Source organism: Aedes albopictus, chromosome 3 (genome assembly GCF_035046485.1).
Source record: "Aedes albopictus strain Foshan chromosome 3, AalbF5, whole genome shotgun sequence".
In the NCBI taxonomy this organism is placed as follows: Eukaryota; Metazoa; Arthropoda; class Insecta; order Diptera; family Culicidae; genus Aedes; species Aedes albopictus.
The window spans coordinates 24263899-24335987 of NC_085138.1; the positions used below are offsets into that span (position 1 = coordinate 24263899).

At 39.5% G+C, this 72089-nt stretch overlaps 4 protein-coding genes across 9 annotated transcripts in view; 2 read left to right on the forward strand and 2 right to left on the reverse strand.

Annotated features, from left to right (window-relative positions):
- The first annotated feature begins 2671 nt into the window (after nt 1–2671).
- LOC109427293 (sensory neuron membrane protein 1) lies at nt 2672–37598 on the forward strand. The gene is made up of 8 exons (XM_029865529.2): nt 2672–2830; nt 3443–3674; nt 17650–17807; nt 17869–18268; nt 24080–24376; nt 24436–24639; nt 24709–24887; nt 36576–37598. The coding sequence occupies exons 2-8, from the start codon at nt 3510–3512 to the stop codon at nt 36910–36912; spliced, it is 1740 nt and encodes a 579-aa protein (XP_029721389.2). The 5' UTR covers nt 2672–2830; nt 3443–3509; the 3' UTR covers nt 36913–37598.
- On the reverse strand, nt 18511–20165 carry LOC134289750 (uncharacterized). The gene is made up of 2 exons (XM_062856191.1): nt 18672–20165; nt 18511–18610 (listed from the first exon to the last, which is right to left on the reverse strand). Exon 1 carries the CDS (start codon nt 20136–20138, stop codon nt 18960–18962), a length of 1179 nt encoding a protein of 392 aa, XP_062712175.1. The 5' UTR covers nt 20139–20165; the 3' UTR covers nt 18511–18610; nt 18672–18959.
- On the forward strand, nt 20195–24049 carry LOC134289749 (uncharacterized). 2 transcript variants are annotated; one of them, XR_009998648.1, is made up of 2 exons: nt 20195–23856; nt 23918–24049. XR_009998648.1 is itself a non-coding variant. In XM_062856190.1 (2 exons), the coding sequence occupies exon 2, from the start codon at nt 21010–21012 to the stop codon at nt 23566–23568; it is 2559 nt and encodes an 852-aa protein (XP_062712174.1). In that variant the 5' UTR covers nt 20195–20804; nt 20867–21009; the 3' UTR covers nt 23569–24049. The 2 variants fall into 2 exon arrangements, 1 of the variants encoding a protein (XP_062712174.1); XM_062856190.1 differs by having other exon boundaries at nt 20195–20804; nt 20867–24049.
- Nucleotides 37599–52301: 14703 nt separating the features above from the next.
- The window catches only part of LOC109418392 (UDP-glucosyltransferase 2), a 740033-nt gene continuing 720245 nt past the window's right edge, over nt 52302–72089 (reverse strand). For 4 of the 5 annotated variants that reach the window (XM_062859321.1, XM_062859322.1, XM_062859320.1 and 1 more), the window contains exon 6: nt 63683–64520. In XM_062859321.1, the coding sequence (XP_062715305.1) occupies nt 63780–64520 (741 nt within the window). In that variant the 3' untranslated portion in view covers nt 63683–63779. Of the gene's footprint in view, nt 53372–63676; nt 64521–72089 lie in introns of those variants that run through there. The other variant, XM_062859323.1, reaches the window with a different exon arrangement.

The following is a 72089-nucleotide window of genomic DNA, read 5'->3' on the forward strand; positions in this document are numbered from 1 at the left end:
GTAAAATGTTATGATTAACTAACTGTCCCGGCAAACTTTGTCCAGGTCCAAGTCCCCGTTCTAAATGCATGAGAAGTCAATTTTCATAAATTCGAAATTATTCCGTTTTATGAAGCCTTGGGCGTAATCTAACAGTACAAAACAATGACGACCTAAATCGGACGTTCCATTAATGAGTTATGCGCGGTCCCACGTATGCCACTGCATTTTTATATATAAAGAAAAAGAAGATCTGTCAAATCTCAACGCAGCTTGGTAAAAGTTACTAAAGTTGCCGATTTTGTCCAATGAAAATATTTTCTGGTTGAGATTACGGAAGTTGGGGATTTTTTCTAAGCGTGACCACCCAATCTCTTTCCCGTAATACCTTTTAAATTCATCCACCCTCAACTCCCTTCTAACCTCTTTTAAATTATTCTTTGAAATAAGTCGAGACCTCTTTCGTCTCCTTTCATCCTAAAACCCGCTGCCCCTACCCCTCCTGAGAAACGCCAGGAATTCCCTTTGGCATAGCTTCCTCCAGGAGTTCCTCCGTGAATTCTTGGAAGAGTAATTTATGGACTTTATCAGGAAATATCTCCAGGAGTGAATGCCTCCCAAAATTTCCCAAACAACTGAACAGAATTGTTCAGTGAATTTCATCAGAATTTTTTCCCGGAATTCGTTTGTTAATTCTTCCAAGAGTTGTTTATGGAATACGTCTGGAAATGCCAAGAGTTCCTTCATCCGGGAGTAGCTCAAGAAAATGTTTTTGAAATTCATGCAAGAACTTTCTGGAGAATTTCTTCAGAAGTTCCTTCGAAAATTTCACCGGGAATCCCGCAGGATTTTCTTCGGCAATTTTTCTGTAGTGTCTCAGAGAATTTCTCCAGAACTTTCTACTGGAGTTTCTTCTGGAAGTACTGAAAGAGTTCCTTGGAAAATTTCTTAGGGAATTTATCCTAGAGCTCCTTAAGGAGACCCTTCGGGAATTTCTACGAGATTTCCTTAAATTTCTTCTGGAATTCATCGTGGAGTTCCTTAACGAGATCTTTCGGGAATTCCTTTGCTACTTGGGCAATTATTTTAAGTATTCATCCAGCAATTTTTCAAAGAGTCCTTCTGGAAATTTCTCCAGCTGTTCCTTTGGGATTTCCCCTAGGAGTTACTCATGAAATTTCGTCAAAACTTCATCCTTCCATGAGTTTCTTGGGGAATTCTACCTAGAATTCCTTGGTGAATACAGTCGGGAGTTCTTGAAGAGAATCTTTCTTGAATTCATTCAGTAGTTTCTTCAGGATTTCCGCAAAAAGTTGCTTGGGTTTTGTTTTTAAAAATTCTTTCGCAAACTTATCTGAAAATTACCATAAGTTTTTCATCGGCCAATAATTCAGAAGTTTCTTCGGAAAATTCTCCAAAACTTCCTAGAGGAGTTGCTTAGGGAATCTAACCAGGGAATTGCGTCAAAAATTCCTCCAGGAGTTCCAGCGATTCATTCGGGAATTCCTCTCAAATTTAATTCTGCAACTTTACCTGCAGTTCCTTCGGAAATTTCCACTTTTTCCGGAAGTTCTTTCGATAATTCTTCCAGGAGTTCCTGCTGGAAATCGAGAAACTCCTCCAAGTGCTCCTTCACGCAATCTTAAAACACTTCCTCAAAAATTTTATTTCGGCATTCCTCCAGGAGTTCCTTCGGGCATTTCTTCAAGAGTTCTTTTGGAATTTCCTTCTGGAGCTCCTCTAGAAATTCCCCCAGAAGTTCCTTCAGGCATCAGGCATTCTTACTTCCTTAAAAAGTTTCATCGGAAATTCTCCAGAAGTTGCGTTTTGAACTCTTCCATTCGAAAATAGCCTCAGAAGTTCCTTTTAAACTTTGTCGGGAGTTTTTTCCAGTGGAATTACTTAAGAAATTGGTCACTGAGTACTTTAAGGAATTTTTTCAAGAGTTTCTTCGAAGATTTCTTCAATAGTTTCCCGAAGGAACCAATAGAAGGTTTTTATAAATTTTTGGGATATTTTTCGGAGGAATTCCTGGGAAAATTAATAAAGGAAGTCTTGGAAAATTAACCGGGAGAAGTTTTGAAGAAATCCCAGAAGAAGCTCCTGGAAGAGTTAGACCAGCAACTCTATGAGGATCATTAGAGCATTGATTCAAGGAACTCCTGGAGTAATTGTTATAATGGAGAAATTCCCTTTTGAACTTTTGATAGAAATTCTGAAAGAATAGAAGACGTTCTTGAAGAAACTCTTGGTGAAATTTCTGTTAAAACTCAACAATCTAGGAAGGGTTTGGAAATCATGTCAGAAAGGTCCCAGATTGTAACTTTTTCGAAACATTTCTGGAATCAACATTTTATAATTTAATTCGCGATGAATTTCATGAAGGAATTCTCGGTGGAAGTCCTGGGCGAATTCCTGTATGGGATTCCTAGACGATTTCTTGAAACTACAATTTTTGAAGGAACTACGTTTAAAAATCAGCTATCTAATATCAACTGTAACCTCCTACTGGAAAATACTTTCCCCAGTCAGACCACTGTGCAACGATCGTCATCCAAGGTTTTGATTGGAGGCACTTGAACTTGAAAACAAAGTGTAAGAAAAGATTCGATGGAATGGAGGAGGAGAAGGGAGTGTGCGAACTGCGATTGGGTCGCGAGCCCTATCGATAATAGATGGTCTAGGGGCCTGGAGAATGACTTGTGGCAAAATCCGGACATAGTTCCCGTTCGGAAGTCGGGTCGGTGAAACGTGTGCCGCTAAACGGTCGCGCCGGATTCCTTCGCGTTGGAAGGTGGATTGGTGTTTGGTGTTTAGACTAGTGAAAGTGTGATCAGTGTGATTATCAATAGTAATGTCTTCACTTGAGATTCTGATTTTATCTTAATCTGACGTTTCATTTTTAATTGGTTATGACAACCTAGAGAATGGTTCACTAGAAATTCTCAAGTACGCACCTAAAACTATGTACTTGAAATGCAAATCAAGTTTAAAGAAGACGTCTATCTCTCAGCGATCTCTAATTAAGTTACTAAAACCTATTAAACATATTAAATAAATGAGTAAACAAATCACTCGTGGTGATTTTGAAAAGCATTGAAATAATAATCGAAATAAAAATGGTTGCTTCCAATTAAAACAAAACGGATTCATTGACATGCTTTTAGATTTTTTTTTGCAAATTGAATTGTTTCTTAAATTTGTTTGTTGAAAATAAATTTGGCGTAAGAAATGCCAAGAAATAAAAAAAAGTATACTAACATCCGCGCCAAACCAGAAATGTTGTGAATGGTTAATTTTACAGTGTAACACAGAATTTCAGGTGAACCTTATCTCTCAACATTAAATTTTAAAATTTTAATCTAAGATCAGCTGTAAAAAAAAACACATTTTCCTGAAATTTCTTAAAATTTGTGAACAATTTATGAAATTAATCAGCTTGAAAAAAAAAAATCATTCACAGTGCCAAAGCAACAGCAGAAGCTCGTGTTGTGTTGAGAGGTTAGCAGTTGTTTGAATTTTCCCTACGAATGAATCATCCGGCACTAGACGTGATAAAGAAGAAAATTACCAAAATGAAGCTGGACAATGTCAACTTCAAGAAGATGGCCATCATATGTGCCTGCACGCTGGTGGGTGGGATTGTGTTCAGTTTTGGAATGTTCCCCGCGTTGCTGAAGTTTATGATCAAACAGGTGAGTGTGAATATAGTTGATCTTTAAACAATATTTACAAAACAAATGGGATTTATCATCAATGCCATGCTTTTTGGGATGTTTAGAAAAACTAGGATATCATATATTTTGAGATTTTACAGACGTTTTCTGTATCTTATCATTCAGTGCCTGAGCAATCCACCTTGCATGCTGTTTTCCAGGTCTTCTATTACCATCCGGAATTCTTGCGACATTAGTTTTGCAGGATTCTTATTCGGCATTCTCACAATATTTCCTGCCCTTCGTATCCTTCCAGCTTATGCCACCATTCGGATGCTTGGTGTGCCGTAGATTCATTCTTCGCTGCAACACTCCGTTCTCCTGCACACCTCCAAAGATGCCAATCTGTTAACATCAGATTTCTCTATTATACTGAGTACAGATTATTTTATGGTAGATAGGTCTTTATGAGTTATGAAAATGTGCCCTGTAAACATGGGGTTGGAAATCCTCAAATAGTTCCACCAAGTATTCTTTAAAGAATTCTTCTAAAGATTGCTTTACCTGTTTCAAATATTTCAGCACTTCGCATCAATAATAATTTCTGTACAAATTACTCCACGAAATATTACACAAAATCCTTCATAAAATTCTTTAGGAATTCTCTAAGATGTTCCTGCAGGTATTGCTACTAGGAATTCTCCTTAAGTCACCTGACGAATTATTTTAGGACATTTCCCAATTATTCCTTTTGTGTTTTTTCTAAGAAATCTTCATAATTCTATCAAAAACCCTTAAATTAATATATTTCATCGATTACTCCAAGTTTTTGTTTAGGCAATTTTCAAAAAAAAAAAAAAAATAAATCACTTATCTTTGCATTCCTATGATTTTTATTTCGAAAACTCTTGCAAGAATTCCATTAGAAATTCCCCCAAGGTTTCCCTTAAGAATTTTTCCAGGATTCTTCAAGGAATGTCTTCTAGCATTTGTTAAAGAATTTCTCTGGAATTTCTTCAGAAATTTCATCAAGAATTTAATTAGAAATTTTGCTAATGAATCCATCAGATAGGGAATGTCCATAAATGAAGTAGCATTTTTTGGCCAATTTTTGACATTCCTCCTCCCCCGTCGTAGCATGTTATCCCATACCTAATTCATGGCTCGTCACACTTTAACAGACTCCCCCTCCCCACTAAACTGCTACGTCATTTATAGACGGTCCCATACTTGCTTCAATGAAATTATGAAATATTCCTGTAGGAATTTATTCAACAATTCGTCAAGAAGTTGCTCCGAGATTTCCCTATTGCTATTCTTCAGAAATATTTTCAGGACCAGGAGTCCTTCCGAAATCTCCTTCAGAAATGTATTCATGAATTCTTTCAGAAATCCCTCCAAGAATTTCTGTTTGATTTTTTTTTTCATAGGATTTTTTTAAAGATTCCTTTAGAAAATCTTCCAATCATCCCCTTGCGATTTTCGCAAGGATCAGTAACTCTCTTTAGAACTCTTTTCAACAAAAATCCTCCTGAAATTTCTGAAAGAATTTGTCCAAGTACTTTTTAGTTATTTTATTGGTTCCTCTCAAATATACTTTACGAATTTTTCCAATGATTAATCTAGAAGTTCCTATAAGGATATTGGCAGACATTTTTATCGATTTCTTCAAGCATTCTTCCAGAATTCCTTCACTATTAGTTTAAGACATTATTGCAAGGTTATTATCAAGTATTTCTCCAAGTATCACTTCACAAATTTATACACGGGCTCTGCTTGAGATTCCTGCAAGGATTTCCACAGGGCCTAAAAATTTCTTGAGAAATACAACCTAAAATTCCTTTAAAAATTTCCACAACGATTCAGGAACTACGATATTATCGAAAATATCGAAGAATTTCGCCAGAAATTCCTTCAAGGATTCCCTCAGAAAGTTCTCCAAAAAATCTTCAGAAATTTCTCCAACGACAATATTAGAAATTCCACAAAGAAATTTTAAAGGAATTCCTTGAAAGCATCTATTGAGATTTCCTCAGGAATTCTACCAGAGATTTTTAATGAGGTCCTCAAAAATGTGATAATCACAAGCATGAAGAAATTCTACACGAAACTTTTTTGTCCAGTTTTCCTCTAGCACTTTCTTCACGGATTCCTTTAGGAACTTCATCAAATATCAAGCACTTTCAAAAATGCCATCAAGTAATCCTATGTAGTCTCTCCAAATAGTCCTCTAAATATTTGTTTAGGATTTTCTCTGTGGATTCTTATAGAAATTCCTCCTCACTTTCTTGAGCATTCTAAAGAGAATTCCTTATTAATTGCACAAAAAAAAAAGATTTCTTCAGGAAATCTTTCAACATTGGCTTCAGGAAAACCTGAAAGAAAATTTCTAGAACAATTCTTCAAAGAGTTCCTCAAATTATTTCTTATGAAATTTTTTCAATGATTTAATAGGAAATTCCTTCAAGAGTTCCTCCAATGATTTCTACAGCAATACTTTTAAGAAAATATGTAGGAACTCTATAAAAGAAACCACTCTGTATTTCCCACAAAGAATTTTTTGATGGAATATTATAGGAAATCTCTTGATGATGCAGGCATTTCTATAAAGATGCTTTTGTACATTATTTCAAAAAAACCTATTGTGATTCTCTTTACTATTACTTTAGAGCTTTTAGTAGAACTTGTTACTTCAGACTCTAGTTTAATTTAAAAACACTTCACTAATACTTTACTTTTGCAAAAGAAAATAAAAAATGAATAACTCTTTTAAAGAAAAACTAGAAAGGACGAGCAAATTCCTTTTAATTCTACTACTGTGCTTATCTTCGGACAGATAGGCCTATTTCGTCTGTGACTTACAGACTTCTTCAGTGTCAAGTGCTCGACTGAAGAAAACCTCGCATTCGTTGTGGTATTTATACTAGGAGTGTATGTGCAGGTACGTGTGTGGGTAAAACTGTAGGTATAAAAATGTAGGTACAAAATTGTAGGTACATATTTGTAAAAAAAGGAGGTGTATCTGCCTGTTAGAAAACAGGGTGTCAATAAGATACCTAAAGCTAGGAAAATTCCTACCGATTTGGTAGGTAGTCAATTGGTGTTTGTTGTGTTATTTTTTCCCGCCGATTTGGTAGGTAGTCAATTTGTGTTTTGTGTATTGTGTAATGTTTTGTGTGTGTTAGGTAAAAATTTAAACAGCCACGTGTACCCATTGCCCTGATCCTTGTTAAGTAGTTTTTTATTGTTTTGTTTGTAAATTTCTAAACTTTCTGCAACATCAAGTTTCCATGGGTTTGTAATGTGTCGTAAGAGTTTAATATTTGAAGTATTCATAAAATGTCCTTCATTGAAAACATGTTCAGCAACTTTAGATTTAAAATGATGAATGAGTCCCTTGTCTGTGTCTTTGTGTGCTTTTGATACTTCCGTTATGTGTTCTTTGAATCGTGTGTTGAGTGTGCGTTTTGTTTGTCCTATGTATATTTTGTCACAGTGATTACATGTTACTTTGTAAACACCAGATTTTGTTAAGTTGTCCAACGGGTCTTTCGTAGATCCTAAGAGAGTTTGAAGTTGGTTAGCTTTGCTTGTGAAAACTAATTCAAAACCAAACTTTCTGAGAATTGGTCGAAGTTTTTTGATGTCAATGTTGTAGTTCACAGTTATCCGTTTAAGTGTAGGTTCTGTCCGTGTCAGTGTAGTCAAAGAACGTCTGTATTGTTGTTGTGTCTTTTTGTTGATGATCTGTTGTATTGTTTGTTTTGTGTAACCGTTCAACTGTGCTGTTTCGAAAATGTAATTAAGTTCTTTCGTTTTTCCTGTTTCACTAAGTGGAAGTGTCTGCATTCGGTGTATCTCACTTCAACTTCAAACTCTCTTAGGATCTACGAAAGACCCGTTGGACAACTTAACAAAATCTGGTGTTTACAAAGTAACATGTAATCACTGTGACAAAATATACATAGGACAAACAAAACGCACACTCAACACACGATTCAAAGAACACATAACGGAAGTATCAAAAGCACACAAAGACACAGACAAGGGACTCATTCATCATTTTAAATCTAAAGTTGCTGAACATGTTTTCAATGAAGGACATTTTATGAATACTTCAAATATTAAACTCTTACGACACATTACAAACCCATGGAAACTTGATGTTGCAGAAAGTTTAGAAATTTACAAACAAAACAATAAAAAACTACTTAACAAGGATCAGGGCAATGGGTACACGTGGCTGTTTAAATTTTTACCTAACACACACAAAACATTACACAATACACAAAACACAAATTGACTACCTACCAAATCGGCGGGAAAAAATAACACAACAAACACCAATTGACTACCTACCAAATCGGTAGGAATTTTCCTAGCTTTAGGTATCTTATTGACACCCTGTTTTCTAACAGGCAGATACACCTCCTTTTTTTACAAACATGTACACTGAAGTTTTTTTTTACGACGGTAATGGTCCCGCGTAAAAAAAAACCGCGTAAAAAAAAACCGCGTTATTTCAAGACCCGTCGTAAAAAAAAACCGCGTTATTTCAAGACCCGTCGTAAAAAAAAACCGCGTTATTTCAAAAAACGTCGTAAAAAAAGTCAAGTCACGTTAGATGTGGTGCTGAGTATTTCACGCGTGTTTTTGAAAAAACGCGGATTTTTTTTACGACGGTTTTTGAAATAACGCGGTTTTTTTTTACGACGGGTCTTGAAATAACGCGGTTTTTTTTTAGGACGGACCGCGTAAAAAAAACCGCGTAAAAAAAAACCGCGTAAAAAAAAACCGCGTAAAAAAAAACTTCAGTGTACCTACAATTTTGTACCTACATTTTTATACCTACAGTTTTACCCACACACGTACCTGCACATACACTCCTAGTATAAATACCACAACGAATGCGAGGTTTTCTTCAGTCGAGCACTTGACACTGAAGAAGTCTGTAAGTCACAGACGAAATAGGCCTATCTGTCCGAAGATAAGCACAGTAGTAGAATTAAAAGGAATTTGCTCGTCCTTTCTAGTTTTTCTTTAAAAGAGTTATTCATTTTTTATTTTCTTTTGCAAAAGTAAAGTATTAGTGAAGTGTTTTTAAATTAAACTAGAGTCTGAAAAAAAAAAACCTATTGTGATTTCTATTTTTTTTTCATATAGATGTCACAAATTTGTCAGATTTTCCGGTAGTTCAAGAGGCTTTCAGGGAGCATTCCAATGAATTTCGTCACAAGAGAGTTTCAGGACGTTTCAGGGGGCTTCAGAGGAATTTTAGAGGGCTGTGAAGCGAATTTTAAAGGGATTTTAAGACGTTTCGCGGCGTTTCATGGATATTTTGGGGAAGGTGTTTCAAATCGTTTCAAGACGATTAAGGATGTTTCTTAGGGCTATCAATGGAGTTTCAAAAGACTTTCAGTGGTGTTTCAAAGAGTTTAAAAGGTTTCAGGTTTCAGAGAAGTTCACGGGGATATCATCGAAAGTTTAGGGGGATCCCAAGAAGGTTCCAGTAGCGTTTTAAGACAGTTGAAGACGTTTAAGGGTGTTTATGAGCTTTCTGAGAACTCCTGAGGGGTTTTAGAGGGTTTAAAGGGAACGATCAATAGAAATTCAAGGGGCTTTCAGAGGCATTTCAAAGCGTTTCAGAATGTATCACATAATTGCAGGGGATTTCTGAGGGTTTTTGGACTTTCCAGAGATATTCAAAATCATCCATAGGGGTTTCAAGGAATCCATGAATAAAGGTCGAATGGATAAAAGAGAAATTGGAAGACATGAAAAAGTGATCCGATGAAAAAAATAATAGAATAAGTGATACAAAAACTACACGGTCCGTCAAAAAATCAACTTTTGTTCTGCCCAGCTCTAAATTTCACCTTTTCTGATTGCCCCCGACTAGAAACTCGTAAATCTGAAGTTTTGACCCTCCCCCTCCTGGGAGAGGAGAGGAGCATTGATTTAAAATTTTAAAAAATTAAAAAATTCCGAGGTTTTTCGATCGCCATTTCGTCTAAATGCACGATATCAAAAAAGGAAAAGGTTGACCACGGAGCTTTAGGGGTTGTGCAACTACCAACAAAATTTCACGAAGATCCGTCAAGCCATTCTCGAGAAACGGTGTTTTTCGAAATGAAGTTTTAAAGATTTCTTATAATGCACGCAAAGAATCCAACTACTACATATATGGCACAATTGCTGATTAAACCATGCCGTTTAGCATCATGGTGTCTTCGAGGAAGTTTTTCACTACAATAACGTGCTTCTTTTAACCTGTTGGTAAAAATGATCAATACCCCTAAAAGTGAGAAAGAAAATTTACTTTTTGAGTTTTTCAAGATGCAAGGTTGATGTCTTCTCAAGAGTTATAGGAAATGCTGTTCTGAAAAACTTTGTCCAAGACACCTAATTCGTAACTCTGTGAGTTATCAAGATACGTTACGTTTTTATTACCGACGGCCCCTTGAAAGTGGTTTTTTTCTCTCAATAACTTTTTTCACTTTTGATTCCACAATTCTATTCTCAGAGTCTTCAATAGGTCAATCATTTTGACAGTCTTAATAAGACTATTACTTGAACTGCAGAACTGGAGAAATACTTGAACTCAGCTCGACGAACTGAGCAAATGTCTGTATGTGTGTGTGTGTGTGTATGTGCGTTACAAAAAAGTCACGTACGTTTCTCAGCCGTCTGTCAACCGATTTGAGTTCTCTTGGAAGCAAATGAAAGCTACTACATCCTAGTAGAGCGCTATTGATTTTTTTTCGATTGGATGTTTGGTTACCGAGATATCTCTCGAAGAGTACTTATGAGTCATACATCCAAACTTTTTAAGATTTTTGACCAAGTGTATCATAATAAATATTTCGGCCGTTTGTTAATCGATTTGGGATCTCTTGGCACCAAATGAAAGCTACAGCATCCCAGTAGATCGCCCAGAAATTTTATTTCGATTGGACATTTGGTTACAGAGATATCTTTCGAAGAGTACTTAGGATTTATACAACTAAACCTTTGGAGATTTTTGACCAAGTGTATCATAATAAATATCGTAGTCGTCTGTCAACCGATTTCGGTTCTCCTGGCATCAAATGAAAGCTACAACATTCTAGCAGAACCCTATACAATTTTAATAGGATTGGACATTTAGTTACCGAGATATCTTTAAAAGAATACTTGGGAGTAATGCATGGGTAATTCTCGTTGAGACTGGCCCATTATTTACACCTTGTCTTCAAAAATGTTTAAGGTGCCGATTTTCGGAAAGTACTCGCTAAAAAAGTAAGAAAAATGCATTTGGTTACTCAAATTGATGGACCCCCCGTTAGTTTGAACCACAACAATTTATGCAGACCCCTCGATTTTGGTCAAATGGTGGCTCACTTAAACCGTTATAACTCGAAAGTTTCTCCAAAAATCACCTCAAAACGAATTGTTGTTGCAAAGAGGAAAGATAGAGCTACTATTTACAATAATAAAAAGTTGGATCGGCCATATTGAATTTGGCCGCCATCTTGGATTTTTACACCAAAACATTTTTTTCATCATGAGGGCAACCACCGATTTTCAACATTTTTGAATCAATTGAAAGCTGAGACATTTATGCATAACATATCAAAAAATTAAAGATGTCTTTTTCTTCTTTCAAAAGTTATCTGCCGTTTTGTAAATCATGCCACTTTTGCGCACTGGGCCCGGTGCCGGCCGTTTACACAAATGCAGAGTTATTTCGCAGTGTTTAAGAATACGAATTCAAATTCTGAATTCACTAATGGAAAGCTGAAGGTTTAAGCTTTTCAAAACACTAAAAAAGTTATAAAAACAAAGCCCGCATCATTGAGAAACAGTCAAAAACGGAAACGAGCCTCCGATTTGGCCAAATTTTGCGGCACGCGCCTTAGTGTATACATGCAGGCGTAAACTCGGATGCTGTTGCATGTCGTTGGCAGTGCGCATGGAAATGTATGGAGAAAACGTGGCTTAATTTACAAAACTGCAGATAACTTATGATAGGATAAAGACATCTCTAATTTTTTGATTGTTACGAATAAATGCCTCAGCTTTCAATTGATGCAAAAATTTTAAAAATCGGTGGTTGCCCTCATGGTGAAAAAAATGTTTTGTTATAAAAATCCAAGATGGCGGCCAAAATCAATATGGCCGACCCAACTTTTTATTACTGTAAATAGTAGCTCCATCTTTCTGCTTTTCAACAACAATTCGTTTTGAGGTGTTTTTTGGAGAAACTTTTGAGTTATAACGGTTTGAGTGAGCCACCATTTGACCGAAATCGAGGGGTCTGCAAAAATTGTTGTGGCTCTAACTAACGGGGGGTCCATCAATTTGAGTAACCAAATGCATTTTTCTTACTTTTTTAGCGAGGGCTTTCAGAAAATCGGCACCTTAAACATTTTGGAAAACAAGGTGTAAATAGTGGGCCGGTCTCAGCGAGAATTACCCACATGTTAACCTTTTGAGAGATTTTTGACCAAGGGTACCATAATAAATATCTCAGCTGTCTGTCAACCGATTTGCGTTCTCTAAGCACCAAATGAAAGCTACAATGTCCTTGTAAAAGGCCCTGAAATTTTATTTCGATTCGACATTTGAATACTGAGATATCTTAAGAAGAGTATTTCAATAAATTCTTTTTTACCCTTCTAACACCCATAAGAAGGGTATAAATACCGCTCGGAAAACCGACTTTCGATCCGAGACCCGCAGGGTCGAGTCTCATATACCAATCAACTCTGCTCGACGAACTGAGCAAATGTCTGTGTGTGTGTGTGTGTGTGTGTGTGTGTGTGTGTGTGTGTGTGTGTGTGTGTGTGTGTGTGTGTGTGTGTGTGTGTGTGTGTGTGTGTGTGTGTGTGTGTGTGTGTGTGTGTGTGTGTGTGTGTGTGTGTGTGTGTGTGTGTGTGTATGTGTGCGTATGTTACAAAGAAAAGTCACGCACGTTTCTCAGCCGTCTGATACCCGATTTGGATTCTCCCTCCTCTCCTCTTCTTGGCGTAACGTCCTCACTGGGACAAAGCCTGCTTCTCAGCTTAGTGTTCTATGAGCACTTCCACAGTTATTAACTGAGAGCTTCCTCTGCCAATGACCATTTTGCATGTGTATATCGTGTGGCAGGCACGAAGATAGTCTATGCCCAAGGAAGTCAAGGAAATTTCCTTTACGAAAAGATCCTGGACCGACCGGGAATCGAACCCGTCACCCTCAGCATTTATTTCATTTATTTAGTTCACATCAAATTCATGATAATACTGAATCAACAATTTGCCGCCATAATACTCGATTTGCAGCTGCAGCTCTCCATCCTCGGTCACGCCCAACACTCGCCAGATCACGCTCCAGCTGGTCCGCCCATCGTGCTCTCTGCGCTCCACGCCTTCTTGTACCAACCGGATGGTTAGCAAACACCAACTTTGCAGGGTTGTTGTCCGGCATTCTTGCAACATGCCCTGCCCACCGTATCCTTCCAGCTTTGGCTACTTTCTGGATACTGTGTTCGCCGTAAAGTGCAGCGAGCTCGTGGTTCATCCTTCTCCGCCACACACCGTTCTCCTGCACACCGCCGAAGATCGTCCTTAGCACCCGTCGCTCGAAAACTCCAAGTGCTTGCAGGTCCTCCTCGAGCATCGTCCATGTCTCGTGTCCGTAGAGAACCACCGGTCTTATTAACGTCTTGTACATGATACATTTGGTGCGGGGGTGAATCTTTTTTGACCGCAGTTTCTTCTGGAGCCCATAGTAGGCACGACTTCCACTGATGATGCGCCTTCGTATTTCACGGCTCACGTTATTGTCAGCCGTTAGCAAGGAACCGAGGTAGACGAATTCTTCTACCACCTCGAATGTATCCCCGTCTATCGTAACATTGCTGCCAAGGCTTGTCCTGTCTCGCTCAGTCCCACCTACCAGCATGTACTTTGTCTTAGCCGCATTCACCACCAGTCCGACCTTTGCTGCTTCACGTTTCAGGCGGGTGTACTGTTCTGCCACCGTTCCAAATGTTCTAGCAATAATATCCATGTCATCCGCAAAACAGACAAATTGGCTGGATTTCGTGAAGATCGTACCCCGGCTGTTGAGCCCGGCTCGTCGCATAACACCTTCCAGGGCGATGTTGAATAGTAGGCAGGAAAGTCCATCACCTTGTCGTAGTCCCCGTCGAGATTCAAATGAACTGGATAGCTCACCCGAAATCCTTACGCTGTTCTGCACACCGTCCATCGTTGCTCTTATCAGTCTAGTCAGCTTCCCGGGAAATGGTCATGCTGAATACCCGTGCGTTTACCGCCTCGGCTATATGGGCCCCGGCTATATGGATTCTCTTAGTTGCAAATGAAAGCTACAACATCCTAGTAGAACCCTATTGAATTTTATTACGATCTGACATTTGGTTACCGAGATATCTTTAGAAGAGTACTTTGAAGTAATATAGGTTAGCTTTTTGAGAGATTTATGACATTTAGCATATTGATGAATATCTCAGCCGTCTGTCAACCGATTTGAGTTCTCTTGACAGCAAATGAAAGCTACAACATCCCAGTAGAACTCTCTGAAATTTTATTTCGATTGGACATTTGGTTACTGAGATATCTCTCGAAGAGTACTTAGGAGTTATACAACTAAACGTTTTGAGATTTTTAACAAAGTGTATCATACTAAATATCTCAGCCGTGTGTCAATCAATTTAGGTTCTCTTTGCACCAAATAAAAGCTTCAACATCCTAGTAGATTGCCCAGAAATTTTATTAGGATTGGACATTCGGTTACAGAGGTATCTTTCGAAGAGTACTTAGGATTTATACAACTAAACTTTTTGAGATTTTTGACCAAGTGTATCATAATAAATATCTCAGCCATCTGTCAACCGATTTCGGTTCTCCTGGCACCAAATGAAAGCTTTAACATCCTAGTAGAACCCTATACAATTTTATTAGGATTGGACATTTGGTTATCGAGATATCTTTCAAAGAGTACTTGGGAGTTATACAGGTTAACCTTTTGAGAGATTTTTTACCAAGTGTATCATTATAAACATCTCAGCCGTCTGTCAACCGATTTGGGTTCCCTTAGCACCCATGCAGCCACCCACCCAGCATGAAAGCTACAGTATCCTTGTAAAAGGCCCTAAAATTTTATTTTGATTGGACATTTGGTTACTGAGATATCTTTCAGAATATTTCAATAAATCCCTTTTTTTATTATTATATTCGCTTGTTATCTTGCATCAGCTTTTGACCAGTCTATGGAAAATTATTGTTCAATAAATAATGCTGACCTCATATAAAGTGTATACTAGCAGGCAATTGTTTTCAATAAAATTATAAATAACAAATTACAAATAAACAGGAATTCTATGAAAACTAACAATATGTTAAATGAAAGCATTGAATTTATAAATTGTGGAAAAAATGCAAAAACCGGACAGCCAAAATAACTAGCTAATGCCAAAACTGATTAACTTAGTAGATATATCATTTTTGACCTTTCTACACCGTAACCATGAATACCAAGTACTTCGGAGCTAATTTATTCGACTGATTAAGAGATATTAGACAAAGTGTATCTCGCTGGTTTTCTTATCCATTTTTTAATCGATTCAAGATCTTTTGGCAGTTAACAAAAGATACAATATTCCAGAATATGTAAGCTATTTTTTTCAAATTTCACACAAGATTCTAGAAGGTGTCTGGCATTTTTGGTAGTTTAGTCCATGGTCCATGATGCTATTTTGGAAACCAATCCACTAGATGCCAAATCCACAATATTTTCAATATTTTGGTCCATCACACAAAATAAATATGTTAAATACAAATAATACAACAATAGTTTTAATAAGTGTAAGAAGGGTTCTGTTCACCATAGGTGGAATCAATCGGGTTTTTATTATTATATTCACTTGTTAGGTGCTATCACATTTCCCGGAATGCCGCTTCCCAGAATGCCATTTCCCGGAGTGACATTTCCCGGAATGACGTTTGCCGGAATGACACATTTCCCGGAATGATAATTTTCCCGGAAAGTCATTTCCCGGAATGCCATTTGCCGGAGTGACATTTCCCGGAATCACTAATTTCGCGAAATGAGGTATCAAGTCATTAGGGAGCTAGCGTGCTAGGTTATTGAATTGAATGGCTTAAATTCTAAGGACGGACATTGGGCAGCCTAGTCGAATAGTTTTGATATTTGCTCGAGGTATGTCCACCTTGAAAGAACAGCCTATTTTCAAAAGAAGGAAAAATCTCTGATGGGAGAGTTTGTGATGTGGTCAATATTACAGTATCATAGCATCCTAATTAAATGAATTGCTAATGTTGTATACATATACTTTGAAAGAACAGTCTCAGGAAAAATCTCTTATGAGACAGTTAGTAGTATGTATATGCATTTATGATAATCAAGCCATTCAACTCGTCTGCTATACTGTACTATTGGCGGCCACTCTACTAGCTTTCCCATCAGAGATTTTTCCTTCTTTAAAAAAAGGCTGTTCTTTCGAGGTGTATCATGTGTTTCATAATAAAACCATTCCATTAGGCTGCCCACTGGCGGTCCTTTTAAAGCTGTGGTAGTTTGCTTCAAAGTACAGGCTGATAGGTTGGTTGCACTTGTTTTTTTTTGGTATGTACTTTGCTATGGTGGATGAGAAGGTCTAAGGGCTGTCGACTAAAACACCTTCGATTTATCACGGACAACCGAATGGTTGGTCCAATGAGAACATGCCAATCAAATTCCCTCACGGACAACCACTCCGGGAAATGGCATGCCTCGAAACGTGTCATTCCGGGAAATGTCACTCCGGGAAATGGCATTCTAAGAAATGTGTCATTCCGGGAAATGTCACTCCGGGAAATGGCATTCCGGGAGATGGCATTCCGGGAAATGTGATACCACCACTTGTTATCTTGCATGAGTTTTTGACCAGTCTAAGGAAATTATTTTTCAACAAATAATGTTGATACAAAGTGTATACTAGCAGGTTATTGTTTTCAACAAAATTATAAATAACAAATTACAAATACACAGGAATTCTATGAAAACTAACAATATGTTAAATGAAAGCTTTGAATTTATATATTATGGGAAAAATGGAAGAACCGGACAGCCAAAATAACTACCCGAGCAGGAACGAATAACTGACACATAACTGCAGCATACCGAAGTCAGGTATCATACCAAGACAAGGTATTGGTCAGTTACCCAGGTACTGAAAATAACTTACTTTGGTATTTTGTAGGTATCGATAAAATACCTCAACGAGTTATTGGTTTGATGTTGAGGACTGCTTGAGGTATTATTCAATTATGGAAAAATCGCTATTTGTATAGAAAAATCGCCGATTATTATTTAGGTATTGCAATACCTGATGTCATTATTCGCCAGTTATGCACAGAATACAATCCAGTTATTATTTGAGGTATTTTACCTCTTATGCAGGGCTAAATAATAACTCATTCAGGTTGTAGGTATTGGCTTTTCCATACCTGAGTTTGTTATTCTTCAGCTATTTTCTCCTGCTCGGGTAACTAATGCCAAAACTGATTAACTTAGTAGATATATCATTTTTGTCCTTTCTACACCATAACCATGAATACCAAGTACTTCGGAGCTAATTTATTCGACTGATTAAGAGATATTAGACAAAGTGTAACGTAAGTAACGTGTAAGTGTTATTAACGCTGATTTTCTTATCCATTTGTTAATCGATTCAAGATCTTTTGGCAGTTAACAAAAGATACAATATTCCAGAATATGTATGCTATTTTTTTTAATTTCACACAAGATTCTAGAAAGTGTCTGGCATTTCTGGTAGTTGACTCCATTATCCATGATGCTATTTTGGAAACCAATCCACTGGATGCCAAATCCACAATATTTTCTAGAACTTTTGGTCCATCACACAAAATAAATATGTTAATATTTACAAATACTACAACAATAGTTTTAATAAGTGTAAGAAAAGTTCTGTTCACCATAGGTGGATTAAATCGGGTTTTTTTTTCAGAACTTGATGCTGAAGCCGGGCACCCAAATGCGGGGGATGTTCGAAAAAATCCCCTTTCCTCTGGACTTCAAGCTGTACCTGTTCCACGTGACCAACCCGGATGTCGTTATGAAAGGCGGCAAACCTCGTGTGCGTGAGATAGGGCCGTACTTTTTCGAGTAAGTATTGAACCTTATGAATAACGATAACCATCTTAATCGCATTTTATTCGACGCAAAGGGAGTGGAAAGAAAAGTACGATACCGTGGACAACGAGGAGGATGATACGCTGACGTTCACGTTGAAAAACACCTGGATCTTCCGGCCGGATCTTAGCAAACCCCTGACAGGGGACGAAATCATAACCATACCGCATCCCCTAATCTTGGGAGCGCTGCTGATGGTTCAGCGTGATCGAGAAGCCATGATGCCGTTGGTTTCGAAGGGAATGGATATCATAATGCATCCGTTGACGTCCGGGTTCCTCACTACGAGGGTTATGGATCTCCTGTTCGATGGAATCCTGATCGATTGCAGTAGTCAGGAGTTTTCGGCGAAAGCCTTGTGTTCGGGGTTGGAATCGGAAGGAGCTGTGATGCCCTTCAATGAGACTCATTTCAAGTTCTCTATGTTTGGATTGGTACGATAGCTCAAAATTGTATTCAAACAGGATGGTGATCTCAAATCAAACAATGAAAATTTTATTTGATATTCAGTTTTTGAGCTTAGTTATGTGACTTACTTTTCACTCTTGTTTGGGCTTGATGATCGAGTACAATTCTAAATCTAATACATAGGTACACTGATGAAGATTTCACTGTTTGAATTGAAACATCACTCCCTAAAAATAAGCTCGTTTATTTCGTGTGTACTTACATGATAGCGATTGCTGGCGTATTTTCGGTCCTCGGGTTGCTTATAAAACAACTGTTTTAATTAAAGCCGACGTTTCGAGCGTTTATTCACTCATCTTCAGGGCAAACTACAATTTACATACAAAGTTTGAGTAGTCAAGTCATTTGTTATACAAAAAAATTACTCACATCAAAAGTTGTTTTTAGGTCAAGTGGGTTTGGACATGGACTGATGGAACGGCTAACAACATTACACTGTAATTATACATACAAATTTCGGACATAATGACTTGATTCGTTTTTACAATAATTAAAACATTGGACGGAGCACAAACTTACACAGCTTTCACCTAGGCACATCTAAACAGGTTTGAATTAAAATGTCTATGAGTGGAGACGTCAAACGAAAAGATGGAACATAAAGGACGGAAACATTAACAGAAACAGAGAATCACAGCGTGCTGTGATGATGTTCTGCTATCTTTCTCCGTTCGTGATTGAGTGCAGAAGACCCGAGTAAACAACACTTAAATTACTTGTGTCGGTTCTATAGTTAACCGTTTTGGTGTCACAAAAAATGTGACACATTTCAAGAACTTGAAGTGCGTTCAGACGATTGTCCTGTTCTAGAATTTTAGTACCAGGTAAATCGAATCGGTGTTCGTTTTCAATCACATGGACCATCAACGCCGTCTTTTTGAATTCTTCCTCCCTCTCCGTCGCTCTGTTCGGGTCGGAAGATTTCAAATCTGCGTATCGGTTAATGAGAGACCGATGCCCAGAGAGACGGTTTTTCAACTGTTGCGTAGTCAGCCCAATGTATGCGCAGTCGCAATCGGCGCAGGGAATGCGGTAAATCACATTTCTCTTCTCCAACTGCGGCGTTGCATCTTTGAGCTTCGAAAACAACAGTCTGTTTGTTTTGACGCATTTGAAGCCCAGTTGAACGTTGGGGAAGTTTCTATTGATGACTTTTGCGAGAGCCGGCGTGAGCTTCTCTACGTGGTGAAGAGATCGATACATTTTTGGTTCGGGATGTGTACTGCTGTTACTCTCATGTGTGTTTGTGTTCTTGTTGATATATCGGTTTATCAACCGATTTATCAATGAACTTGAGTAGTTGTTGTTTAGCAGATAATCCCGGACCAACTCTTTTTTCTCATTTTCTGATCTGCACGTCGACAACTTGAACACTCTCCCAATAAAGCCAGTGGCCGTGTTTAGTTTTTGTGTGAGAGGGTGAAATGAAAAATAATTCAAAATGCGCCCCGATGCTACAGGTTTTTTGTACCAGTCGGTGACGATTTTTTGCTGCGCTGTGCGTATAAGCAGCATGTCAAGATACGGCAGCTGATTATTATTTTCCATTTCACACGTAAATTGAATGTGTGAGTTGAACTCGTTGAGCGCATTTCTCACATGTTCAATCATGTCGATTGGGAGAGCGGTGATCAAATCGTCGACGTACTTTTTCAAAAATGGAATAGGAATATCAATCCCTTCAAGCACGTGATCTAGCAATGTTTCCATCACTAAATCTGCAAGAGCCGGAGACAATGGGTTACCCATTGCCGTTCCCGACTTTTGACAGTAGAAGTTGCCACGGTGGACGAAATAACTGGAGGAGAGATTGAATTTAATTAGTTCTATGAACATTTCGACATTCTTTATTGTGGTGTTTTTCTCGATCATACTCCGCTGACTACGCAACAGTTGAAAAACCGTCTCTCTGGGCATCGGTCTCTCATTAACCGATACGCAGATTTGAAATCTTCCGACCCGAACAGAGCGACGGAGAGGGAGGAAGAATTCAAAAAGACGGCGTTGATGGTCCATGTGATTGAAAACGAACACCGATTCGATTTACCTGGTACTAAAATTCTAGAACAGGACAATCGTCTGAACGCACTTCAAGTTCTTGAAATGTGTCACATTTTTTGTGACACCAAAACGGTTAACTATAGAACCGACACAAGTAATTTAAGTGTTGTTTACTCGGGTCTTCTGCACTCAATCACGAACGGAGAAAGATAGCAGAACATCATCACAGCACGCTGTGATTCTCTGTTTCTGTTAATGTTTCCGTCCTTTATGTTCCATCTTTTCGTTTGACGTCTCCACTCATAGACATTTTAATTCAAACCTGTTTAGATGTGCCTAGGTGAAAGCTGTGTAAGTTTGTGCTCCGTCCAATGTTTTAATTATTGTAAAAACGAATCAAGTCATTATGTCCGAAATTTGTATGTATAATTACAGTGTAATGTTGTTAGCCGTTCCATCAGTCCATGTCCAAACCCACTTGACCTAAAAACAACTTTTGATGTGAGTAATTTTTTTTGTATAACAAATGACTTGACTACTCAAACTTTGTATGTAAATTGTAGTTTGCCCTGAAGATGAGTGAATAAACGCTCGAAACGTCGGCTTTAATTAAAACAGTTGTTTTATAAGCAACCCGAGGACCGAAAATACGCCAGCAATCGCTATCAAATTATCAAAGACGGTCGTTATTTTATCAATATCATCAATGGCGTCAACCAACAGCAGTACTACAACTTTCTACAACAGTCTTCCACCATCACAACGCACACTATTCAAACAGTACGCACAAACAGTCAAGAAGATGTGCGCCCAAAAATCGAGGAAAGAATTCCTGCGGCAATGTCGCCGGCAAGGTGTACGACCAGCGCACATACAGAACACTTTTCGATGCACTCACTCGCTGCTAGAGGATGCCAGTCCGTACCGAGGCAAGCTGGAAAAAGCTATGGAGCTCTTCACGCGCACAATTCTCAACACCGAGATAAAAGACAGCTTCTACAAAATGCAGCGGCTGGAAAGAGACAAAGCGAGCCTCACTAGCCAAATCACACAGGTAAGCCTACCGCACATCTACAGTACCTTTTTCCAAAGCCAAGAATCTTTCTCCAAAAAACAAGATCGCCTTTCAAAGGTTAGAATAGAGAGGAAGATTCAACGGCTGCTTGCACGGGTTGAAGTTGAAAACACCGTCTCCTTCACCGAAAACGATGCTTGGATACGGAATACCACTAACGTGGAGGTTCCCAACCACACAAAAATTCTATTAGGATATGGTCCCAAATTCGCCTTGCCGTTTGAGAATAATCAAGAAATACCTTATTTCAAGATTATTGCGGATTTGGAATCTATCCTCAAACTTGAGCCGGATCCGATTCTTCAAGCGGCCCACCGCAATCAGTTCACCAACATCCTTCAAAATTACGTGAACAAGAGGAAGAATGGTTGTTTCAACACCACCTCCAACCGCGTTGAACACTTCATGACCGAAGCGCTTAGCACTAGTAGAAAGTTCATCCGTGATCATCCTGATGTATACATCGTACCCGCTGACAAGGGCAATAAAACTGTGATCATGCTAAAAAACGAATATGAAGAGAAGATGGATGCACTTGTCAGCGATGCGAACACATACGAAAGGATCGATACGGATTGGACTAATAAAATACAAACGCACAACAACAAGCTAGTGAATAAGCTCTTCGACCAGAAGATGATCGATCAACAAACCAGGTCGAAGTTGGTTTCCTACCACGCGACCTGTCCAAAAATATACGGGCTCCCTAAAATACACAAACCGGACAGTCCACTCAGAGTCATATTATCGTGCATTAATTGCCCGACATATGATCTGTCCAAGTACCTTGCAGACATACTACACCGCTCGATCGACCACGACAAATACAATGTGCAAAATTCATATGAGTTCTGCACATTCATAAACAATATCAACCTGCCTCCAGGCTATGTATTGGTCTCGTTCGATGTGGTAAGCCTGTTTACGTGTATTCCACGGGACGTTGCGATAGAAGCGGTGCGAAAGAACTGGAGTATGATCGAGAAAAACACCACAATAAAGAATGTCGAAATGTTCATAGAACTAATTAAATTCAATCTCTCCTCCAGTTATTTCGTCCACCGTGGCAACTTCTACTGTCAAAAGTCGGGAACGGCAATGGGTAACCCATTGTCTCCGGCTCTTGCAGATTTAGTGATGGAAACATTGCTAGATCACGTGCTTGAAGGGATTGATATTCCTATTCCATTTTTGAAAAAGTACGTCGACGATTTGATCACCGCTCTCCCAATCGACATGATTGAACATGTGAGAAATGCGCTCAACGAGTTCAACTCACACATTCAATTTACGTGTGAAATGGAAAATAATAATCAGCTGCCGTATCTTGACATGCTGCTTATACGCACAGCGCAGCAAAAAATCGTCACCGACTGGTACAAAAAACCTGTAGCATCGGGGCGCATTTTGAATTATTTTTCATTTCACCCTCTCACACAAAAACTAAACACGGCCACTGGCTTTATTGGGAGAGTGTTCAAGTTGTCGACGTGCAGATCAGAAAATGAGAAAAAAGAGTTGGTCCGGGATTATCTGCTAAACAACAACTACTCAAGTTCATTGATAAATCGGTTGATAAACCGATATATCAACAAGAACACAAACACACATGAGAGTAACAGCAGTACACATCCCGAACCAAAAATGTATCGATCTCTTCACCACGTAGAGAAGCTCACGCCGGCTCTCGCAAAAGTCATCAATAGAAACTTCCCCAACGTTCAACTGGGCTTCAAATGCGTCAAAACAAACAGACTGTTGTTTTCGAAGCTCAAAGATGCAACGCCGCAGTTGGAGAAGAGAAATGTGATTTACCGCATTCCCTGCGCCGATTGCGACTGCGCATACATTGGGCTGACTACGCAACAGTTGAAAAACCGTCTCTCTGGGCATCGGTCTCTCATTAACCGATACGCAGATTTGAAATCTTCCGACCCGAACAGAGCGACGGAGAGGGAGGAAGAATTCAAAAAGACGGCGTTGATGGTCCATGTGATTGAAAACGAACACCGATTCGATTTACCTGGTACTAAAATTCTAGAACAGGACAATCGTCTGAACGCACTTCAAGTTCTTGAAATGTGTCACATTTTTTGTGACACCAAAACGGTTAACTATAGAACCGACACAAGTAATTTAAGTGTTGTTTACTCGGGTCTTCTGCACTCAATCACGAACGGAGAAAGATAGCAGAACATCATCACAGCACGCTGTGATTCTCTGTTTCTGTTAATGTTTCCGTCCTTTATGTTCCATCTTTTCGTTTGACGTCTCCACTCATAGACATTTTAATTCAAACCTGTTTAGATGTGCCTAGGTGAAAGCTGTGTAAGTTTGTGCTCCGTCCAATGTTTTAATTATTGTAAAAACGAATCAAGTCATTATGTCCGAAATTTGTATGTATAATTACAGTGTAATGTTGTTAGCCGTTCCATCAGTCCATGTCCAAACCCACTTGACCTAAAAACAACTTTTGATGTGAGTAATTTTTTTGTATAACAAATGACTTGACTACTCAAACTTTGTATGTAAATTGTAGTTTGCCCTGAAGATGAGTGAATAAACGCTCGAAACGTCGGCTTTAATTAAAACAGTTGTTTTATAAGCAACCCGAGGACCGAAAATACGCCAGCAATCGCTATCAAATTATCAAAGACGGTCGTTATTTTATCAATGTACTTACATGAACAATCCATTTCAGAAAAATGGAACCGATGCTGGTCGGTGGGTGGTCTACAGAGGGGTCAAGAACATCATGGATCTAGGACGGGTGGTCAGCTACAACGATGAAACCGAAATGGACATCTACGATGGTGACGAGTGCAACCGGTTTATCGGAACGGATTCCACCATTTTCCCACCGTTTCTGACCACCAAAGACAAACTGTGGGCTTGGTCGCCGGAAATCTGTCGCTCGATCGGGGCTGAGTACGGAGGAAAATCCAAATATGCCGGTCTACCGATGAGTTTCTTCAAGTTGGATTTTGGAGATGCAAGGGTAAGATGATGAGCATCTAGCTTCGGAACTTCCTTTGAATATCCAATTCTTGTTCCTAGAACGAACCGGAACATCACTGCTACTGTCGGGATCCACCGGAGATCTGCCCACCAAAGGGCACCATCGATCTTGCACCGTGCCTGGGGGCGCCGATCATCGGTTCCAAACCGCACTTCTACGACGCCGATCCGAAGCTGGGCGCTGCCGTTGACGGATTGACGCCCAACGAGAAGGACCACGATGTGTACATTCATTTCCAACTAGTATGATCCTGCTTTTTACAACTTGGTATAGATCACTGAATATTGAATTGGTCCTTTTTCATTTCTCAGCTTTCGGGTACGCCTGTGTCAGCTGCCAAACGGTTGATGTTCAGCATGGAAATCGAACCCATCAGAGATCACCCAGTGCTGGGTGATCTACCGACGGTCATCTTACCGCTTTTCTGGGCCGAGGAAGGTGCTTCGTTGAATAAGACCTGGACCAATCAGCTCAAGTATACACTGTTTCTGTAAGTAACGTTATTTCTAATTAAATTCCCTCTGTTCTCTATGTATAGTACATTCTGCGATATATTCAAAAGTTCTGATAGAACACACCTGAAAGTTTTGCTGGGAATCCTTCAGGATTGCTCCTTAGAGCAATTTCTTTAGAAACCCCAGCTGAAAATCTCAGCAAGACTTCCTGGAGAAATCCTAATAGGAATATCTGCTGATACTCTAAGAAAAATTCCTAAAGGAATTGTTAAAGAAATCTCTGAAGGAATCGCAAGAAAAATTTCCATAAACATCCTTGAAAAAACCTCTGGAAGAATAACAGGAATGATATGTAAAGGAATCCTGGGAGAAACCTCTGATGCAATTTCAACAAAAATTTTAGAGGAATCCTATCAGGCTTTTGTGGAGCAATTCTCCCTAGCTATTTCTAGGAATGCCTGATGGAATTCGTTAGAAATTTTTGCCGGGATTCTAGAAGAAATATGTTATTTCTCCAGGAAGTTCATTTAACCTTCCGTAACTCGCGCGGTTGACTACCTGCGTTAGCACCACGCTAATGCTGAGTACAAAAAGCGAGATTTTTTCAACGTGTTGTACAAAATACAACAGCGCGATCGTTCGAGGGTTAAAGAAATTCTTCCTGTCCTTCATCCATGGAATTTTCCAAAAAATTTCTCTAGACACGCAGTGCGCTATCGAATGAAATTCTTTATAACCGGGAAAGTTTTTTGGCTTCGCAGTCATCAAACACAATCAAACGACTAAATATCGTTCTTTATACGACGTTTCGGCGTTTAGTACACTATCTTCAGGGAGTTCTATAATTAAAACGAGACATCATAAGGCAGTTATAATAAACTAAATAGAAATTCGCCTTGAGCCACCTCAACGGATTTTTCCATGAATTCCTCCAAAAAAACATACAAGATTGTTCATAGGATTCCTCTAGAAATTTCTGAAAGGTTTCGTCTAAAGCATTGCTTCCGGCATCACACTAGAAATTCTTACTGGGGTTTCTTCACCAATTCCAGCTGTAATTTAATCATGTATTTCCCCAGAAACTTGATATTCCTACTGGGAATCCTCTTCAGATTATTTTAGAAACTGTAGAGTAGCAGTATACTACTGACATTTCTTACTTATTATCTTACCTTACCGGTCAAACTAAGGCTTGAGTATCCTCTGCAGTACGTAGGAGTCGTGTCCATTCGACTCGGTCTATGGCTGTGCATCTTCAGTCACGCACTCTGCGGAGGGACCACAAGACCGCAAATCGTTCTTCACTGCTAGGATTTCTCCGGGATTACTACTGAGATTCCTACTGATATTTAAGCAATAACTCCTGAAAAAAATAAAGTAGTAACTGCAGCAGTAATAACTGGATGTATTCCAAGATAAATTCCTGGAGGAACTCTTGAAGAAATCTTTTAAGGAATAATCACAGGAATTCTGCAAGAACTTCAGAAGCACTCGCTTGAAAAATCCTAGAAGGATTCATAGGAGGAAATCCTGGAGGAATTTTAGAAGGAATTCTCGCAGGAACCACAGCAGGCATTTCTAGAGGAATTCCAAGAGAACTTGCTGAAAAAAAATCTTTTGAGATATCTTCTTGGAATTCCGTCAGGAATGCCTAATGGGTTTCTCCTAGAATTTCTCTAGGAATGTTTCCACAAATTGCTGGGGATCCTTCAGGAACTCCTACCAGAATATCTCAATCATTCTCAGCTATACTTCTCAGCTATACTTCTCAGCTATATCTCAGCAAGAATCTCAGCTATACTTATTGGAGGATTTCGCTATGAAACCCCCGCAGCATTCCAGAAGCAATTTCAACACGAATACCCAAAATAATCTGAAGATCAAACATCAGTAAGAATATGAAAAATAACTCCTGGAAGAATCCCTCGAGGAAGGAATCCCTGTAAAAAATCTTTGAATCAATTTCCGGAGGAGTCCATTAGAAAAAACACAGCATGGATTGCTGGATGAATCCAATCAATAATAACAAGAAGAATCTCAGCAAGAATTTCTAGAGGTAATCCCAGGGGAATTCTTGGGTAAATTTCAATATGAATTCCATGAGTCATCATTGAAAAAATCTCTGGAGGAACATGAAAACATTAGGAATTCTTAGATGAAACTCAGCAGGAATTCTTGGGGAAACTCCAAGAGCAATTTGTAAAGAAATCTTTTGTGGAGAAATCTGCCACAGGAATCCCAGCAGGCATTCCAAGCGCTCCTGAAGGAACTCTGGGAGAATAATGCGAACAAATATGAACTATAACTCTTGGAGGAATTCATTGAGAAATCTTTGAAGAAATCCTCTTGGAATTTCTCCACAAATGCCTGATGGAACTTTTCTGGAAATTGTTGCTGACGTTGTCCCGGAGGTTTCTCCAAGAACTGCTATACAAATTCTTCTTTCAATTCCTCCAAGGCTTCTAATCTATAATCTAATCTCACACTAACGCAGCCATCACTTGATTCCATCCTGGAAAATGAAGACTTTTCAAGTTTGGATTCCTGCAGATATTTCCACAAAGTTCTTGTTAGAAAATCAGCTGCACTTGAGATTACTGCAGTTATTGCTCTTGGGAGTCTTCCTAGTATTGCTGGATGATTCTCAAAAGAAATTGTTTGAGAAACCTCAGGAAGACTTTCTGGTGTATTCCTTCAAGTATTCCTGAATTGTTCTACACACTCAGTTGAGTAGTTTACAAAATAAAACAAAAGTCGTAAACATCTATCAACGACCAAAATTTTTGATACATAATTATGTGCTGATATCAAGATCGTGCTTTAACTTTTTTTTTGCCTTTCTCGTACACCAAGGTGTACCGAAAGCCTATATGTTCACTCCAAAAATGAAATTTCGATAGAGCCCCCGGAGGGTCAAGTTTCATATACCAATCGACTCAGCTCGATGAGTTGAGATGATGTCTGTGTGTTTATGTGTGTGTATTAGCCTGATCCACGGTTTATATGGGAAAATACAAAAAATGAAAAAACTCTAACTCCTGTATACTTTTTGAGTTTCTCTTTGGTCCCATATCAACTGTGCAAAATTTCAGATCGATCGGAAAAACTATATTTTAGCGCCCGCCATTCTTAGTTTTTCATACGATTTACTATGGGGAAATTTTACATCTGCAAAGAAAAATCGCTAGGAGTCACCCCTAGATCCCAAAAAATAAGTCGATGAATGATTTCTGTAGAAAACTTCACGAGGAATCAGACCTCCGAAGACCGCAAACCGATGCGACGTTCGTGGAAAAAGTTATTAAGCCTCACCTGATCGATAAAATGACGAGATTTTATTATTTATTGTTATTCCTTACATGTTAAACAGCATTGGCATGCCATTCGGTTTTCAGTTAATAACTTTTGCCACATGCCTTACATTGCTTTGCGGTCTTTGGAGGGTTGGTTCGTCGTAAAATTTCCAACAGAAATCATTCATCGATTTATTTTTAGGGGTTAAGGGGCAACCTGTGGGGATTTTTCTTTGAAAAAGTGATTTCCCCCATAGTAAATCGTTTGAAAACTTAAAATGGCTGGCGCTAAAATATAGTTTATCCGATCGAGCTGAAATTTTGCACAGTTGATATGGGACCAAAAAGGAACTCAAAAAGTGTACAGGAGTAAAATGTTTTTCGGTGTCCCACTCTAGTGTGTATGTATGTGTGTGTATGTGTGCAAAAAAAGGTCACCTCACTTTTCGATAGTAAATATCAACCGATTTTAACTACCGACGGCTCATTCGACGCGGATTCTGGTCCCAGTTTCCTATTGAAAATGGTTCGGATCGGTCCAGCCGTTCCGGAGTTAAGGCCATATAGGTGTTCCGGACCGGTACCCCTGAAAGGGGTCAGACATGAAAATGCGACAAACCCATACATGCGACATATCAAATTGCGGCATTTTCGATAACTTGATGAACGGTTATCATAAAAATAGTCTCAAACCATATCTGAACCGGTAATGTTCCGGAACCGGTTCTGAGTGTCCCGCTGGAAGTGGCCAGATATAAAAGTGAAAAAAAAACCATGCATATGACACATCAAAGCGCGGGTTTTTTGAAACCCTAATGAAAGGTTGGCAAGAAAATAGTCTCAGACCATATCTGATCCGGTTGTGTTCCGGAACCGGTTCCAGGTGTTCCGCCGGAAGTGGCCAAATATAAAAGTGAACCAAACCCATGCGTGCGACATATCAAACGGCGGCTTTTTTGATAACCTAATGAATGGTAACTAAGAAAATAGTCTCAAACCATATCTGAACCGGTAGTGTTCCAGAACCGGTTCTGAGTGTCCCGCCGGAAGTGGTTAAATATTGAAGTGAATCAAACCCATGCATGCGGCATATCAAACCGCGGCTTTTTCGATAATCTAATGAATGGTTAGCAAGAAAATAATCTCAGACCATATCTGAATCAGTAGTGTTCCGAAACGGGTTCCGGGTGTCCCGGCAGAAGTGGCCAAATATAAAAGTGAACCAAACCCATGCATGCGAAACCTCAAATCACGGCTTTTCAGGTAACATGATAAACAATTGGCAAGAAAATAGACTCAGACCATATCAGTGTGTTATGGAACCGATTCCGGGTAACCCGCCGGAAAAGGTCAAATGTAAACCAATACATGTCACATATCAAATGATTTATTTGGTGATCTGATGAACGGCTAGCAAGAAAATAGCCTTAGAACATATTCGAGACAACAGTTCGTGCCCGGGAACCGATTTTGAGTGTTCCGTCGTAAGTGGTCAAATATAGAAGTGAACCGAACCTATGCATACGACACATCAAATCGCGGTTTTTTCAATAACCTACTGAACAGTAGGCCAGCAGAAAGTCTCAGATCATATTTGGGAGAACCGGTAGTGTTCCAGAACTGGAAACTATTTCCACAATCACCATCTACCCACCAGCAACAAAAACCCCCACCCCCAACCCCCAAAAGGGAGTATAATATAGAATGGAACCAAACAATAGCGGCTTTTTGATAATCTGAAAATAGTCTCAGTCCACATCTAAGACTTTTAATAGTGTTGCGGGTGTTTCACTGAAAGTGGTTAAATATGAAAGTGAACCAAAATCATGCATGCCACAATTCTAGCGATTATTCAAATCGTGGCTTTTTGATAGTCTGGTAAACTTTGGATAAGATTAAAAGTGAAGAAATGGTCAAAGTCTTCATATATGCAAGAGAACAAAATTGTGACCAAGGCGAGCTCATCAAATTGCACCATTTCAGATTCCTGCTGTGTTTTTTTACCCTTCTTACACCCATAAGAAGGGTATAAATATCGCTCGAAAAACCGACTTTCGATCCGAGGCCCGGAGGGCCGAGTCTCATATACCATTGAACTCAGCTCGACGAACTGAGCAAATGTCTGTATGTGTGTGTGTGTGTATGTGTGTATGTGTGTGTGTGTGTATGTGCGTTACAAAAAAAAGTCACGCACGTTTCTCAGCCGTCTGTCAACCGATTTGAGTTCTCTTGGAAGCAAATGAAAGCTACTACATCCTAGTAGAACGCTATTGAATTTTTTTTCGATTGGACGTTTGGTTACCGAGATATCTCTCGAAGAGTACTTATGAGTCATACTTCTAAACTTTTTAAGATTTTTGACCAAGTGTATCATAATAAATATTTCGACCGTTTGTCAATCGATTTGGGTTCCCTTGGCACCAAATGAAAGCTACATCACCCTAGTAGATCGCCCAGAAATTTTATTTCGATTGGACATTTGGTTACAGAGATATCTTTCGAAGAGTACTTCGGATTTATACAACTAAACCTTTTGAGATTTTTGACCAAAAGTATCATAATAAATATCTTAGCCGTCTGTCAACCGATTTCGGTTATCCTGGCACCAAATAAAAGCTACAACATTCTAGTAGAGCCCTATACAATTTCATTAGGATTGGACATTTGGTTACCGAGATATCTTTCAAATAGTACTTAGGAGTAATACAGGTTAACTCTTTGAGAGATTTTTGGCCAAGGGTACCATAATAAATATCTCAGCCGTCTGTCAACCGTTTTGGGTTCTCTAAGCCCCAAATGAACGTTACAATATGCTTGTATAAGACCCTGCAATTTTATTTCGATTCGACATTTGATTACTGAGATATCTTACGAAGAGTATTTCAATAAATTCTTTTTTTTTTATTATATTCACTTGTTATCTTGCATTTGTTTTTGACCAGTCTATTTTTAAATTAATGATGCTGACCTCATACAAAGTGTATACTAGCAGGTTATTGTTTTCAACAAAATTATAAAAAACAAATTACAAATACAGGAATTTTATGGAAACTAACAATATGTTAAATGAAAGCTTTGAAGAACCAGACAGCCAAAATAACTAGCTAATGCCAAAATTGATTAACTTAGTAGATATATCATTTTTGTCGTTTTTACACCATAACCATGAATACCAAGTACTTCGGAGCTAATTTAATTGACTGATTAAGATATATTGTATCTCGCTGATTTTCTTACCCATTTGTTAATCGATTCAAGATCTTTTGGCAGTTAATAAAAGATACAAAATTCCAGAATATGTAAGCTATTTTTTAAACATTCCATACAAGACTCTAGGAAGTGTCAGGCATTTCTGGTAGTTTAGTCCATGGTCCATGATGCTATTTAGGAAACCAATCCACTAGATGCCAAATCCACAATATTTTCTAGAACTTTTGGTAAATTACACAAAACAAATATGTTACATACAAACAATACAACAATAATTTCAATAAGTGTAAGAAGGGTTCTGTTCACCATAGGTGGATTAAATCGGGTTTTTATATAGTAGTATGGATCATCGGGGGAAAATTATGATTTGATCGCATCATCACCGAATATTTTTTTTTTCAATTTCCTGTTGCGTCTAAAATTATTGCTTAAAATTTGGGTGCGGCTGGATGAGCCCTCTTCTCATTGCAATTGAAATTTGAATGGGAAAATTCGTTTTTTTTTTCATTTTTCTCACAAGGAGGTAAAATTTTACATGAATTTGTAATTTGTAATTTGTAATTTTATTAGTGATAACGTAAACCTGGTAGTTACAGAACTATTTTTCAAGTCAAGGAAAAAAAACAATTGCTTAAAGTTGGAAAACATTAGGAAAATGAATCGTGTTACCAAGGATAATACAATATAGCATAAAGTTTGCCAAAGAAAACTTAGTCGAAGATCGTCAAGTGATCTGTGGTTGTGAATAATGTTAAGCTGGTCAAACAGTCAACTGAGAGGTCTGATATTGTTCAGCTTTGTTTTGTCGTTGCACATAACATCGGAATATATGCCATCAATAAGTTTCACAAATGGGGGCATTGTTAAAAATTTTGCTTATCTATCTAAAGTGTCCCCAGGATTTCGAACATGTCGGCTAATATCGAAGGAAAGATCATGAGTACATATTCGATGAGAAAAGCACTATCACCACTAGGTGGATTAATCTGGTTTTTTTTTTTAATTTGAACAGTTTTTTTTTCGGAAAATTGAGCTCTTCAGTTTTTGAAAATATAGAATTTATTAAAATATGAATATCTTACGTTGCGTTCAACCAATTTTAAATCTTTTTGCATAAATAGAAAGTTGACTACAATATGTTTCGATTATCTGAACATAATTTTCGCTTCAATTTAGTGGGATTCGAGATATAAGTGATAATATTGGCCAATCTCATTCAATTTAATAATGAAGAGTTGTATTTTTTTCAGTATGAAAAAACTATTAAAAAAAAAACTTTCTCTACGTACATTAAAAAAAATTAGATGTAAGCCAGTTGCAGTAAAAATTTCAACTCAATCGGAGCATTGGTTACGGAAAAAAGATGTATGGAGGGAGCAACTTTGCTTAAAAATAGGACAAAAATCAATTTCAAATCGACAGCCGTGTATGGAAAGTCGAAAAATTTTCCGCTCTGCTACAATTTTTATCCCTCACGTTTTTACTTAATGCATGATTCCACACTTAAAATGATCATCAGCTTACCGAGCTCAAAAATGCTGTATACTAGAATGGTAAAAACATTAGACTTCGTCCCCCTAAAATTCTGCTCTAATCTTTGCCACTTCATACATAAAAAATGAAATTTATATGGAGGGGCGAAGACTAGAGCAATGGTAAAGTCTAGAGTTTTTACCCTATTTCCATTATTTTGCCGAGATCCGCACAGCCGAGCAACAGAATCTTTTTGTTTCACTGCCATTTTATGCATGTGTAATTTTCCCATGTGCATAGGGAACCACATACACCATGGGACAATTATGCGTAGAACGGCAGTTTACTTCTTTCATAAGTCTCTTTGGTGATGCCTTTAGATATTTTTTTTTTTTGAAATTTTTCTAATTCTTATCTAGTTTAGTCTACACATACACAGCCATCTCTTGGAAGAATTCTGAAAAAAATATAAAATATGCTATTTTTATCATTTTTCTTGTCATTCTTAACGCTTGCAGCGCATCGTGGATGCATTACAAGTGTTGAAGCGACCAGTCCTACTGTGCAGCGTCATTGGATACAGTTAATCCAAACAATAGATCTCGTCAGTCGCTTCATGGAGTGGAAAAACCGTTGGGAGTGACGTTGCTTATAAATTTATTGTCACTCCATTGTAGCTCTCCTTCCTGGGTTGGGACCAGGACCGGATTTAGGAAGGGGCCAAGCCTATGGCCCCCACATTTCAGGACCCATACAAAGTCTCACTACACGAATAAAAATATGAAGTTAGGAAAAAAGTAGTATAAGAAACATCCCATGACTCCATTCTTTTCAGAAAAAAACATCAAATAGCTGTTTACTGGCATGACGTTTATTATATGTTGCGGTTGTAATTTAAATTGCTGCTGCTATTTGTTCTGATATTCAAGAAATTTCGAACTTAATCAGTTGAGTAACTCTCGCTGAGACCGGCCCACTATTTACACCTTGTCTTCAAAAATGTATAAGGTGCCAATTTTCTGAAAGTCCTCACTAAAAAGTAAGGAAAATGCATTTGGTTACTCAAATTGATGGACCCCCCCGTTAGTAAGAGCCACAACAATTTTTGCAGACCCCTCGATTTTGGTCAAACGGTGGCTCATTTAAACAGTTATAACTCAAAAGTTTCTCCAAAAACCACCTCAAAACGAATTGTTGTTGAAAAGAGGAAAGATAGAGCTACTATTTACAATTATAAAAAGTTGGGTCGGCCATATTAAATTTGGCCGCCATCTTGGATTTTTATACTAAAACATTTTTTTCACCATGAGGGCAAGCACCGATTTTCAAAATTTTTGCATCAATTGAAAGCTGAGACATCTATACGTAACATATCAAAAAATTGGAGATGTCTTTTTTTCCTATCAAAAGTTATCTGCAGTTTTGTAAATTAAGCAACATTTTCTTCATACATTTCCATGCGCACCGGCAACAGCATCCGAGATTACGCCTGCATGTATACACAAAGGCACCTGCCGCAAAACTTGGGCAAATCGGAGATTTGTTTCCGTTTCTGATTGTTTCTCAATGATGCGGGCGTTGGTTTTATAAATTTTTGAGTGTTTTGAAAAGCTTAAACCTTCAGCTTTCCATTAGTGGCTTCAGATTTTAAATTCGTGTTCGTTAACACTGTGAAATAACGCTGCATTTATGTAAACGGCCGGCACCGGGCCCAGTGCGCAAAAGTGACACGGTTTACAAAACGGCAGATAACTTTTGAAAGAAAAAAAAAAGACATCCCTAATTTTTTGATATGTTATGTATAAATGTCTAAGCTTTAAATTGATGCAATAATTTTGAAAATCGGTGGTTGCCCTCATGGTGAAAAAAAATGTTTTGATATAAAAATCCAAGATGGCGGCCAAATTCAATATGGCCGACCCAACTTTTTATAATTGTAAATACTCTCTATCTTTCCTCTTTTCAACAACAATTTGTTTTCAGGTGGTTTTTGGAGAAACTTTCGAGTTATAACGGTTCATATGAGCCACCATTTGACCAAAATCGAGGGGTCTGCAAAAATTGTTGTGGCTCTTACTAACGGGGGGTCCATCAATTTGAGTAACCAAATGAATTTTCCTTACTTTTTAGTGAGGACTTTCAGAAAATCGGCACCTTATACATTTTTGAAGGCAAGGTGTAAATAGTGGGCCGGTCTCAGCGAGAATTGCCCAGTTACGTTGTTTGTAAAAAACAGTACGTGTTATGTCCGTACAGTCATTGCACAATTATGGGTCACACACAATTATTAGTCACTTTCCACTTTAATAGATAAATACTAATTAATTGCAAGCTTTTGTCAGCCATTATCGTTTTTCGCACATAAGTTGATTTGTTTTGTGTCACTATACGTATCGCACACAGGCTTATACGTCAAAACATACATATTTTCAATATTTTTTTGTTCGGAGCAAAACTAGCTGTCAAAGTAACGCTTCGATTGTGAATATAAGACAGTGCGTGCGCTGCTTTCGTAAGCTCTGTAAAAGCGAGATTTAGTGATTTTCAAGTGCGAAATGGTGTCATCACCAGAACAAAGGTATAATTTACGTTCTACATGTAGAAATTCATGTGACTGGAGCCAATTAAAGCTTATTTCAGGCAAAATTTAAGTGACTCATTATTGTGCCAAGGAACACCGAAAATCACACAATTATGGGTCACTTTTTGTGCAGCATAATATTGACAGTTCTGCGTACATGGGCATTGCATACTTTTAGGCGTTTATCAGTGGTTGTGTTGGAGATTTTGTCCCAAATTTGAAAAATTGATTCTAAATCGTGAAAACACGCTTCGTTAAGAGGTTTGAGACCAGTTTTAGATTCCACTATAGTTGATCTATCTAGAATAAGTGACCATTCATTGAAAAAAATAGACAAAACATTATTGTTGAGCCGATTCCTCTTGAGTGACCCATAATAGGCAACAAATTGACCCATAATTGTTACACTGGCAATTTTGACCCATAATTGTGGTTTTCATTATTCATCAACATTTCAGTAATTTTCACCGCCTAAAGTGTATTTTACAAGCAGATTTTTATATAAAACAATAGAAAGGAGTTTCAATGAAGAGAATATAAAATAAAAATAATGAAAGTGTTATTTTTGTATGAAAAACGATACATATTATGAAATGATTGTTCCTTGAGTGACCCATAATTGTGCAATGAGTGTACTCGTATCGTGTCCCGTGGGTGTGTCCGAGGAGTCATTCCCCAACAACAATATACAGTGCAATTAATTTTGAAGGGGAATCGATTGTATTCTGTGCAACTCGGATTTGACGGCTACGCAGTCATGATAAATTAAAACGAGTTGTTATCTATCCCGACGGTTCGACAATTTGGATGGTGTCTACCTTAGGGGAAATATACGTTTTTTTTTAATTTTATGTTATGTGTGATTTAATCTAATTCTTACTGTCGGGTAAATAATTTAGATATTTGTAGCTCTGGTTTATATTTGGCGTAGACACTTAGGCACAATTCTGCAAACCGAAGTTATATACTAATATGTATTTTCACCACCCGACAGTTAGAATTAGACAAAATCACACAGAACAAAAATCGAGAAACGTTATTTTCCCCTGAAGAAGACTCCATCCAAAGTGTCGAAACGTCGGTTTAGATAAAAAACAACTCGTTTTGATTTATCAAGACTGCGTAGCCGTCAAATCCAATTAGTAATTCTGCACCTCTTCTTCCAGTGGTCTCCGCTTCAACGCTGCCGTCAAATGGCTGACCATCATCATTGGAACAATCGGAACCATCGTGGGAGGGTTCATGCACTACAAGCGTACGACCAAGATGGTTAACGTCACTCCGGTCCAATCCGTAAACGGTAGCGAAAAAGGTAAGGGAGCTGGCATGATGGTGGTGGGACATTCCCCGGATGGTAAAGGAGGGTCCGTAACGACACCGGTAATTCCTACGGCCAAGGAATTGCTGAATGGCAACAATGGTCGAAACTTGCCGACCGTTATCGAGGGGATGGATAAGCCACAGAAGGTGACGGTTACGGAGATGCAACAGGAGAGGTACTAGACCAGGTCTGGATTGAATACATTTGTGATGACGAATCATTGAAAAATCGAAATTTAAATTCAAAGATGTTTTTTGTTAATCAAAATGCGAACATGAAACATAATATTACAAAAACCAAATAACTAAAATTGTGTCAAAACTGTGATAGAATTGCAGAATAGCTCTATCAATAACATTGATTGATATAGACAGATTGATTGAAAATAAGTTAGCTGTTAGATCAGATTAGGTCTAAGTAATATTGTAATTCTTGATTATTTGATTATGCTACGTGTAGTTCCAAGTTGTAGACATTTAGACGAATATTAGTTCAACAGTTGAAAAAAAAAACTAGCAATCGGAAAGCACTCACATCCGGTGGTATTGCCACCGGTGCTTCGTACACTGTATCATCCCACTAGAAATAAATAAATGTTTAATCGTTGTTTACCGTAAAACAAAAACGAAGAATCAAAACTAACCCCGCATTCCCGGATGGGTTTCCTGCCCCTGATGGCCACGTGGAACCAGTAGCAATCCCAATCAAATTAGCAATGCACCGAGAGAATCCGAGCATACATGAGACCCACTGGAAACTTGCACCTAGCTACCTACAGATGTTGTTGTGTAACAATCGGTGTAACATGACTCGATGTAAAACAGTTGTTATATTCATTTTTTTTGCTAATAAATGTTGGTAGATGGGACCGTGTGTTTGTGACCTTATTTCCTGACGGTGTGCAGTGAACGGTATGCCCGGTGCCGAAGGGATTTTCAGAACCTATGAGGAGGATGAGCAGATTGTTGGGAGTAATGGGCAAGTTTAAAGCTAATTAGCATTAGCTTTCGGTGTTCTATTCAGTGGTATCAGCAGTAATTCTCCGAACTAATTAGTGCGGTAAAGCGCGGCCAACGGCCTCGCTTTGGAATAAATGAAGCTCGTGTCACGTGGTTTCGGGAGAAGGTGGTTCCGCATCGGTTTTATTGTCTGCCAGCTGCGATGGCTGCATACATTTCGGCGAAGCGGATTTACCGGCATTATACCAGTTGTTGTTTTAGATGTGTTTCATGGGTTGGAATCGTTTCGCTTGTTCGTTTAACTTTTAGTTAAAATTAGACACTTCGATATTTAGGGTCTGGGACACTTTGGACAGAGATACATATTTTGGGCGCTATAGTCTATTTTGGCTGCTATAACTCAGTCAATTTCAAACCGATTGACTTGAATTTTTGAACATGATTAGATACCGTCCGTACGTATCTGGACGGGCTTGTTGGTCTAGTGACTACCGCTTCTGTTTTGTATGCAGAAGGTCATGGGTTACATGATTATATAATAATTTATATTATATGTAAATTATTATATAATCATGTAACTGTATGGGGTTGGGAGGGTGCATCAGGGCATCATTGAAGTTGTAACTGTACGACGGAGTGGATTGCCAGCCGGAGTGTGGTGAGAAGTTACTATAACATCCTTGTAGATGGGTTCTTCTATCCCAACAGTTGCAATGGATTTGACGCGCCCTTCTTGTGACAAACCATCCCGTAGAAAGCTTGACAAGTAATGTAAATTTCATTATTCACCCTTTTGGATCATACTGCTGGAAGGAGATTCTCTTAAACCCGCGGATTTCGCGTAAGTGTCTCTACTTACGGGTCCGCCACACCCCCTTTTGGCCCTTCATACAGCGGTATGTTGAAGTCAGGGTGGTAATGAAATTGATCTTTACTGTTAAGTGGAACTGCATGCAGAGCAAGACTCAAGCTAGGATGGTGGCTACCTACATACATACATACATACATAGAAGGTCATGGGTTCAATCCCTGAAAGATACTTTGTATCTTTCTATCCACTTTCTCTCACTCTCTCTTTCTCTTCTTCTACATATACAACTCATGTATATTCATATGTTCATAGCCATCGCTAGAACCAGAAACAAATAGCAAAAATTTGTTTCCCTCCCTTCCAACTTACACAGCACAGTGTATATAAACGCATACAAGATATGCAACCGAAGCGAACTGTGCCGCTTGTCCTTCATAGTAATCACCAACACAATCTTTCACCTTACGAACGCTATAATTATCCCCTATCCATGAACCGCATCACCGACCCAACGGTGACTCCCAGATCTCCCATCCTTTCCGTCAAGCAAATACTCCAGTCCGTGATGGTTGTGGGGATGCAGAGGTGCTCTCGGTCTGTAGTAGCAACAACCAGCACACTCTAAGAAGGCTCTTCCTTCCCAACTGACTATAAAGACGTGGCCGGCGCCGTTGTTGATCAAAAATGCTGCTTGAATTGCACTTTGAGAATAAGTGGAATGTCCCAGTCCTTATTCATTTGGATCTTAGTGCAATTGGTACCAGCTCAGATCAATCACGGACGAGCAACCATTGACATGTATAGTCAGATTTGATCGTTTTGATCGTTTGATCGTTTTTGATGACTAGATACCGTACCGTACCGTAAAACTGAATCAACAATATTTCTCCATAATACACGGTTCGTGGCTGCTGCTCTCCATCCTCGGTCGCGCCCGATGCTCGCCAAGTCACGCTCCACCTGGTCCGCCCATCGTGCTCTCTGCGCTCCATGCCTTCTTGTGCCAACCGGATCAGTTGCAAACACCAGCTTTGTAGGGTTGTTGTCCGGCATTCTTGCAACATGCCCTGCCCACCGTATCCTTCCGGCTTTGGCCACCTTCTGGATGCTGGGTTCGCCGTAAAGTGCAGCGAGCTCGTGGTTCATTCTTCTCCGCCACACACCGTTCTCCTGCACACCGCCGAAGATCGTCCTTAGCACGCGTCGCTCGAAAACTCCGAGTGCTCGCAGGTCCTCCTCGAGCATGGTCCATGTCTCGTGCCCGTAGAGGATCACCGGTCTTATTAGCGTTTTGTACATGGTGCATTTGGTGCGTGGGTGAATCTTTTTCGACCGCAATTTGTCTGGAGCCCGTAGTAGGCCCGACTTCCGCTGATGATGCGCCTCCGAATTTCACGTCTCACGTTGTTGTCAGCCGTCAGTAAGGATCCTAGGTAGACGAATTCCTCCACCACCTCGAAAGTATCCCCGTCTATCGTAACATTACTACCCAGACGGATCCGGTCGTTGTCGGTTCCGCCTACCAGCATGTACTTTGTTTTTGAGGCATTCACCACCAGTCCGACCTTTGCTGCTTCGCGTTTCAGGCGGGTGTACAGCTCTGCCACCGTTCCAAATGTTCTGGCAATAATGTCCATGCCGTCCGCAAAGCACACAAATTGTCCGGATTTTGTGAAAATCGTTCCCCGACTGTTGAGCCCGGCTCGTTACATCACACCTTCCAGAGCGATGTTGAAGAGTAGACATGAGAGTCCGTCACCTTGTCGCAGTCCCCGGCGAGATACGAATGAACTGGATAGTTCACCCGAAACCCTTACGCAGTTTTGCACACCGTCCATCGTTGCTTTAATCAGTCTAGTCAGCTTCCCAGGAAAGCCGTTTTCGTCCATGATTCTCCATAGCTCTGCGCGGTCGATACTATCGTATGCCGCTTTGAAGTCGATGAACAGTTGGTGCGTTGGGACCTGGTATTCACGGCATTTCTGGAGGATTTGCCGTACGGTAAAGATCTGGTCCGTTGTCGACCGGCCGTCGATGAAGCCGGCTTGATAACTTCCCACGAACTCATTCGTTTTTGGTGACAGACGACGCAAGATGATCTGGGATAGCACTTTGTAGGCAGCATTCAAAATAGTGATCGCCCTGAAGTTCTCACATTCCAAATGGTCGCCTTTCTTGTGAATGGGGCAGATTACCCCTTCCTTCCACTCCTCCGGTAGCTGTTCGGTTTCCCAGATCCTGACTATCAGCCGATGCAGACAGGTGGCCAACTTTTCTGGGCCCATCTTGATGAGTTCAGCTGCGATACCATCCTTACCAGCTGCTTTGTTGGTTTTGAGCTGGTGAATGGCATCCTTAACTTCCCTCAGCGTGGGAGTTGGTTCATTTCCATCCTCCGCTGCACTGGCGTTGTCGTTTCCTCCGTTGCCGTGGGCTCCCGTGCCTACGTTCTCCACGCCATTCAGGTGCTGATCGAAGTGCTGCTTCCACCTTTCGATCACCTCACGTCCGTCCGTCAAAAGGCCTCCGTCTTTATCCCTGCATATTTCGGCTCGCGGTACGAAGCCGTTACGGGATGCGTTGAGCTTCTGATAGAACTTCCGTGTTTCTTGGGAACGGCACAGCAGTTCCATTTCTTCACACTCCGCTTCTTCCAGGCGGCGCTTTTTCTCCCGAAAGAGGCGGGTCTGCTGTTTCCGCTTCTGCTTATAACGTTCCACGTTCTGTCGAGTCCCTTGCTGCTGCATTACCGCCCTCGCTGCATTCTTCTCCTCCAAAACCGTTCTGCACTCTTCGTCGAACCATTCGTTCCGTCGATTCCGTTCCACGTACCCGATGGTGCTCTCGGCTGCGTCGTTGATGGCTGCTTTCACTGTACTCCAGCAGTCCTCTAGAGGGGCCTCATCGAGCTTTCCCTCGTCTGGCAACGCGGCCTCGAGATTCTGCGCGTATGCTGAGGCGACATCCGGTTGCTTCAGTCGCTCTAGGTTGTACCGTGGCGGTCGCCGGTACCGTACATTGTTGATGACGGAGAATTTTGGGCGCAGTTTGACCATCACCAGATAGTGGTCGGAGTCGATGTTGGCGCCACGATAGGTCCTGACGTCGATAATGTCGGAGAAGTGCCGTCCGTCAATCAGAACGTGGACGATTTGAGATTCCGTCTGCTGTGGTGATCTCCAGGTGTAACAATAAGGGAGGCTGTGTTGGAAAAAGGTGCTACGTATGGCCATATTTTTGGAGATATCAAACAAATTGTTGGTAAATAATGATTTATGCACATTTTTATTATGTTTGTACCCAGATTGATTAAAAAGAGGCACTATGGCTGGTAGTGATGTCAGGCAGTGCCTGTGGAGTGTAGAACATGCCCTATTTCGACGTTTCAACAAGTTATGGATACCGATGGAGCTCGGGAAACGATGAGTCCAAGACGCATATGATCTAAGGGACGATGAGCAGCCTCATATCCAATAGATGATCCATAGACGGAAGAGTTACACTTGCTTGTCCTCGACTTGACCATGAAATCTTTCCTCCTCAAAATATTAATGTTAATCAGGATGTTGAACTGCGACTAGTCACGTCCCCGGCCCTGTTGGCTTCACAAAAACATTGATATGCCTTCTTTGTCGCCAGTACATAAGCTCCCGCGTTAAGTATCATATGGGCATATCTTTAATGATAAGCGAATGGTGTATTCTTCTTCATGACGTATCTTCACAGACAAACAGGCGTACCACTTTTGTCATTCCCATCGTACACCAATTTAACGGTTAATTTGAAAATTTTATTGTTGGCCGATAGCCCACCCGTGGCGTTCGTATCGATTTTGTTCGAGTTTGACGTTTACTCACTACTGCCACTCTGAGACGAGACTCGCGAAGAGGAAAAAAAGCAACGTCAAGTGTAGCTCAAATGCAGATGTCAGTTGTAGCCCGTTTGATTACGTTACCTAAAACGATGAAAGTATTGCAATCGAAGATAAATTATGATAGCAAAATTCACTCCGAGCAGCATTTTCTTCTGTTGCGCTGTCAAAAATAAATTGTAAAATAAATAAAACAAAATATTCAAATACTTACTTTGCTTGGCGACGCAAAAATTCACCTACACATAATTTTGTACGTGAGTGGGATTCATTCACACTGCATGTGAGGTGATGCGGTCACGTACGTGTTTGAACCACCAGCCCAAAATATAATGTCAACCAAGGGGAACGACATATCCTTTTCTAACCGGAAAATCCGCATTTATTCGTTCCTAACCGTCGCTAACCGCTGCTAGCTGAGCAGCAGTTTGACGCGGTTAACGACGGATAGCAACGGATAAATGCAGATTTTTCCGATTAGCAAAGGAAGTGTCATTCCCCCTGATGTCAACACAGAAAGGAAGGAGAAAAAAATAACAAACTGATGAAAAAGAAGACCGTCTTCGCGAGTCTCGTCTCAGCTGCCACTTTTGTTCATGCATGCATGCATGGTTGAGCAAACTCAGTCTTTTTAGCATTGGGTGAATATGTTTCCGTGACAATGTTTTGAATCGAAAAATGTCCCAAGTGCCGAGGAAATGTCGGACATCCTCAGGAAAGGTAACATTGAAATCCCAATGTAACCGCATCCAATACTTTAATTGATGCTTGCCGAAGCCAGTTACATATCGACAGAGTACATGAATAGAAGTTCCGTGTCACTTATACAGTCCCGGACGTACATACAGGCAGAGATCACCGTCCAGTTTGAATCAACCATATTAAAATTTAGAGGTCCGCGAACGTAAAATTGAATTTTGGTCCAATGAATGCTTACACTTTAATTGTCATAACGCAATTTTCAACTAATTTTTAATCTTCTATTTCTTTCAAATTGTTTTTTAAATAAACTTTTGAAAAAAATATTCAAAATCACGTGAAAATTGAGTTTTAATTCTTTATAAGGCAGTGGAAATTATATTGCCACAGGTAGGTAGGTCTACCATTTTTAGTTTTTTTTCGGATCAACAACAGCCTCTTTCGAACTTCTTTTTTGGTTTACACAAAATTGAGATTACTTACAACGCTTGGTATTTTTTGGTACTAAACAAAGCTTTAATCACAATTTAGGAGCTATTTGTGGACTGAAAAATGGCCAAATTTGACTGCCTAGAGAAAATAAGCTCAAACTTATAAGTTATATAGTATACTATAAAACCGATGTTTCAGTAAATATTTTGGGAAATAATCAAATTACAGGCTGACATGGGCTAAATTAAGCAGTGTATATTATGGGTTAAGCCTTTTTTCACTTAAAAATCTCTTTTCACGGTGTTTGTCGCAGTCTTGAGATGAAAAGTACCCCAAACAAGCAGTGGCAAGAATATATCCACCAACGCCAACGGGTAGTGGCAACTATATTGCCATCTAAATTTTTGAGTGTTTCTTTTCAACAAAAACGGTTTTGTACATGTAATCATGCATACAATCACTTCTATAATATAATGCTTTGACACCTCGTTTAGTTTTTTCGGCCTTATAAAGGGTTAAGGGTTCCAGTTCATTCAGAAATAAAAAAACGCACCAATGAATTGCTTTTCAAATTCCTCCAGATTTTTTCAGATATGCTAGAAAAAATTTCACAATAAATTTATTAAAAAAATCTTATTGCATCAGAAGTTTCTCCACGATCTTCTTCAGAAATTCATCCGAGGATTATTTTAGAAATTCGGAAATTGCGCGATGTATTTGTTTGAACCACCCTCCAGGGATTTTTTTTGAGAATCTTCCAGAAATATCACCAGACTTTTTTTAGAAAATTTTCTAAAAATCCTCCAGAAACTCAACCAAGTATTGTAAATTTCCTCTAAGACTTCTCTACAATACCTCACATGATTTCTCTAACGAATTTTATAATAATTCCTCCAAGGACTCATATGGTTTTGTTTTTTCACCAATTGTTTAGATATGTAATTCTTCCAGGGATGCTATCGTAAAACTCTCGAAAAAATCATTTAGAATCTCGAAAATTCTTCTAGAGTTTCTCGATGAATTCCTATAGAACATTTTTCATGGATTTCTCAGAAATTGCTCCAGAGATGTTTTCAATAAGTTTTCTATGGATTTCCTCAGTAATCAATATTAACATGCCTACAGAAATTGGTTCAAATACTTCATTTAAAAATATTTCATAGATTCCTTAACATGTCTTATAAGGAATCTTTCATATTTTTTCTATGTCTCCAGAAATTCTTCCAGGGATTTATATTAAAAAAAATCTTTCAAACACTCCAGCTCGTCCGCCCATTGTGCTCTCTGTGCTCCACACCGTCTTGTTTCAACCGGATAAGTAACCTGATCAGTACTCGGATGAGGTGGTGTCAGGGACGCTTCAGTGGGTTACATTATTTCCGGAGGTCTTAGCAGCGCTTCAGGAGGTCTCAGGGACGTTCTTAAGAATCTCAGACTCGTTCCAGGAAGTTCAAAGGGGTTTCAGGAGGTATTTGGAGGTCTAAGCATTTCAGGGGACCACAGAGGGTACCAGGAACTCTTAGGGGCATTTCAGTGGGTCTCAAGAGGGTTTATGAAGTCTCACTTGGTTTCAGTTTCCATGTGGTTTCATGGTTTGTGGTTTGAAATACTACTGAGTGCCTTTTCATGGTCGTTGAGATTCCCTGAAACCTTGTAAAACTTCCCTGAAATCCATTAAAAAGACCTCAAAAGGATCATGAGTCCCCGCCAGAAAAAAAAAACCCCACAGAACCCATTGAAATGCCACTGAAATTCATTGAAACGCTCCTGAAACCCCTTGAAACAATCTCAATAGGTTTCTGAAACCTCTCTGAAATGACTTCAAAAAACCCCTTGAAGTACTACTAAAATGCCTTGAAGCACTCCAGAAACTTTGATAAATGAAACGCTCTTGAAATTCCGAAATAAATTTAAAATGCCACTGGTACTCCTTGGAACGCCTTTATAAGGCTACAGAAACTTCCCAAAATGCCCCTGACAACATTTTGAAGCACCCCTGAAATGCAAACAATCGCCCCTAAATCCCATTGTAAAGCATTTTTCTGGTTTCTGAAACACTTCCACTCTTAACACCCCTTCAAAGGTCTTTTAAATCCCCGCAGTCTTCTTGAAACTCTTAAAATCCTCTCAAACAACCCCCTAAAGACCCTTAGCTACAGCTGTAAAAGCGTTGGCATTCAGCGTGACCATGCTGAGGGTGACGGGTTTGATTCCCGGTTGGTCTAGGAAGTTTTCGTAAAGGAAATTTTCTCTACTTTTTTTTGACATAGAGTATTTCCGATACCTGCCACACGATATAGAAAGCTTTTAGCAAATAACTGTGGAAGTGTTCATAGAAACACTAAGCTGAGAAGCACATTTTTTCAAGTCTGGATGTTATTCTAGAGAGAAGAATATATTTTAAATGTTGCCTAAAATTGGAATTTGCGTGCTTAACAAACGGCTTAACACGCCTACATAACCTCCTGTGAAGGCCCCTAAAATCTCAGGGAACCTTTCTGAAGTTCCCCGATATGTTCTGAAATACTATAAAACGCCTTGAAACGCCTCTGACATTCTTCTCGAAACGCCAAGAAAACTCCTGAAACTGAAACTGAATGCCTTTGCAGACAACACCACCCCCCCCCCAACCCAAGGAAACCCCTCTGAAGCTCTCTGAACCTCATAAGCCCCTTTGGATCAATCTTAAAACAGAAAACCTCTGAGGCCCTTGAAACCCTTGAGATAAAGTCCTTCTGAAATCTCTGAAATCTCTGAAATGCCCCTGAAACGCCTCCAAAGCTCCCCGGGAGTTCACCTGAAAACTTTGAAGACCCATAAAACTCCCGGGAACCCCCCCTCTAAGCCACCAAGCCCTCGGAAGCCTTCTGAAATCATCCTCAAAACCTCCAAAGTCCCCTAAACCCCTCTGCAACCCTCTGAATCGTCTTGAAACTTCCACTAAAATGCTTTAGAATGCCTTAAAACAGGGGTTTTCAAACTTTTCCAGCTTGCGACCCACTTTTGATTGTTAAAGAATTTGGCGACCCACCAGCACGTATTAAAAGAACGTATGCCCTTTTAGAAAAGTTGGGCTGACTTTTTTGATAAACATATTTTATCGCTTTCACAGACTTTGCTGAACTTACGAAACATAGCACTCAATTTTACGAACTTATAAGGTTTTTTTTTTATACATACAGTTATTGACGATTTTTAGAAAAGTCACAAGACTCTACTGATACTCAGACGCCCAAGTGATCATTTTCAGAAAGCTGTCTTAAGAAATAAGGATTAAATGACGATTTTCCAATGCAAACTTACTTAATCAGTCTGTATCCATGAAACACTACAGAACGCGACCATCAGTTTTATGCTTCTGCAGAACTTCAAAAATTTCCATTAAAATTAAAGGAAATTATTTGGCATTTTGTTGTGCTTTCTCATGCAAACATTTTTATCTCCATCAAACATATGCTGTTGAAAATGCCAGTTATGGCTTATATTTACGGAAAGTGGGTAAACATCACTGTTGGACGGTCAGGCGAGTCCTCCAAAAATGTTTAATCAATTTTGAAGCAGACAAAACATTTCAGATTTTTTTAAAATTCAGCAGAACTTCACGGAAGTCAAGCTTTACCGGTTCGGTAAAACATAAATAAATTCGGATGAAATTATCAAAGTTCGGTGGTTTCTTGTCGAAATTTGGTTATTTTATGCTGATTTTTAGTACCTACATACTAAAAAAATTCTAAAATGTAACTGAGAATGATTGCAGTTTGTAAAGCAAATCGAAGATATTTTAAATTTCTCTACAAAAACTCATAGTTTCAGCATCGATTTCAGCACGCAGACAGTAATTTCATAATTCAATATTCACCAAAATGAGATTCAAAAAATTGAATAGAATAATTGAGAAACCTAATTTTATGAAATAGCTATAGCGATTCCTCAAGTGAGTATTTGTAAAGTAGAACATGGCCAACAATATCATTTGACATAAGTTAATCAAGGCATTTTTTTATCTTTATTATCGAAACTTTCAGCCCGAGGCTGGTTCGTCTCCGATCAAGGCATTTATTAAAATATCGCCCAAGCCTTCGCGACCCACCAAAAATCAGCTCGCGACCTACCAGTGGGTCGCGACCCATAGTTTGAGAAACGCTGCCTTAAAATATATTAGAAACCCGTTCGAAATTCCCCTGAAGCCCACGAGAAGGTCTCCTGAAATCCTCTGAGACTCCAGTGAAAACCCCCTGGAATCAAACACATTAAACTTCACCTGGAACACAAAAAAGCCCTCCAAAGCTCCCGGGAACCATTCCGAAATCCATAAAAGGCTCTTACACGCACTGAAACGACTCAGAAACCCCTGAAAATTCCATGAAGGTCCGTAAAGGCCCCTAAACACCCTTTCAAGTCCCCTTAATACCCGATAACCCATTGTAACCCCTGAAAGACCCTTAAATGCTTCGAAGCGGCTTAACACGTCCACATACCCCCCTAGCTTTCTGAAGTTCCCCGTTATTTTCTGAAATACCTTAAAACGCCTTGAAACGCCTCTGACATTCTTCTCAACTGAAACTGAATGTCTATGCAGAAACCTCCCCAACCCATGGGAACCCGTCTGAAGCTCCCTGAACCTCATAAATGCATTTGGATCAATTCTACAACAGGAAACCTCTGAACCCCTTAAAACCCTACGGAGACCTTCGGAAATAAGTTGAAGTCATTCCGAAATCTCTGAAATGTCCCTAAAACATTTTCAAAGCTCCCCGGGAGGGACCCTGAAAACATTGAAGACCCAATAAATTCCAGGTAACCCAAATCCAAGCCTCTAAGCCCTCGGAAGCCTTCTGAAATCATCCTCCACACCTCCAAAGTCCCCTAAATTCCTCTGCAACCCTCTGAATCTTCTTGAAAGTGCCACTGAAAAGCTTTGAAATGCCTTAAAATATATTTGAAACCCGTTTCAAATTCCCCTGAAGCCCACGAGTAGGTCTCCTGAAATCCCTCTGAAACTCCCTTGAGAGCCTCTGGAAGCGGGTGAGCGAATGTCACTAGCAGCTTCCGTCAGTAGGTTGGCTTCAGAGCCAATTTTGAATATGGAGCCGTGGGGTTAAATGCCACAAGAACGCGTGTTTTTCACAAATTTGTGTCTCAATTTGGGTTAATTACCTATTCTGTGCGCTCTAATTACAAGTTTTCAGTATGCTTCAGACATACTAACAAATCTGGCCCCTGAAACGCCCCTCAAACCTTTAAAAATGCTCCAAAACGCCCAAGACGCCCCTGAAACCCTTCTAAAATTCCCTCAAATACCTAGGGTCTCCCGAAAATTTCTTGAAACGCCCCTGGAAACCTCTTAATCCTCCGGAAAAAAACCTAAAATTACTACGAAAATTTCCGGGATGAACCCTAGGAGGCATATCTGAAGGAAATGACTTGAAACGCTCCAAGACCTCATAATACCATTGAAATGCCCTTGAAGTTCCCGTTAACAATTTGAAATGCATATGGAACCCATAGTAACGCCTTTTAAAGGCTCCTCAAAAATCGCCCTTAACGCCCTTAAAAATCCAGGGATTTCTTTGGGAAATCTTGCAAAAATTCTTCCACAGTATTTTTCAGAAAATATTACAAAAAGTCTCACAGAATTCCTCACCGCATCGTTTGTTCTCCCAAAGTTATTTCCAGAATGTCCCACAAGAATTCCTTCACGAATTCTCCTAAAATATCCTTTATGGATTCATTTTGATTTTTTTTACGAATTTAGAAATTCTTCTAGGGATTCTTCCAGGTAATACAAGAATTATTTTAGAAAATCTTGCATTGATTGCTTCAGAGATTTCTCCATGAATTTTTAATGTAAAATCTACGAGAAATCTCTTCAGAAGAATTTTCTAGAGATTCATTCCAAAGTTTCCTTAGGACATCTTCCAAGGTTTTTTCATAAATTACTGCAGAAAGCTTTCAAGAAGTTTTCCATGAATTAATCTTAAAATTAATCTCAATATGCAGTTTCTTATTGAAGTTGCTTAAAGTATTACATAATACAAAATAAAATGTACTTCTTGATAATTTTCTGAACGAAATCTTTCTTTATTATTTTAGGGATTTCTTCAGAAGTTCTTCCAGGGTTTTTTTTTCGAAAAATCTTTTTGGGATACGCTTGGGAATTTTCTCTAGGGATTCTTTAGAAAACTCTAGGAGAAATTTCTCGAGGGTTTTTTCACTCAATATTCATCGAGTTGCCTTTAACATTCTCGAAGGCTGCTTCGAAGGTTACTTCCAGGATTCCTCAAGGAGTTCCATCCTCGTCTATCCAGTAATGGAATAAAAAAAGTTCCGGGATTCGTCAAGTATTTGCTCCCGGGATTCCTCAAGATATTCTTGTGGTATTTCCTCTGATAGTTCCTGCATAGACAAACAGACTTAATTATTCCCACATTTTGCGATTCAAACCATGGTCATAGAAACATGTTCGCTCAATGCTCATTCCGGGAGTATGTATTCTAGGACTCCTGTAGGAGTTCCTCCCGGGATTCTTCCAGAAGTTTCTTTCGAGATTCTTCCAGGATTCATTCAGGAGTTACTTGTGGGATTTCTCCAGAAGATGTTTCCAGGATCCTTTCAGGAGTTTCTTCTGGGCTTTCTCCAGGAGTTCCTCCCGGCATTCTTTCAGGAGTTTTTCCGGGAATTCTTCCAGTATTACTTCAAAAGATCCTTCAGGGATTCTCTAGAAGTAGCTTCCAAAATTTTGCCAGGGGCTTCTTCCGGGACTCCTCCAGACAGTGACGCAGCTCGAAATTTGCTCTGGGAAGGGTTTTAACGATCAATGATACGATTTTAATTAGACACTCACATTTCGAAGACAGCAATGAACAGTAAGGCCCTATATCGTGGTTTTAAAATAGCGGCGCAACCGAAAAAAAAATCACCAGTAAGCGTTTTATACTGAAAATTTGTTCCACCAGGAGTTTCTCCCTGGAGTCTTCCTTCAGAAGTTCTTTCTGGGATTCCTTCAACACATCCTACCTGGATTCTTCCAGGATTTCTCCAGGAGCTATTTTTTCCTTCTAATATTCCTCCTGGAGTTCATCCTAATATACTTCCAGAAGTTCCTTCCGTCAGTCTTCTAGGATTTCTCCAGGATTTTTTTCCGGGATTCTTTCCGTAGTTTTTTTTTTCTGGAATTCCCCCAGAACATCCTACCTGAATTCTTCCTGGAGTTTCTTTTTTGATTCTTCCAAGAGTCTCTTCTGGGGTTCCTCCAGGAGTTCTTCCGAGATTCCAAGAGTTTTTCTTCAGAAGAAACTCCTAGAGGAATGCTGGAAGGTACTCCTGAAGAAATCACGGATGGAACTCCTGCAGGAATCTCACCAGGAGCTCTTAGAGGAATCCCGGAATGAATTCTGGGAAAGAATCCTGCAAGAAATTTCTGGAAGAATTTATTGATGAACTACTGGGCGAACCCTGGAAAAAAAAAATCTAGAAGAAATCCTATAAGGGTCTTTTTGAGGAGTTCCCAAGGAAACTTCTAGAGCAATTCTGGATGCAGTTCTTGAAGACTTCTCGGGAGGAATTTCTAAAGGAGTCCAAGAAGAGACTTTTGAAGGAATCCCGAATCTAATTCCTGCGTAAACTCGGAAGGAATCTAGGAGGAATACCGAGAGCACTGTTGAAGTTATCGTTTCTGTTTGTTTCGCTGCACATTCTGCCGGGTTCCATGCTGAAGCATAACCGCCCGCGCTGCGTTCTTTTTTTTTAATAGTTTGTAACCACGGATGCTTAAGGGGCTGCTCCGCAGCCACAATGGCTCCCAATTACTCCCGGGACAAGCTCAGTAGCATGTGACCCCTCGAGCTGGGTCTCTGGGCCGGCATGCTACTCGGTAATCGGAGGGGCTTCGCGGACAAAGTATGAAAAACAGGAAATTTCACATTTCTAAACAATTTATTGATTCCTAGGGTGTCGTGTGGGTGTTGTTCTGGATTATAAAGTGTAAATTTGTTAAGTGTGGCCTAATCTAATTCGTACCGGTACATACCGCTGCCTTGGGTGGTTGTGGGTGCGATGGCCGACACAGTGTCTTGGATCCTACTGTGCGGCCGGAACTCTCGCCGGACTGGCGAACGATGGCGGATTTTCGGCCCGGTACTTGGCCGACGGGACCAGCAGGCATAGCTGGGTGGTGTTCGGGTGGCAGGCGTCTTCCTTCTTTGTCGGAATCGGCACGGCCCAGGACGAGACCGGAACGACCGTGTCGAGAAGGGTCCCTCCTTGGCAATTAAGGCCAACGGCCAAGGGAATCGTCCTGAATGGGACGATGGTGGTCCCTTTGCTGTTGGGCTCGGAAGCCATCTTGACTTCCGAGCCGCCGTGTGTGACCGTTCTATTCAACGGATACGAGGTCCTGAACGGAGGGTGGCCGAGATGCACAGTCCCTATTCCATCCCTGTCAGGGGGGGGGGTTGGATATACACTACACAACACTCGGTCTTATTCACACGGACGCCTGGGTACGTCTAGCAAATCTCCCTAAATTGAAGATGGCTGCGCCTATGAAGATCTCACTCCCTCTCATTCTTCTTAACAAACACCATTTTTGTACGAGTTCGGTTGAGTCTTTTTGGTAACAGATTGGGCTCGGGATTTGGTAGCTTATTTGTAGCGGCACAGTATCTTGCTAGGGTGTGCCTACTGTACGGTAATATATTTAAAAACGTGAATTTTCCACAAAACAAACACTCATACAATTGAAAATCTAAACATTGGAACCAACCGGTTACAAGTTCAAACAAGTAATGAATCCAACTCTTTAAAATTTTATCACTTTTATTAACCTAATATTTACAGTGATTCTTACAAACTATCTGTACACACTCGAATAAAACCTACTCCTAAAGTTAGTTAAAACATCTTACACTGTGCTGCCTGACTCTGCCGTCATCTATCCTCAAGGGGCAACTGTTTCACAGTCATTGTATGTAGCAGATCATGATGCGGAGCCATCTTGCCTTCCTTATTTACGGGATAAATAAATTAAAGGACACTTATTCTCTACCCTCTTTCATGGTCCTAGCAACTATAAAAGTTTAACACCCTCATTTTGTAACTGTAAAAGAGAAGCAAACCAAAAACCCTCGATCTCCCTCGAGGAGATAACTGGGTCCTGTTTGCTGTATGGAAAATAAAACAATGAAACCATAATTTGCTCTTACTGTACTTGCTCGCCTCTCCTGCATTTTTGCATCACTTCGGTCACGCTTTCGAGCCAGTTATCACATTGTAGACGTAGTGCGGGTTGGTTAAAATTTTATGACTAAAACAGACGCTCTTCGAGCTTTTAGCAGTATAGATACACAAAGTCTCACTGTCGGTGGTTGATTGACATTTTCTGGGAAAGAGTGCTCTCTCTTTTGCTGAGCAAATCTATCCATCTGACGACCTGCAAACTTTGATGTTTACTTCTTCGTAGTTTTAAAGTTTTTTTTCTCCAAGGAAAGTACCAATTTCTGTGAAATTCACAAAGTTCCGTAATCGGTAATCGATTTCAAGATCCTTTCGTAATTATTTGAGCGTTTTTAAAAATTTTCAATTGGAAGCCCAATTTTTCACTGCCTTACATCGTTTCACTATCTCTGGGTCACATTTTCCGTCCGTATCGCCGGCTGATATTTTGGTGTAAGCGTTTAGGTTGTTGCTTTCTCTACTTCCTTGTTTCGGGATTGGTCCTGGGGTGTATCCTGGTGGGTCGATGCTAGTGAATCTTCTCCTTGGTGAGCTGAATGATTTGCGGCTTCAGTACCCGTCGCACCATCAGCCGGAGGAGGTAGGCCGTGGCCAGGAAGAAACATATCACATCCAAACCATAGTAGGCAAAGAAGCTGGAAAATGAAGTGTTATATTATTTTACTTTTGAAATTTGAAATAGTAAGAGTTAAAAAACCTTATTAAAATTGGAATCAATAATGAACAGAGTAAGGTATGGTAAACCCAACATCTATATACAGGGGATACTCAAAATAACTGGGACAGGTAAAATTTCCACATTTCAAAAAATGTTCAACTCACTGTAACTTTTCGAAAAGGGCATCAAATATTCTCAAATTTTCAACTAGTTGTCTCAAATCAACTAGTTGTGTATCAGTGGTCAAAATTTGGAAAAGATCGGGCTATTCTACACGATGTTATAAAGGATCTAAAAAAAAGGCATAATTATTCGATAGCCAACTTTGAGCTGTGATATCCCCGGATTCAATGAATGCAATGATATTTTGATCATTCATGACTTATCTCTCTCTCTTCTTGGCGTAACGTCCTCACTGGGACAAAGCCTGCTTCTCAGCTTAGTGTTCTATGAGCACTTCCACAGTTTTTAACTGAGAGCTTCCTCTGCCAATGACCATTTTGCATGTGTATATCGTGTGGCAGGCACGAAGATAGTCTATGCCCAAGGAAGTCAAGAAAATTTCCTTTACGAAAAGATCCTGGACCGACCGGGAATCGAACCCGTCACCCTCAGCATGGTCATGCTGAATACCCGTGCGTTTACCGCCTCGGCTATATGGGCCCATATTCATGACTTATATTAGAAAAATAATCTAATTGTTGTAATTTTCTTTCGTGTACAGAATTTCAAGTTTAGTCAAAAATTTTTAATAGCTCGTTATATAAGTTCATGACTTATATAATGAGCTATTAAATTTTTTTCACGAAACTTGAAATTCTTTACACGAAAGAAAATTACAACGATTAGATTATTTTTCTAATATAATACCAATTTATCCAAAACTTCATCATCGTTTCAAAATTCGAGATAGTTATTATAGTTTATTAAAATATCCTCTAATAGACTTGAATATATTTATGTTTCAAAGGAAAACTACCAAATAGTCGGCCCTTAATTGAAAAAGTTATGGGATGCATATGAAAAATAGATAAATTTACTTAAAAAAACATAATAAATGGAATCGCTATAACTTTTTTTCTTATTAATAATTTCAAATTAAGTCAACTGTTTTTCAAAGTTCATTATATTAGTCATAATTGATCAAAATTTCATTGCATTCGGTTCATTCAATCCGGAATATAACTGCTCAAAGTTGGCTTTCGGATAATTATACCTTTTTCTAGAATCTTCATAACTTCGTGTAGTATGGCCCGATATTTTCCAAATTTGAAGTCAAAACTTGAGAATATTTGATGCCCTTTTCGAAAAGTTACAGCGAGTTGAACATTTTTTGAAAAGTTAAAATTTTACCTGTCCCAGTTATTTTGAGTATCCCCTGTATCTATATATATATAAATAAAAATGGAATGGTGTTTGTATGTCCCGAATAGGCTCGCCGGGAACGGGCCAACGGATCCACACCGTTCTTTCAGTATTTCATTCGTGTAAGGCTCCGACGTGTTCATACGAAAAAATAATTGGGAAATTCGACCGGGAACGCACAGAAAACGAGAAAGTTCGAAATTCCATTTTGCGGGGCATTTTTCTTCAGAGCTGCTGCATGTCAAAAAACACAGTATACAGGCAGAACGAGGTTAGCCGGGACAGCTAGTTACGAATAAAATTGATGCTCACATATACCGTCAAGAGGTGAGATCGATAGTTGATTCAGGAATTCCAAGAACGCTTTTTAGTAGACGCCTTCGGATCTACAAACGCAACTAGTTGTCTTTGAGAACTTTATGATCAAGAACCATACTTACGCAGCTTCAGGTAAGTAAAATCTATCAAGTGATGAGTTCAATAACTTTTAAGATTCTTCAAGAAATCCCTTGAGCAAAGGTCATCTGATCTGCAAGCGTGATAAGTTTTGAACATCTTCAATTTCTTCTGAAACAACAACTTTTGGAACGTCCTAAAACAACAAACATCCTGGTACACGTCCTCAAACTCCCTGAAACACGCTGAAACGCATTGAAATGCCCGTGAAATCTCCATGAACTGACTAAAAGCTCACCTGGAACCCTGTGTAGCCCCCTATAAGGCCCGGAAACTCCCCTGAAACCAATAAAACGCCCTCATACGCACTGAAACGTCTCTGAAATTCATTAAAAATCCCCATGAAGGCCGTAAAGGCCTGAAAACATTCTGTTAAGCCTCCGAAATACCCGGGAACCCATTGTTAGAAGACGACTCTGTAAACCCCTGTTAAAGCCCCCAAAACTTCCGAGATCCACTCTGAAGCTCCCTATTGTGTTATGAAATATCTTAAAACGCCTTGAAACGCCTCCTCAATCCTTTTGAAAACACCCTGAAACATTTTGAAGGCCCCTGAAATTCCCTTGATATGCTTTGATACACATTGAAACCACTTAAAAACCGCCTTTGGATCTATCCTGAAGCTCTGCTGAAAGCCTGGAATGTCTCAAAACGTTTCATCCAAAACTCCCCGGGATTTCACCTGAAAACCTTAAAGTCCAATAAAATTACCGAAGACCTTCCCCCAAAACCCTGGAAGCCTTCTGAAATCTCCCTTAAATGCAGTAAAGTCCCCTAAGCCCCTCTGCAACCCCTGAACTCTCTTGAATCTACTACAAACTCCTGAAATGCTTTGATATGCCTTCAAATTGCTTTAAAACCACATTGAAATTCACCTAAAGCTCTTCCGAAATCCGCTGAAGCCCCAGAGAATCTCTGAAATATCCTGGAGCCCCTGCGAAAAGCTTCTTAAACTCCTCTGGAAGCCCCCTTGTGCGTGCGTGTAAGCTAATGTCATGCGCCGTCTACGGCTCGTAAAACTTTAGCAGTTTATGCCCGAAATCTTGGAAAACTAACTACTTTGAAGTAGGTTCAGTTGATCATTCCTGATTCGCATTGATCTGGCTCTGTACACAGTTCCCCATGGAAATAGTGTTGCTTTGATCAGTGGCTCTCAAGCTTAGGCCACCGGCCATACTGATTTCTTAAAAATTGGAAGTGAAAAAGGTTTTCAGATTGTGCGTCTCAAGAAGCATTTATTACAATTAAGAAGTGTTCCAAAGCGCAGTGGTCCCAAACTGAGGCCACTGACCAGGCTCCAAGGAAAAAGTACCCGGCCCAAAAAACGTGGACACTTTTTCCTAGCGATTCTTGAGAAATTCTTATGGCCCGTGTCTCCAGATTGGGAACCACTATGTTTTTAAACACAACTATATTGCATCAGTGCTTCGTAAGGCGCAGAATCGAAAAAAAGCATTTTCATTTCATCCTCAAATAAGAGGTTCTTGGGAACTTGGCTTGGCCCTCGACCATGGATTGGAAAGCACTGATCTTTGCAGAGCATCCGTATTGTAAATATTGCACCTCAAGACGAACCGTCCGAAAAAAAAAATGCACTACTTTCTAACGCTTTCGGTGCTTGAAAAATTCCCGTGGCTCGTGACCTCATATTGGGAACCACTGATATTTGCAATTGAATTCGATTGGCCCTGCTGTTTATAGGGGCTTTGGAGGCTTTCATCAGTGTGCTCGAGGGAGGTTTCGAAGGGGTTCCAGTGGATTCCAGGTGGTTTTGGGGGCTGCAGTATAGTTTAAGGAAAAACAACGGGTTTTGAGGTAATGGGGGTTTATTGAGGCGTTTCAGAGACTTGAACAGAGTTTTAAAAAAGGCACACCTTACACCTACACCTACGGGACTCTCAGAGGGTTTCTTAAGATGTTTCAAGACGTTAGTGGATTTCTAGGACATTCAGAGAGCTTCCGGGTAGGTTTTATGAGAATTTTCAACATGTCTTATTGGATTTAAAGAGTAAGTCTAAAAATAGTTCATAATGCAGCGAGACATCACTAATTACTCTTGTAGATTTGATAAATTTCTTTAGAATCTCTCTCAAGGAACCTTGGGAGAAATGTGTTAAGCAAATCTGGGTGAAATCTCGGAAGGAATCCCTGAAATATTCCAGGAGAATACCCCGAATGAATCTCTACTAAACGAATCTTGGAAGAAACACCCGAGAGAATAACAGAAGAAATGCAAAGAGAAATATCTTGAGAGATTCCCAGAGAAATCAATGAAGAAATTCATGGAAGAATCGCAGGAGAAGCCCTCAAGTTATTCCGGGGAGAATCCCTTTAAGTATCTAGTAAGATATCCTGGGATTTCCTGATGAAATCCATGAAGGAGCCCGGAAGAAACCCGTGAAGGTATGCTTAAAGGGCCGTTCATAACGACCGTCAACGTGGTTTATTAACAGCCCCATTAAAAATCATCGAGTAATCTGTAAAAAAATCGAAAAAAGTCACTTTGAACATCCTGGAGAAATCCCAAGAGCAATTTGTGGCAGAATCTAGAGAGAATTCTTTGAAAGATCCCTGAGAGACGAACCAGCCAAGGGCTGAAAGTCTCTCTAATAAAGACAAATCAATCTTTGAAAGATTCCCGGAAGGAATCCCTAGAAGAATCCTGTAAAAAGGATTTGCAGAAATCCCGGGAGGAATCCTTGAAAAGATTCCTGAAGGCTAACTGATGCCTTCGGGGATCTTTTCAGAAATGTCTTCCAGGATTTTTTCCAGGAAAATCTCTGAAGGAGAACTTGTATTTCTAAAGCCAATCCGAGAAGAATCAATGAAGGAATCGTGGGAACAGATTTCTGAAGCATTCTTTAAAAGGATCCTTAAGAAATCCCAAAGAATATACCTGAATGAAACTCTGGAAAAAATAACTGAAAGAATGCCTGTAGAATTTTTGGGAGGAATCATCAATGAAAGCCGTAAAAAGTTTTTGAAAGAATTTCTCAAAATTTGTGAAAATTATTGAAGGAATCCTAAGAGGAATTTCCGAAGGAATCCCGATTGAAATCTCTTAAACTATTTCAGGTGGAATCAATGAACGACTCTTGGGAGGAATCTCAGATGGAATTCCGGAAAATGTCCATGCAAGATTATAACACGCAGACAAAATTTTGTAAATTCAAATAAAATATCAATTTGCTCAGGCCACAAAAATACACCTGTTTGGAGCAAATCAAACGTCACATTTGAAGCAAATGCATTCTATGTTTGAAACAAAAATGCATCTTCTGACAGATTATGTTATAAATAAATGTAAATATTTTTGTTTTTTTGTAGCAGGTCGGCCCTACGGAAATAATTGTTTTCCCATTAAACTTGTAAAGTCATTTCCTTCGTTGGAAAAACCCACCTTCCGTGATGGACTTTCATGGTCAACATCATGGAAACTTACGGTGAACCTTGCCTTTTTTGCAGGAGGAAATCTTGTTTGATGTGGCAGCTGGAACTTTTGAGTTTTGTTTATGTTCTCGACGGCGGAACGGGGGGCTCCTCATTGGGTATTGTCTAAATCAATATATAACTGCGTTAGTTTTTAAAAATTAAAGTTTTTGTTTTAAACATTTTATCAGTTTACCGAATAAACATGAATATTTTTGTTTCAAACGAACAAAATTTTTCTCCGTGAAAGATTGCATATAGAAATGAAGAAACCCCATAAAGGAATTCCGAGGGAAATTGTTGATGGAGTTTTAGAAAAAAAGTACCGAAAGAAAGGAAGAAGATAGTAGAATTCCTGATGAATTCCCTGGAGGATTCCTTGACAGAAACCCATGAAAAATTTCTAAAGAAATCCCGGGAAAAATCAATGAAGAATACCTGGAAGGAGTCTTCCAAAATTCCAGGTGGAATCCTCATAGAACTCCCTACATTAATCTCGGGAAGAATGCCTGGAAGAAGGCTGGCAGGAGTGCCAGGAAAAATCAATGAGATAATTTTGGAAGGAATCCCGGGGAAATATGTTAAGAATCCGTGAAAGTATCCCAGAATGAATCCTTGGAGATATTTTCAATGAAGGCACAAGAAAAATCAATAAACAAATTCCAGGAGGTATCAATGGAGGCAACTCGGGAGTAAATCCTGTAGGAATACTCAAAGGAATCCTGAGAGAAACCCCAGGAGGAATATTGGAGCAATGTGTTATGGAATTTTGGGAATAGTCCACGAAACAACTCGGAAGGAACTCCGAGATAAATTGCCAAAGGAATACCAAAGCATATAAATGAGGGTAACATTGAAGTAATCAATGAAGAAATCCCGGCACGAACACCTGTTGGAATGGTGGAAAATACTCCAGAAGGAATCTTAACACAAATCTCTAAATAAATTGTTGGAAGTGTCGATAATAGAAAGCCGGGAGGAGTTTCGAACAGAATTCCACAAAAAAATCAAAGAAATCCTTAAAAAAACCTGAAGAAATCCCTGAATAAAACCCCAAAGAGATTGAAGAATCCTGTCAAGAATTCTTAAAGAAATCCCAGAGAAAAATACTGAAGCTATCCTAGGTAACAACCGGAAAACCCTGGAAGAGTTTTGGAAGAAATGATTGCACAAATCGTAGGAATGCCGCTAGGAGTTCCAGATGGAATCCCTGAGGATTTCATTACGCAAACCCAGAATACATGTTTTTACCACCCGGGAGAACTCCCTGAAGGAAACCCCGTGAGCAAACAATGAAGTAATCCCGAGAAGAATTCTGGCAGAAAACTTGAACGAATGTATTGTACAGTAATTTCCAAGAGCAATTACTGCAGATATATCAGTTGAAAATGTTAAAATGTTACTCCAAGAGAAATTTTTAAAGGAATCCTTGGAGGATTCTGTGGAGGAATTCTTGCTAGAATCATGGGATGTATGGGGATCATGGCAGAAACCTCTGAAACAATACTAACAAGATTTTTTAGAGGATTATTATCAGGCTTTCGTGGAAGAATTTGAGGAGGATTTTTCCAATGATTTCTCTAGCAATGCCGCCTGATAGAAGTCTCCAGAAATGTCCGTTGAGATTGTGGGAAAATATCTTCAAGAATTCCTCCAATAATTTCTCCTGGGATTCTTCCAGGGAGTGCATTTGGAGTTCCTTTATGAATTCCTCCTGTGATTCGTCCAGGGATTTCTCCAAGAATTTCTTCATGAGTTTCTCCAGGGATTTTTTTTTTTAATTCCCGTAATAATTTCTTTAAGGATAACTTTGCATCCACGGGAATTTTCTGGGAATAACTGAATAGAAATGGTTCCAAGGATTCCTCCGGGAAATCCTCTTGGAGATCCTCTAGAAATTTCTACAAGGGTGAGTAACTCATTAATGGATTTCTTTAGAAATTTGGTATTCCAACAGGAATTGCTTCGGGAAGCACTGCAAGGCTTCTTGGAGAATTCACACCACGAACTCCTGGAGAAGCAGCATTTACGAGTAATTTCAATAGAAAATCTCAAAAGTGACCAAAGCGAATTTCCAGTTAGAGTGCGAATAGAAAATACTGGAAGAATCCCTTGAGCAATTCTGAAAGAATCTTAGAATATCTGGAAATTTCCAAGAGGACTTCTCGGATAAATTCTAAGAGGAATGTCTGGAGGAATTCTTGAACAATTCTCTGGAGGAATCACATGAAGAATTTTGGAGGAAATTTAGCAGGCATTCTGAATTCCAAAAGAAATATGAGAAGAAAAATATCCGAGGAAATCCCAGTATTTTATTTATTTTTTTTTAATTATTATTTTAATTCTGCAGGAACTTAGTAGGAGAATTTCCTAAAGGAACTCTCAGAGGTTTCTTCAAAGATTACATTGGGAGTTTCTTTTGGAATACTTGCAGAAATTCATGCTAGTTTTTTTCAGATATGTCTATCAAGGTTTCTAAGGAAATTTTTGCTGGTATTTCTCCAACAAATCAGCTAGGATTTCTTCCTGGATTTCTTTAGTAATTGCTCTTAGGATTTCTTAACAAAAAATATGATAGAAAACGAATCAAAGTATTACAAAATGTAGTGTTTTTTGAAAATAAAATATAAAATAATCATTTTAAAAAATTACACTGGTGAATCTCGTAGTTTTCTTTTCAGAAAACACAAAAGTTCTACAAAAATGCTTCAAATATGTAACCATCCATTTAGAGTTGAGCACCTTGACTTTTTGAACACTTTTTTTGGGCAGCCTCATCTTGGACATCTTGGACAAACCCAGAATTTTAATATGGTATCTGGTAGGAATCGTAGGCGAACTATTATGACGAATTCCTGAATATTTTCATAGATAAATCCCTGCGAGAGGCATTCCATGTTGACCAAGATATTAGCGGTTTAAATTACATCAGTACCATCATCCGGTATTTTTCCTTCTAAGTTTTTGATACGTTCCTCTTATGTACTTGAACGGTCTTATTGAAGACGCCCTCTTTATAAATTTTCGCTGGATTGCTATTTGTGCAAGGGATGTCTTATTAATACCATTTATACACTACCGAACAAAGATTGGCAATATAAAAATATTGATATAAAACACCATAAAGGTATCTTTTGGTTGGGCTGATAAAAGATGGCCTCAGGAGCGTTTCAGGAGGTCTCAGGGCAGTTTAGAAAGTGTCAGGAGATCTCAGAAGAGTACCTGGAGGTCTAGTGGTCTCTGGGGCGCTTCATGCCAATTTGGTTTCAGGGATCTCAGGGGGTTTCAGGGGCTTCCAGGGTTCTCAGGGGCGTATCAGGGGGTCCCATGGGGTTTCAGAAGGTCTCAGCGGTGCTTCAGGAAGTCTCATCCTTGTTCCAGAAGCGTGTAAACAATCTCATGTGTTTCAGGGGGTACCTGGAGATCTCAGGGGTGTTTCAGGGGGCCTTAGCGGGTTGCAGGAGGCTTAGAGGGTTTCCTCAAACGCATCTTAAAACCCCTTATTCCTGGAGTGGTTCAAACGCCCCTGGACGACTTGGAATATTTGAAACATTCCTGATACTTTTTAAAACTCTAAAAGCCTCTGAAAACCTCTTCAGAGCCCTAAAACCCCCGTAATACTATTTAAACTCTCCTGAAATTCCCATGATCTCTTTGAAATGCCCCTATACGCCTATAAAAAGCTCCTCAAACCCCTTGAAACCCTCTGGAACACCTAGAAATGCCATTAAGCCCCTTCAAATGACCTCAAAAGGCTCTTGAGACCTCTCCAGAGAAACCATTTACATGCTCCTGAAATGCCTTAAATCGCCACTATAGTCTCATTAAAATGCCCTTGGAATTCCTTTAGGGGCTGTCCATAAACCACGTGGTCATTAGGGGGTGGGTTCGGCCAATGACCATTTTGTATGGACAAATAAAAAAAAATGTATGGATTAATGACCACGGGGTGGGGGGGTTGGGTGTGGGTGGAGGTGAAAAGTCCCAAAAAAATGACCACGTGGTTTATGGACAGCCCCTTAATCAGTTTGTACCTATTGGAACGCTTTGAAGTGGTTTTAGGAACCCTTTGAAAATCCCCTCAAAACCCTTGAAGCGCCTGAAATGCTTTCAAACGTCATTAAATCGTAAACGAAACCATCTGCAACTTTCTGAAATGCATTAAAAAACCCTTGGAACTTTTTGTAACGCGCTTTAACGGCTCCTGAAGTCTTAACGTTAGGATTCCTTGAGACGTCCCGTAATCCTATTGAAAGGCCAACAAAACCTATCGAACCACCCTTAAAAGGCTCCTGAAATACTCTGTAACGTTTTTGAAACCCCTTGGAACCACCTTTTTGGGGTATATGTGAGTTTCCTGGAAATCCCTTTGACCCCATTTCAAATACCCAGGAGCAAGACCTGTTCTCACGAACTAAACTTTCGTTAAGTCTTAAAGTCCTTACTTAACTTATGTACAAAATTTCCTCTTTAAATGCCCTTTTCAATTTATGCACCCCCGGTCCATGATATCCCTTTCCTGACGAACCAACACAATTGTGCTGTTGAGCAACAACAGTTTTGCGTAATTTTTTCAACTGTTAAGTTTTTGATTTACCTGATGTAAATTGTTTTATATGTTGAGCCATTACATATACTTGCATGTGTGCAAACAAACTTTTATTTATGTTGTGTGTGAGATTTACCACAACAAGTTGAACAAAAAGCGAGCAAAAATTGTAAAACATGAAAAAGTTTTATCTGTCGCAAATTTTTGTTTTTTGATTTATCTAGGTATTTAAAACTACGAATCGAAAGTTAAAGAGTAATTCTTGCAAATGCCAAAGAAAAAGTGTTGATTTTTTTTAAAATCTAAGAGTTCTGGAGAGCCAAAATTGAGAAATTTGTATGGAAATTTCAGTTTTTTGCTCTCCGTCCCGAAAGGGATATAAAAAAATATATACAGATTTAGAATTCTATTGATTTTCTGTCAATGTCTATCAGTCTACCCTACAATACTTTACGAAGCACTTGCTAAATTGAACAAACTTACGAAAGATTCCTGGCCGGCGTCTGCAGATGGTAGGCTCCATTGTGCCGCAGGACGTACTCGGTCCAGTAGACTGCCGTCTCTAGAGGAGTCGTTCGTGTGTCTTTCAGCAGCGTCTGCCGTCGCCTAAAAAATAAAAAGATTTACAATAACCAAACAAAGATATCACTTCCCCCATATACTTGGCCTCATTGCGGAACTTCGGGTCGTGGATCACGCGATGGATCCCCCGCACCAACTTCTCCGTCGTCAACGTCTCCAGGTCCAGCTGGAGCGCATACCCATCGGTTTCCGCCTTGGCAGCATTGGCATCGTGATCACAGAACACCGGCATCGTCACCACCGGAACGCCGTGGTACACCGTCTCGAACATACTGAGCAGGCCGCCGTGCGTTACGAACGCTCTCAGCTTCCGATGACCTAGGATATCCTGCTGGGGTAACCACCGGCCAAGCCTCACATTCGGCGGCAGATCGGTCAGCATGGAGGAGTTGGCCTCGTACTTCCACAGCACCCGATAGGGCAACCGTGAGAAGGTTTGGATCAGCAGCTTCCTCAGATGGTCCGGCATGTTGGCGGCCTTGACCGAGGATCCCATCGAGACGTAGATGAAACCGGACTCACCGGCTCCGGCAATGAAGTCCTCCAGGTCCTTGGGCAAGGGTCCAGCCGGTTTGCAGTGGATGCACGCGATCTCGGCGATGTTCGGCAGCAAAGGTCGAGGATAAGTCACAGTGGCATGACCGTTCTGTAGTATAAAGCTCACATTCCGCGCAAGGTCCCACACGTGTGGAATGTCCGCGCCGAGATGACGCCTCACGATGGCTTGCAGAAGCGTCATACTGGCCTGATGAAGAAAATGACGAGAAAAGAAATGGTTAATTGAAAGATTATGACAATACAATGGACTCCGCGACCTTGCCGTCAGGACAGAGAGAGAGAGAGAGAGAGACCCCTCAAGAAAGATGAGTGATTACTCGAGGTGATTGATTCATCAACGGCCGGCGCGGCGTAAGCCTCGTTAAGTGGTTCAAGTTTAACAAGGGGCAGCAGGAGGTGAAATGAAAAACATGCACCGATTTGGAGAGACGACTGCGCCATCAGCGTAAAATATGGTCATTATGCATGTGTAAATTGTGGATTTTCAATCTCGCTAATCATGGAGACGACGACGACGTGTTGTGCCGGCTGTTGCGGCCGCGGCGACCGATTGACCGGGTGTCGACTACGCGAGGCAATGCAAAATTATGGTCAGTGTAGTGCTAAATGATCCCTAGCGGGAATGTGGGCCAGACGAGCTGCGCTCCACTGGCGATGGTTGGGGGCTTAGCCTGAAGAACATACATTTAATGATCTGAGTTTTATGGCTGAATGTCAATAATAGCATGGTAATTAGGCCGTTTAATATGTTTCGTTCTGTGACAAGTGGTTTCCGTTGTAAATAAATCTCGGGGTCATTCAAGTGACCTGCCGTACGTAACGAGATGACATCTACTGTCCTGGGTTTACGGGACCTGCCACAAAAGTTTATTGGACGCAGTGGCCTAATTTTCCCAACAGGGAAGGAAAAAAAGAATCCTGAGATTAGAGCAGTGGTTCTACAATGTTTTAAATACGAATTTATGCCGTATAATATGCATCAAGGGCCCATATAGCCGAGGCGGTAAACGCACGGGTTTTCAGCATGACCATGTTGAGGGTGACGGGTTCGATTCCCGGTCGGTCCAGGATCTTTTCGTAAAGGAAATTTCCTTGACTTCCTTGGGCATAGAGTATCTTCGTGCCTGCCACACGATTTACACATGCAAAATGGTCATTGGCAGAGGAAGCTCTCAGTTAATAACTGTGGAAGTGCTCATAGAACACTAAGCTGAGAAGCAGGCTTTGTCCCAGTGAGGACGTTACGCCAAGAAGAGGAGAGAGGAATATGCATCAAGACTATGTTACAAAACATATTCTCGTATTATGGTATACAGTTTGAGTAAGACCTGTTGGCCTACAGAATAGATCAACAAGCCGATTAAGCTCAGAAAACATCTTGAAAGGAACTTAGAACAAAATAATGACTAATAATAGAATAAAAATAAAATCATCAGATGAATTGGTAGTAAATTGCAAAGTATTAAAGAAGAAAATAAACTACCATTTGATCGGTCGTGTCAAAAACCTTGATTTGCGAATTTATACGCAGATATGCTCTGAATCTAAGACAGGGTTTACCATGCCAATCAAGTCTACCTGTATAATTCAATAAATTGAAATTTATGAATATAAAACTTAATTCAAACGTAGGATTTTCCGCATAGCCGCAGTTGTGAAGGCTTGGGTATTCACTAAACTGAGAAGCGGGCTTTACCCAGTTGAGACGAAGAAGAAGAAGGAGAAGAAAATGAAGAAAAAGGAGAAGGAGGAGAACAAGAGGAAAAAGAAGAAGAAGTAGAGGTGGAAGTAGAAGTAGATGTAGAAGTAGAGGAAGAAGTAGAAGTAGAAGTATAAGTAGAAGTAGAAGGATAAGGATAAGAAGAAGAAGAAGAAGAAGAAGAAGAAGAAGAAGGAGAAGAAAAGTAAATGTAGAAGAAGAAAAAGAGGAAGAAGAAGAAGAAGAAGAAGTAGAAGAGAAAGAAGAACAGGAATAATACGAGAAAGTAGAAGAAGAAGATGAGGTCTCCCGATAGCCTAGTGGTTAAGGCTATGGACCGCCAATCCGGAGGCGGCGGGTTCGATTCCCGTTCCACTCGGGAAAATTTTCTCGACTCCATGAGTATAGTGTATCATTGTGCTTGCCTCACAATATACAAATTCATGCAATGGCATGGACCATAAATGGAGAAAAAAAAAGTTCTACGCGTATGGTCAAATCTTAACCGTTACGTAGTTATTGAACTTCCTATGTTTTTGACTCTTATTGCCTTAACTGGCTATAACTTGAAAATGGTCAAACTTATCGAAGTTTTTTTTTACCCTTACTCGAAAGATTGTTGAATTTTCTATCAAATGGCATCTTTGAATCGATTGGTTTAGTTAATAACTAAGTTTTCTAGAGCAAATAGCTCAAAAGTAGCGTGTTTTAATATATTTTTGTCAATTATCTTTGAAAAATGCTTAATAATTTAAAATTCTTTCTTAGACAAAGTTGTGGCCCCTGTTCCACTTTACAATTCGTTTTTTGATATCAAACTTCTATCTTTTATCGTTTTGTTGCAATTTCAATTTTAACATCGCATTTCAGATCATAAATTTGCAACTGTCATGGAAAGCACTTTTTTGCGCATTGTGCCGCACATTTAAATCAAAATTGCAAGAAAACGATAAGAGCTAGAAGTTTGGTGTCAAAGAACGAATTGAAGAATGTAACAGAGGCCACAATTTTGCCTAAGAAAGAGTTTTAATTTATTACGCATGTTTCAAAGATAATTGGCAATAACCAATAAAAATACACTATTTTTAGCTATTTTGCTCTAAAAAACTTAATTATTTAACTAAACCAATCGTTTGAAAGATGCCATTTGATAGAAAGTTCAATAATCTTTCGAATTAGGGTAAAAAAACTTTGATCATTTTCAAATTATTGCCAGTTAAGGCAATAAGAGTAAAAAACATGGGAAGTTCAATAACTACGTAACGGTTGAGATTTGCCAAATACGAAGAACAATTTTTTTCACCATTTATGGTCCTCTATCACCCTTTAAAAAGTTTGCACTCAGGAACCTAACACCCTGTATACTGTTTGAAAACTTCAAATCATGAATATCACTTTATGTGTAACTAGCTGACCCGGCAAACCTTGTATTGCCCATTTTACATATTTTAGTGTAGTTTTTTTGTACAATTATCTACCGCATTTAATATTAATTTCACTGTGTTGTTGTTGTAATTCTTCGCATCTCATGCATATTTTAGTAATGTCGCGTTTTTTTTTAACAAATTAATGTAGTTGATTTTCTTATTTTTTTTTCCACATCTAAACATAGTCACCCTGAAATCGAATTGAACCGTGCAAAAATCATGCCGATCGTTCTAATATTTCATCGACTACAAAGGGTATGCAAAGTCAGTTGTATAGATAACAGAATTTCGTGTATGTATAATAGAACAGAACTTCTATCAGAACATGCATTTTGCCTGAGAAATACACAGTTTGTGTTTGAATTGCCCGAACAAATTTTATCTATTGTTTCAATTTTGTTAAGAGAAGGCCACCGTGTAATGTGAAAGAACAGCCTTTTTTTTAAAAGAAGGAAAATCTAAGATGAGCTGCTTGGTTACCAACCTTAACTCTTTGGGGCTGTTCATAAACCACGTAGACCAAAATTTGGCCATCTCAGACCCCCCCTCCCCCCTCGTAGACTTTTGTTCATACAAAAATTTTGAAATTTGTATGGAGCGTAGACTTTGGCCAGACCTCCCCTCCCCCCCAAAAAGCCTACGTGGTTTATGAACGGCCCCTTTATCAATGTAACTTAAAGTGTCAAATCTCCCAAAGTGTTAACCTTGGCGTTAACAATTCGATCGCTTAATATACATCTTTGAAGAAAAGAAGTAAACATTTCCGATGAAATTTTTAGTAGTTTCGTCTGTTTCATTTGTATTGTGTCCCTTTGGGGAGTGGTCTGACACTATTTAAGAAACATTTCTTGCCTTCATAAACCTCCACACGCCGAAGGGAACCCTTGATTGATTCTTGAGTAACGAAGAAATGTCTGTTGTATGGGAGCTCTCCCTTCCAGAAGAGGCAGGGTTTTCACATAGACTCAACTTCAAGATATTTTTGTCATTAATAAAACAGTTCGCTCCCACAATTTATTCGTCTGTGTTTCGTAAAATGGCTCATCCTTTATTATACCAACTAACATAACCTCATAATCTTTGATTGTTATCAGGTCATTTTGTCGATCTTAATCCTTGTGGTTTTTCTGGAGGAATACCTTGAAGCAATTCCTGGAGAAATCTCTTGAAGAATCCTTGAAGGAATTCATGGATTCTTGGAATAATGCGTGTATAAACTCCGGGAGGATGATTTCCTGGAGCAATTCCTGGATAAATTGCCGTTATAATTTCTGAACGAATTACTGGATTAATTTCTGCAAGAATTCCTGAGGTAATTTCTGCAGTAGTTCCTGGTGGAATTCTTAAAGGTATTCCTGGAGGAGTCCCAGAATCAAATCCTGAAGAAATGCCTGGATGAATCCCTGGATGAATCCCTATGAAAATCCCTTGATGAAGGCCTGGAGACATGCCTATGCGAATCCCTGGAAGAATATCTTAAGAAATTTCTTGAGGGAATTCGGCCTGGAGGAATTTCTGGAGGGTTATTATTTATGAGTCGCTGGTATACTTTCAGTTAAAATTCCTTGATGAATCCTTTAAACAATTTCTGGAGAAATTCCTCGAGGAATCCCTAGTGGAATTTCTACAGGAATTTTATGAGGTATTTCTAGTGAAATACCTGTAGGAATTTCTCGATGAATCCTTGAGAAATCTCCCGACGAACTCCTGGAGGAATCCCTGCAGAAATTCCATTAGGAATTTCCAGAGGAATTTCTGAAAGAATTCCTAATTCTTGGATTAATATCTGTATAAATTATTGGAGGAATCATCGTAGGAATTCCTGGAGGAATTTCTGGAAGAATCTTTAGAGGAATGCCTAAAGGAATTTCTGGTAAATAACTGGACCAATTCCTGACGTAATTCCTGGAGGAAATACTGGTGAGATTTCTGGAGGGATCCCTTGAACCAATTCGTGGGGAAATCTATGGAGGAATCCTTGAAGGAATATCTGGAGGAGAAATTTCTGGAAAAAATCCTCAAGGAAACCCTGGAAGAATTCCCGGAGAAATCCCTGTAAAAATCCTGGAGGAATTTTTGAAGAAATTCTTTAAAGAATTCCAAAAAGGAATCCCTGGAGGATTTTCTGGATCAATTCTTGGAGTAATTCCTGGAGGAATTCTTGGTAGTAATCATGGAGGAAATGCCTGGATGAAATCCAGAATTTCTGAGGTAAATTCTGCAGGAATTCCTGAGTTAATATCTGCAGGAATTCCTGGGGTAATTCCTAGTGGAATTCTTAAAGGTATTCCTGGAGGAGTCCCACAATTAAATCCTTCAGGAATGCCTGGATGAATCCCTGGAGGAATCCCTATAGAAATCCCTGGAGGAATTCCTTGAGCTATCTTCTGAGGAACTCGTGGAGGAATCTCTAGAGAAATCTCTAGAGGAATTTCTGGAGTATTTTATTGAAGAATCACTGGAAAACTTCCAGGAAGAATCCCTGGAGGAATTATTCGACAAATCCCTGAAAGAATTTCTGGAGGAGTTCCTGGATGAACCCCTGGTGGAATCTCTAGAGGAATTGCTTGAGGTATATATAGAAGAATACCTGGAGGAATTTCTAGAGGAATCTCTAGCGGACTTTATAGAGGAATCCCTGTAGGAATTCCTTAAAGGAATTCACAGCGGAATCCTGGAACAACTTCTGAAGGAATTTCTGGAGGAATCCCAAGAAGAGTGCTTGGAGTTGTTCCTGAAAAAATCACAGAAGGAATTTCCGGGTGAATTTCTGAAGAAACCCCATAAAGAATTTCTTAAGGAATTACATAAGAGTTTTCTTAGCGAACTCCTGGAAGAATTTCTGTAGGAATCGCTGGAATCGCTTTCTAGACGAATTATTGAAGGAACAATTGAATGGACTCCTACAGCATTTTTTGAACAACATGTATAAGGAATTTCTGGATTAATTTATGAATATTCGCGAATTATATATTGCCCATTTAATTTATGATATTGTATGATTTTTGACAATATTTTTCGAGTGCAAAAATCTCGCTCACTTAACGTAAAATGGCCTTATTTTTGGAAAAGTAGTGCATGTGATGTAATATTAACACTTACATAACATTTGTATATTCAAAAATAATTGAATATATTCAGTTAAAGTCAGAACACGTAAGTCTAGTTTATTATCTTTGAAATGAGACAAAAAGAATTAAAATTGAATGAACGTTGACAAAGAAGTGACCCAAATCTTTTGTCCAATACATCATTTTGAGGGGTGACTTTCTAACTTTTCAGAAAATTTGGTAACTTTAGTTTAAGTTTACATATAAATATTTTCGTAAATTTTTTACCTGAATCATGTTCAAAGTTTCTTTGATTTATTATCTTTCGAATGAGACCTAGGGGTTTGATATCGGACGCAGATTGATGAAGGTATTTGCCTAAAAATTACATGTTTTTGAGGGAGTGATCCCATGTTTTGATCGGGAATGTATGTATGTAACAGTGTGACTTGTGGTGTAACTGTATTGTAGTATGCTGAAACTTTTTGCGAAAGCTTTGATATAATTCCCGGATCGATAATCTTAATACAAAAAATTCTTTTCTGACTCTTAGGCAGGGAAAGTCCTATTTTAGGTACTTTTCGTTATTATTCGGTAAATTTAATATAAGTTATTTTTTTTTTGCACTCGTCGATACACGTACTGTACAGGAAAACATAAAATTTCCGATAAAGCATGGGTTAAAATTTCAGGAGCATGAATAAGCGAATTAAAGATATTGTAAATAACTTGCCCTCCTCCATACTTACAATCTGCAATACATTTTCCGATCAGCGGCTTCATATTAGGCCTCGGAACTCCGAGATTCCATATATTGAAGTCCACCTAGACTTGCACTAAACTGCTGTACATAGTGGATCGTAACAAACATCATCCTTGATTCAAGATTCAACCAATCAATATCCTCGGACCGATATAGTCTGTCTAGTGTCCACCTACCGTTTAGTGCTATCAACCTTTTTCAATCTTCCAGCAGCGGTTCGCAATCACCAATATGAATCGTCATTGGCATCACAATTACCCTGGATATCTTCAGGACGCTAACTCATTTAATCCGTTGTCATTACTGTCCTTAATCCAGCCAAGCTTACCGTTGATATCCGGGCGAAAAAAGGTTATATTGGTCCATGCAAGCATGCATCTGCGGCAAAAACAATTGAGGTGTTTCCGAGATGTTTCCGATCCAATCATTTTTTATTACACACTTCTGACAACCGTCGTACTGCCTACCTACTGTGTTTTTTGACATGCAGCTCCATAGGGACGTCCTCTGCAACGTAATCTGTATGGGAGCCCCCCGTTCCCAAGACCGGAGAGGTCTCGCACCAAGCTAAGAACCTTCCCCGGCCTCAAACATACCCGCATACAAAATTTCACACCGATCGGTTCAGTAGTTTCCGAATGCATAGCGGTCAGACAGACAGACAGACAGACGGAAATTCATTTTTATATATATAGATAAATAGATGTGACAATAAAAACCTGAATTTGCTTGGCCGCGACTAATAACAGCGCTGCTCTTGATACCCCTCAACTATGGAACTCCCCTGGAAATCCCCTTAGACAACCTGCCCCCTCCC

Coding starts and splice junctions, on each gene's coding strand:
- LOC109427293 (XM_029865529.2), top strand. CDS start 3,510: ATGAATCATCCGGCACTAGACGTGATAAAGAAGAAAATTACCAAAATG. Junction 18,269..24,079: donor AGTTCTCTATGTTTGGATTG/GTACGATAGCTC, acceptor AATCCATTTCAG/AAAAATGGAACCGATGCTGG. Junction 24,888..36,575: donor CTCAAGTATACACTGTTTCT/GTAAGTAACGTT, acceptor CTCTTCTTCCAG/TGGTCTCCGCTTCAACGCTG.
- LOC134289750 (XM_062856191.1), bottom strand. CDS start 20,138: ATGTTCATAGAACTAATTAAATTCAATCTCTCCTCCAGTTATTTCGTC.
- LOC134289749 (XM_062856190.1), top strand. CDS start 21,010: ATGGCGTCAACCAACAGCAGTACTACAACTTTCTACAACAGTCTTCCA.